This window comes from Toxorhynchites rutilus, chromosome 3 (assembly GCF_029784135.1).
Source record: "Toxorhynchites rutilus septentrionalis strain SRP chromosome 3, ASM2978413v1, whole genome shotgun sequence".
NCBI classification, from domain to species: domain Eukaryota; kingdom Metazoa; phylum Arthropoda; class Insecta; order Diptera; family Culicidae; genus Toxorhynchites; species Toxorhynchites rutilus.
In genome coordinates, this window is record NC_073746.1 from 43,297,925 (window position 1) to 43,370,013 (window position 72,089).

Consider the following 72,089-nt stretch of genomic DNA (forward strand, 5'->3'; position numbering starts at 1 on the left):
TAGACTGAAACTAGTTCGAATAATTGAGTTACTCTCCTTCCTCATTTTGTTTACAACTCGTAACATAAATTTGCTCCATGGGAATGAGTATCTCTATGCCGTACGCTTTACGATTCTCGCTCTCTCGTCCGGGCGTTCAATTTTCCTCTCCGAGCGCGTTTACGTTTACGTTACGGAAAAAATGCGCTACAGCAGATAGGACGACATTAATGTTTAATGTTCCACAGAGGATTTCTCAGATGGTGTTTAAATTCATCTACAAGAGACTACAAACAATCCCCCTCAAATCACTAATTTTATGAGCTATTGTAAATGCGTTATTGGCCAAGGCTATTACGACATCGAACACGTGGTCTTGCGAGATACAATTTTCCGCCAGCCCAAATACAGAACACTCCTTTCGGGCTCGAGTAAACTGGTGGCTAGAAAAGACCTCAATTACCTTGAATTAATCAAAAACATAAATTAGCGCAAATATGTCAACATGTGTTTTTTGTGTAAGCACGTACATATTTACTCATAAAATTTTTGAATTGTGGAACTCTACATAATTTGTATGCAGATTGACTATCTACAGTTTGTGGGGGAACAATCATACAACTCAAATGGGTAATGATTATCTGCTATCACAAAGCTGAGAAATTTTTTGACGTTTTGTTTTACTACTGATTCATGATTCTGATTCATTCAAATTTATTTTAAAATGTTTTCTTATCCTGAGACTGGCTCACCATATTGCACTGCTACTAAAACCGAAGGCTAACTTCAAGGATATTTTTTATTCATTTTCGGCGAATAATCAATAGAGTGCCGTATTATGAAACATCAGAACAATAGCAAAAACAACATTAACATCAAATACACTCAAGAGATGCAACAAGTTTGAAGGGATATGAAAAAAAAACATTGGTCGTTCAATAAATCTACTGCCACATATGTCGGAAGTCTACGATATATGAATAACATACGTCCATACTAATTCATTACATTTATTTGCAACGGAAAAACGTAACCACACAGAATTGAATTAATCAAATATGTGATCCGTTTTATCTACAAAATAAAAAAGGGTCTTAAATTCCACTGAATTCGAAAAGTGTTTCGTGAAATCACTAATTGAATTATTATTAGAAAAACTATTTGGAGAGAAATGTGAATGTTCAGAATTATTGGAATCTAAAAAACGATTTTGGGCCGGATGAGATTCGCCCAAATCTGCTGATAATAGAATTAAACAATTGCATCGATTACCCGTTTGCTGGAAAACAACAGCAAAATAAAATCGACACGAGACTGAGTCAGCCACTTACTGCGGTCAGTGTAAAGGCTGATTTAGACGATGCCAGTCAGCGCTCTAGTTGAAGTATCCAGTGAACAGAGAACAGACAATCTGTTCAAGTTACTTGTACCAGTATCGAACAAGTAATTGGCCTCTAACCTGAACAGAGTGTCTGTTCTCTATTCACTGGATACTTCAACTAGAGCGCTGACTGGCATCGTCTAAATCAGCCTTAATAGAGAATTAAAAACCCCTCGACGAGTGTCGTAAGATTTCAGTTGATCGTCTCTTGTACACTTTCCGATCAAGAACTCATCATCCGCTCTATGGAATGGGATTAATCGTCTGTGGCTTGCACTCAGGATAAACTTTGAGTAGTAGAAGTAATGCCTCGAGAGCAAGGATGCAAAATTTCGAAAGAACATGTTGAAATCGAAAAGCAATTTTTATCTGTGCAAAATATCTCCACCGACATTCTTCCCTTCTTTCTATCGCGGTGCCGCTGTGCCTATGACCGCTGGCTCACCATCTCGTTTGTTTTGATATAGTTTTCGTTCCATCAACAGAAATATCAGTTCATTCTCGATGTCAGTGAATGCTCAAGTCGAAAATATCACCTTTCATTGCGTCCTGGTGAAATTTTCGTTCGTCATACACCCATAAACTTAGCACTCAAATGTGCCGTTGCCCATCGATGTGTGTGCAATAAGCGGCACAAAAATGGGACCGGGGCTAGAAACATACTAGGAAAACCAGCCGGGTGCTATGATTGATGCTAGGATCGTTAGCAAAATCTCAAGCAGAACTGTCAGTGGGATACCCAATTCATATGAAAACAAAGGGAAAATGTCAGTGGGATACCCGATATTTTGGCTCCTGTCAGTTCAATGGGGGTTCTCTAAAGAAGTCACCCGGCTGAGGAAAACACACACGAACACGCGTTTAAACGTCTCACTGACACCGCGAGATGATATTTCCCAGGGGTACGACTAAAACGTCAAATCCCTCATATTGCCAGTGTACCCAATATTGCTGCGGTTTACTGACATTTCGGTTCAATCAATTACTGTTGTGTACAACTCGGTGCGGTTATATAGTCGAATAGTGGCTAACTTTTAACTCCATGTTAAATGTGAACACCTCCATGTGAAACCGAAATATGAATATCGCTCATGCAGTTAGAATAAAGCAGCGCATTTTTCGATTTCAATCCTCGTAAATGATATGTTGATAAACAAATGACGCCATATTGATTTTGATTTCGGGTAGACTATATTCAATTGATGTCTAACCCCTGATATTTCCTTGTATGGAATTTTGTTCCCTTCCACTGTCAGCTGATCGAAGATGCGTATGAAAATTTCGGGCGTAAATTCTCAGTGAGACAGTGGAACGAATGAGTGTGGGGAATAATGCAAAAACCAAATGTTCCACGTGACGGAGTGTCGGTTGCATGGAATTAAGTTTGGTTCATTTGTCATGAACTGCAGGGGAATTGATGGTTGATTTTGATGTTGTCTCAATATCTTGCGCTGTCAGTAAAGTGAGTGTGAGATTTTGCAACTCTGCTCGAGAGTGCATGCAGTGGGAATTCCTCTTTCATATTGCTTTTTTGAGATCTTGTTAGCTCACCGCTCACTATTCTCTCTGTGTACATATGAAGAATGAAATAGCATCGCCTGCTGGGGGTGATTAAAAAACCTCCGACTAGAGGGATATGCTTATTCATTGATGGTTGAATGCGATTTTTTACCATCACTGGTCCTGAGCCATCAGAAAAACTGTGGATTTTAGACTCGGGAGCTACGTGCCACATAGTGAATCCTCGTTACTTCTTTGATACCCTTGACGTAACTGTTCGAGAAGTAGTGTACGTAGCTAACGGTGCTAGGGTTGTGGCAAAAGGTCGTGGACGCGGTATGATGAAAGTGTTGAATGCTAAGAGAAGACCACAGAAAAGGGGGGCGATTTCGGACCAGGTGCTGATTGGTCAATTTTAAAGGGTTACCAATAATATTTGAAAATACACATCGACGAAATGTACTTATGGTATGTACTCTCACTCTAGTTTTCATGATAAAGCATAACAGAAAAATACAAGTTGTTGTGAAGAACGCAACAATTTTGCTTTACATCATCCAAATGTATCCAATTCATAGAATATATGATACGAAAACATATGTCAGGGACGTGAATAAATAGTCTTCAGAAACTTTATCTCATTTGGAAACTTGACTTCTCGAGTGGTTCGGCATCCCTGTTGCTCGCACTGGGTCGAAGACAGCCCCGTCCTAGACGAGAACTCGAGAACAAAACAGCTGAGATGTATGCGGTTTTGAACCCGTTTTGTATCCTACTGACAGCTCTGTCAGCTCAAGTGCAGGCATTTTGAAAGTTTTGAACCCTGAGATGTTGGCACCATCTGAATACATAGGTAGAGATAGGCGGTAGCAGAGAGCTGGTCGAAGAGCAAGAGTAAGAAGTCAGTTGTCACGTCTTGTCTTATAGCGTGTCTTCGTTTTTTGTTCAGTTTCAACCCCAGCGTCACCCTAACTGCTGTCAAAACGTTTTTTTATTCACTCAATTTCAACCTAGTATCGCACTAGGTTCGCCCCGAAAGCTGTTAGTTTCGCACTGAGATGTTTCACGAGTTGGTACTCGGTTTCACCAATAGAACTATACTGGAATGTCAAGTTCCGAGTATTGTTTTGGAAAATCTAAAAATAAAGATTATGAAAATGGAAAACCAACATTCAACTGCGTCTCAATCTTAATAGAACAAATATTAGAATTATACTTGGAACAGAATCAATATAAGGTACCGTTCTGAATCATATTTCGGACGCTTATGGTATATGATGCAGAAAACAGATCTAAACTTTATGCACAGGTATTATTTGGTTGATATTTTTTATACATTAGTTCAATATGCTTTTAAGCTTTCTACTTTGGTACCTATTTGATTGAAAATATAATATAAAATAAATATATTTTTTGAAAGCGTACCTGCAAATAAGTTTTTTAACATGAGTTCTACCTAAATTGCATTATATCAACTCAATATGTTCCACAATGTTTTAGGTTACATTAAAATACATAACTTTGCTGAAAATACTAATAGTTTTAAATGACAACATTTCGATGTACGGTGATTACAAAGAAAAAACTTGTCACTCTTACAAAATTATTAAAAAATGTGCACGTCTGTGCATATTCAACGTAGCACAGACGTGCAATATTCAACGTCATTTTTTTCGTCAGAGTCTGGAGTATACGCACACTACTTTTGAACGGGAACATTACTTTTTATGCCGATTTAAATGATTTTTAATGATACATCTGGCCCTCCACACTGAGAGAAATAATTAGTAAATATAACGAATTTTTTGGTAAATACTACCAATCTATAGTCATTTTCGACCGTACTAATAAACACATATGTCAAGCAGAACCATGATTCGGAAGCCCAATATCGGCTACATTTTCTCGCCGAAAATGCACGTATCAGAATTATATCCTTATTATACCTCCGTATTGCCTTATGGGAACAATGAAAATGGTTAATACGCGCTTTTCTCACCAATTTTCAGATATGACAATATCCAAGCTTACTAATGTAATCGAGTAAAATATACTAATCTCTGGTAGGGATGCGGTTTTGTTGACAATATGTACAAAAAATTTGTACATTCTACTAATTTTGCATTACCAAATGTATTTAGTAGTTTTCGACCGAGGATTTTTCTAAGGGCAGAGAAGAGTTTTTTGTTCCTTCGGCAAACGCTGAATTGGGCATACATGAGCCCATGTTGCAAAGTCTCATCTTGCACAGTCTCAGCTATCTGATGAAAATTTGACTAACGATACGATAGAAAATAATCATAGTACTTACCATGAAAAGTAAGGAAATTTGTAGTGAATCTAAACGATTTAAATTAATTCAAAATATAAGTTTATCAATCTATTATTGATGATAGCTGTAACCCGAAGAAAATGAAAAAAAGAAAAAAGAAAAACACAGTAGCCTAGCAAAAACAAATCCATCACCCGGCTCAGATCGTACCGTTTTTCTAGAAGTTCTACTCGATCATCTTCTGAAAAAATCAATCAGTCGTAATGAATTTGGACCACCTCCGCGATCATCTCCCTTACACAACGTACGCCTTCCGGACGTTCTCCGCCGAGGAGAAGATGAAACTAGAGATCACCCTCCGAGTACTGCAGCACGACCAGCAGCTTGTCATCGTGTACTTCTTGGGCAAGCTAGAAGGTGCGGATGCGGATTACTATCTGGCGTTTGGTTGTTCTAGCCGGGACGTTTTTAGATGTAGGAAACTTTTCTACAGTCAAGATTTGAGCGACTGGTTCCTGCTGCAGGAACCGAAAGAGTGGCATACGGATTGGGACAAAATACAGACTCCCTTCCGCGGTGATCCAGCTTTCCGCGAAGTGGTGGATTTGGGACCGGAGTTCACATTGGATGAGGATCTTGTTCCGGTAGAGGGCGAAAGAAAGCGATTCGCTGTGAATGAGCAGGATCGTTTGTGGTTCGTTGTTACGAAAGTATTGGAGGAAGCCGCCATTGTTCCGCGAGGAGTGCTGTACCATAATACCGAGGGGGAATCTGTCATAAATCCGTTCTTCGGCGGCCTGAGCGTAAAAGATAGCGTTAAATTGCAAAATTATCATCATTTCAGAAAACCGTTTTATGGGGTTCAAGAGAATCTCTTGAAAAGAGATGATTGTAGTTATTTTCTAGATGTATTCGATACTATTGATGATCTAATTCCGAAGGAGGCTAGTTTCGCGATAACCCAGAACATAGACAGAGATGTATTGGTATTGAAGCCTCTTCATTGGCCGGGAATGATCAACTTTCATAGAGCGAAAACGGCGATTTACGGATTTCTATACTTCGGCGATGGCAGAAAGAACTGGGACCTATTGTTTATGATTTGAAATTTCTATAATAACCATAAATAAAATTACACATTCAATATTGAACATCGTTTGCTATACATATAATCCATAGTTTATTGCTTTTATTTCATTATTTTCCGAGAGAAAATTCCTAATTTTCCGTCGGCCATCGGTTTTTGAGAGCAATAACACATGGTCTTTTCCAATAAATTTAAGCTAAACATCTCTGCTACTGTTTGGATTTAATACAAACTTTCAGTTGGCGTGACTGTACGTGGATGAGCTCGTGGAGAAATAGGCCGAGCTGCGCTCGGTTTCTTCTCCGTTTTCACCCAGCCCGCCCGGTGGTCCGAGACAGTTTGGCGAGGAGGAATTTCCCTGTTGCTGTTGATGTGAATGGTGATGGGAGTGATGTGTTCCATCCAAGGTGGAACCACAGCTGGATCCACTCGCTGTAGGCGTTCCGTATGCCATGTTGAACAGTGCTTCCGGATCACAAACAAACTTGTACACGTACCGTTCGCCGGCAACCTTCTGCATTATGCCTTTCTCGTAGTAGTAGCGTAAACTTCGTGACAATTTGTCGTAGTTCATTGCGGGACGATTCTTTTGGATGCCCCAGCGGCGAGCGACTTCTTCAGGTTCCACAAGCTTGAACTCCATTCCCCGGCCGGTCCAAGCGATGCAGCCTGCACTTGATGCCGGTTCGTCCAGCAGGGCCACAAGAAATTGCCACAGCTGGAGAGAGCCCCTTCGCTGATGCAGTGGACCATTTGGGCCCGGTAGGGAATTCAACGGGGAAGAATTTGTAGTTGTAATGCTTGTTAACGCGGCGGATCCACCTGCCGTGCTGCAATAGTCAGGTTCTGACGAAGTGACAATATCCGACGGTTGTCGGTATGCGTAGCCCTGGTGAAGGAACGTCTCGGCAGCGTCCGACTGATGGGCGGTGACGCTGTGAGTATGCTCCAGCGCGGAAGCGAGATGCGAGGTGGAGTCCGGGAAGATCGAATGCTGTGCTAGCTGGGGAGAGGACGATTGTTGACTTTGGAGCTTCAGCGAGGTGTACAGCGGATCGGTGAACATTCGTTCCGAGTAGGTGTGCCATGCCGCTACTGAAAGATACAGATAATAAAACATGTATGAATTACAAACATCCCAAGGTATGCTCGTATTATTGAATAATTAATATCGCTAATTTCGAGGCGTGTGCCGTAACGGGCAAAAAGTTACCACCACACTCCGAAAACAATAACAAGTACGCAGAAAATCACAGTCTAATGGTTTCGACGACCCTATAATCGGATTTTGCGTCCCTAAAGCAAAACATGAGAGCGTTAAACATTTAGCACATCGTCATCAGTAGCATCATCATTTAGGGTGCGGGGGTGGCAAACAGCCAAAAGTCTCATATCGGAGCTTGTTGAATTAGTGTAGCGGTACGGTGTGTACGGTGTGTATGGAGGGTTGGGATTCGAAAAGAGCACCAAATCCCGATGGGAATCTCGGAAAGGTAAAAGCAGCGAAACAATGCCAATGAAAAATTAATCATCCATTTTTACGAACAGCCTCGTAACTAATCTCGGGCCAAAAGGTGAACATTCCGAGGAAAAGGATTTCAGCTGAATTTATATGATTATTTGCTTGGAGAGTAGAGGGTTATTTGTAACAATTCGTACTGTTTTTTTTAATATCGTTGATACAATTGCTAGATATTGTGAATGGTACACAATCATAAATCCGAGATGTGTCTAAAAATAAAATATAACGTTCTTTCGTTTAGAAGCATTCTGAACCTAAATGAAAATGATAATAGGATTGGAAGTCTTCTTCTTCTTCTTGGATGGCACTAACGTTCCCACTGGAACTTTGGCCTTCTCAACGTAGGTATTACTTGCGTCAGTTTTATTAGTAGTAATTAGGTGAGATTTCTATGCCGGATGAAACGCCTTGAATATGTTCTGAATTGGCAAGTTCTAGAATACGGGTGACCACAGTGCAAGCCGTTATTTTGTTATTTTGCTTGAAAAAAATCGAGGGGTTGTATCCGAGACACGACCGCTTAGGACGCAGGACTACGCAATCTTTTTTTTTTTTTAATTTTTTGGTTTATCATTTCGGATATTGTTTGCGAATACGTCGAATTTTAATTAATAACTCTTTAGTAGAAAGTTCCGGGGACCCTGAAAAGGTTTAATGGTTTGCGTGGTTTTGCAGAATCATTTCAAGAAGCAACGATTCTTTCTGTCCTTTGCACAATGCACTAATGCACTAATTGGTCATTTGTAGAAATTTGTTTCTTCATGCAAAAAAATAATTTTTTCATTTTTTGTTTCTTCAATGCACGCATTGCACTGAGTATTTAACGAGAGGCATCTTGTTGCATCGCCATACAACAAGCATCAAACACGCGTCTAACAGATGCACACAGTTGCAGGGATAAAAATGAAACATCGCGAGAATGAGCATTTATGAAAAATTGTTTCTCGACTCTCGGTCAAAACCGTCAACAAAGCTAGGAGCTTGTTGCATCAGAACAGAGCCGATGCGCACGAGAGCAAATACGAATGGCAACTAAAAGTATCAAAGGTGTGCTATTCACATGTACAGGAAATGAACATGTTTTAAGTTTCGCGCAACGAAAACAAGCAACACACACAAAGCAAAGCACTGATGGCTAGAAACGACCTATAATCATTTGCACTCTTCTCTTTTTTCGTCTGCTTTGCCATGGTTCGGATGGTTGTGTTAATTACAATGCGAGATGCACTTCAAGTGAAATATTCGCTAGTGTTCACAGCTCGAGGAGAAACATAAAACACAAAACGTGCAGAATAAGCGACTTTCGTTGTTTCGGGCACAGAAAGGTTCTGAGAATTTTCCTCAGAGGATATGCAATACTTATACGATAGCGACGTTTACTTACTATGCAAGGGTGGAGTTTAATTCGCAAATATTCTCTTTTCGCTATCCCCTTCGTTGTTTCTATTCTTGCGGCTGCACAAGTTGTCCGTTATTGACAGCTCTGTTCGGGAAAGCACACAAATGGACAGAACAAATGTATGGGGTAATGGGAATGCTTCTAATTTTCATCAATTTAAACCATAAACAGCCTATGGGATTGTAATGTATAGCATATCAAACAAATCTTAGAAAATTTCCGATTCGATTGGTATGCAAATCGTTAAAATCCGTTCGCAGCAAAAAAAATTATTAACGTAAACTTTATTTCATAAAAACGTGACCTGTTTTCTGATTTGACCCCCTAAATGTAAGACGTAGTCCTACGTCTAAAATGCAATCTTCCACTATATGTAAATTACTTCCGAGTTTTGTTTAATAATGTTTGTGCCCAAACCAGAGAAAGGCAGTACGACTAAGAACGCGTTGCTTTTCACTGCTTATAGGCGGATTTAGAATGTGCCCCTGACGTTCCAGCTCAAAATTCCGAAGATAATCCTTAAGAATTCGCTTCAATCGACCCAGTTACTTAAAATAAAAAAATAACGGATTAACTGCGGAAAAGGTCTGGAAAATAAGAAAAACAAATTACGACAGACGAAGTATGTTCATTTAAATGTTATGTATTTATCTTGATTTTTTTTTGTTTTCTGAACGAACTCGGATGAAATAAATATTGCATAATAGTTTGTGTAATTCGTATTTTAAGTTGTGTTAATGAAAAAAAAGTCCAAATAATACAATTCTGACAGTCAGAATCATACAAGCTCGACTTTTGGGAGGAAGTAAAATTGAATTGAAATTAAGATTCGAACATCTCAATAATACTGAAAGTTCAGTTCCTGACAACATGTCTGTTAGGCCTCCAGCAAACATTAAATCGTATAATTAGCATATATACAGTTTCATATTCCTCATATCTTGAGTGGTCTATCATGCGCCTAACTAGTATATACATGCAAAAGTCGAGGCGATATACATACATAACACTACTATTGTTATGACATAGGGGAGAGGGGGGTAGCCGTGATCGTTACGTAACAAAATTCCATTTTTATTCTTAAATTAATTCACGGCCCCCTATCTGCTTGAGCAGGTTTAATTGGTTTAACAGCAGCCAGTAAGCAAGCACCGATAGATGCATCACGAACAGGGTTACTATATCTATATAATAATCTGTATTTCTACAGATTTTCAAAATTTTTTTAAACCAACAATCTATAGATACAGATTACATTTTTTTTGTGTTTCATACAGAATTTACAGATTTTTTAAAATAATGGTGCAATGATGGCTTGAGTTTAACTTTTTTTTCTCATCTCACGTATTTTATTGGTATAGCATTATAATAAATAAACATCGTTTATCTCTTTCTTACTAAAGCACACAGAATGTAAATTCCGAAAGTTCACTCATACTGTCGTGAAAATTCATTTCTTCGTAAGTTTATTTTTCAAATGAATTGAAAATACACAGCTCAAAGCGAAAAGAAGGTATTCAATCAGTTCAGGAAATATTGAAACTCGAACCATTGAAAATGCTGAATTCACCTGCTCTCACTGGAATCCGTCGTTAAACATTACCTAGAGAGATTCAACTACGACCGAAATCCCATTTTACTGTTACGAAATACGAAAGAGATGCAAATCCTGGTTGCCGATTGTGTTTAGTGGAAATATCATGAAATTTATATAACAATTGTTAAGTAAGGTTCAATACTGCGTGTTCTAAGTAATTAAATAACATGAAATAAAAATTTTCATTCAAATTTCAGCAATTTAAAGTTGCCTTCGGGCCTGCTGATATGGTAGAGATTAACTTGCCTCCCTGAGACCCCCCAGCAAACATTAATTCGTATGAATATCCATAATTAGAGGCGATATATTAGGCTGTCAAAAAAGTCCTGCGGTATTTTTTTTGAATTTTCATTTGTTCATAAAATTAGTTACAATCATCTGTTTTAAGTCAAATATGCGCCGTTTTGTTCGATGACTTGTTCCCAACGAGATGCCAACTTCATAATACCCCTGTTATAGAAGCTCGCTTCCTTATTGGCAAAAAACTCGGATAGCCAATTTTCACAGGCCTCTTTTGTGGCTAACTTCTGACTACCTAGCTCGTTCACCATGGACAAAAACAGGTGGTAGTCACTTGGTGCAAGGTCCGGACTATACGGCGGATGCAAAAGAACCTCCCATCCGAGCTCCCGGAGCTTCTGGCGCGTCACCAAAGAAGTGTGTGGCCTGGCGTTGTCCTGATGGAAGACAATGCGGCCTCTGTTTATCAAAGATGGCCTCTTCTTTATGAGTGCTACCTTCAAGCGGTCCAGTTGTTGGCAGTACAGGTCCGAATTGAGCGTTTGGCCATAGGGAAGCAGCTCATAATAGATTATTCCTTTACAATCCCACCAAACACACAGCAGAACCTTCCTGGCCGTTAATGAGGGCTTGGCCACCGTCTGAGCCGCTTCAGCGGACTTCGACCACGACCGTTTGCGCTTCACGTTGTCGTAAGTGACCCACTTTTCATCGCCAATCACCATCCGCTTCAGAAACGGGTCGATTTTGTTGCGATTCACATGCGTCGATACGGTCAACGATGTTTTTTTTTGCGTCAACGTGTTTGGCACCCATACATCGAGCTTCTTTGTGAATCCAAGCTTCTTCAAATGGTTAATAACGGTTTGATGACTTATCCCCAGCTCTTGGCCGATGCTACGGCTGCTATTATGCCGGTCTTTCTCGGCTAATTCAGCGATTTTGTCGCAATTTTCGACGACAGGCCTTCCGGAGCGTGGCGCATCTTCGACGACCTCTACACCAGAACGAATACGTTGAAACCATCGTTGTGCGATGGAAATGGAAACTGTATCGGGTCCATGAACTGTACAAATTTTATTGGCAGCTTGAGATGTATTTTTGCCTTTGTCATAGTAGTACTGTAAAATATGTCGGATTTTCTTTTATTTTCCTCCATATTTGCGACACTATAACTCACGAACGACTTAACCAAACAAAACACTGTCAAGGACTATATTATAGCGCGCAAAAATACCTTTCCAACAAGCTATAGTATGACTCGATACAATGAATACAACTAGAACTACGCGCTTACAACGACACCTCGCGGAAATGCCGCAGGACTTTTTTGACAGCCTAATATTTTCACTGTGAACGAATTCTCATGATTTGCATACCAATCGAATCGGAAAGATTTCCAAGATTTGTTTGATATGCTATATATTACAATTCGCGGTTTAAATTCATGAAAACTGGTAAAATCTCCTTTTTTCCCATATTCTGCAGATTTGTGTGCTAACCCTACTAGTAATTCGAATGCTTATAACTCGAATATTTCTTAACAGATGATGAGATGAAGATGTTTGCATCAATTGATAGGAAATATTTCTAGGCGTCTATCACAATTAATAAAATGTTATTTTTCATGAGATGAACAATTGAATAACTGTAAAATGTCAAACGTGATATAAACGTCCTAACTGCCAAGTTTTGATTGACCCGATTTACGGTTTCCTCAACACAGACTTCAAAATCGATCTACCTGTGATTTGCACAATATACATCCAAATATACATCCAAGTCGGGGGTATTTTTGTTCCCACTGAGCTGTGTTTCCTTAACACGGACTTCAAAATTAATTTGCCTGGGGGAATCCGCTCTGCAAATACATGCAAGTCGGGTGTATTTTTTCCCACTTTTTCACATCAAACGTAAAAGGACGTTCATTAAATGTATTTGTAACGAAGAACATAATATATTACAAAAATTTCGATGCATTCCAAAATAATATTTGAAGTGGTAAACAAGTGGATTGCATAATATATTTGCATAATATAATTGTGTAGTTCTACGTTATGCGGTCGTGTCCTAGATACAGCCCCTTACAAATTTTTTTCAACAATGAGTTTCAAATAAATCAGGTGAAGGTAACTATGTATTTATAAATATGATTTGTTAATAAAAAGAATTCTGATGGACATTTTCAGATATTTTTTAGGCGCCAAGAATTAATCAACACATAACAAAATCATGTTCGACCATAACACCCACCCATATTTACCCATAAACCATCATACAACACCCCTCTCCTCCCCACTGGATGGTACCTACAAACTCTTGATAATGATAAATCATTTATTTTTGTTACATGTTATCTCAGAAGTTCGCATTTGTCATTTTGTATTAAAATAGGTATTTGCCCAACTACACAGAAATTTTTGTACTACGTTTCGAAAGTAATATATATAGTTTAAATTTGGTATGCAAACTGGATTTTATTTGCTTTTATTTCAAGAGTTATTGGACGACAACTGTTAGGTGCGCACTTTTGCTTCGCATTACTCTATCCCCAAAATTTCTGGAAACGTTTCATATTGATACGTTTCGTGGAGAAATTCATGAAAAAAACATAATTCGGCAGATCTGTTCCTGTGACAAGAAAAGTTTTTTGACGTAGAACTACGTCTTTCATTGAGGGTGCCAAATCAGAAAACAGGTCACGTTTATATGAAATAAAGTTAACGTTAATAACTATTTTTGCCACGAACGGATTTTGGCGATTTATATACCAAACGAATCGGAAATTCCCTAAGATTTGTTTGATATGTTATACATTAAAATCCCATAGTCTGTATATGGTTTAAATTGATGAAAAATGGGAGGCATTCCCATTTGTTCTGTCCATTTGTGTACTTTCCCGGAAAGAGCTGTCAATAACGAGCAACTTATCGACGAGCAACGAAGGAAATCGACTGAACAACATCGTTGCTGGGCGAGCTGGACGGCGAGGGATCGAATGCCTTTCTCAAGGCAATGGGGATGAAGGAGTAATATGACGGATAAAGTAAAGTTTTCCAATGGCCTTTTTGAAGGTTAGAGACGAATGAACTGAAGAAGTTTAAAGTCTCAAGCATGAAAGGAAGGCGATCCTTCAGTATCGTTCTGTATTCAAAGCAATGACAATCGCTTGTTCTATCTTGTTTTGCGTCATCACATGTCTTCGTTTCGGATTGAGCTGTGGACGCGACCAAATTACTCACTCGCTGATGTCTATAGCATTGCATCATTGCATCAAACTGACGCCATTGCATTAAGGTTCTGAGCTACACAATTGTGTGGGGAATCATCATGCTAGGCTATCGTCAGCTCACCAAGAAAATAAATGTTCTGGAATTTTGTCAGTGATTTGGTTTCGCATGACGGTAGGAAAACTCTCTCCACAAAGGATGATAGCTAAGCTAATGTAGACTGGCAATATTAACAGAAAGGGCTTCTGTTGAGTAGAGCGCAGAACGGAGATAAGTATGTGTATATTTAGTTGCTTCAATCCATCGATGTATGCATATTTGTGTGCGTACGTGCGTGCTTCATAACCCGTACGTAAAAATAGTGCATCTTCGCTACGCTGAAACCCCGTTTGTATCTGCTCCCGTGTGCATTGGCTCTGTAACGATGCAACAATCGCCTATTTTTTTATGCTACGATTGCCGATTGTTTTGTGTTGCAAATTATGCAGTCGTAATGATAAATATGAACAAATAGAGGAGATAGCGGGAGGGAAATATTTACGCTAGGGTATTAGTAATGAATCTCCGCTGAGGCAAATATTCAGCCTTTTTCTAAGCAGTTAACATTGTTTGTTTTCTGTCATCAATGCATTGAACTGACGCTATGGTGAAGCAGGTGTTAAGGTTGTGCACCAAAAAAGTTATTCAATAAGTTATATTAAGTTATTAATTTATTTGGGCTCGTGTGACAGTCGAAAAACTGCTTTCAACTAGGATTGTATTTGCGCTAATCTTGATCATAATGAAGCAGTGCTACTCAAGGTTGTTGAGATTAACAGATAGAGTTTATTTCGTTTATTTAGTCACCAAGAAAGTAAATGTCTTTCTGGAATTTTGTATGTGATTTGGATTCGCTTGCCAGTAGCAAAACTTTCTCCACTAAGGATGACAGCTGCGCTTATCTCGAGCAAAGTATTGTTCTGCGAGCACAAGAATGAATCATCAAACAATTATCATCAAATGATTCTACAATAAAAAAAAACATTTCAGAGCGACCAAACTGGTAGAATGATTATTTCAAAATTTTCGTTGCTTTATAAAATAATATCCGCAGATATGAACAAGCGACTTGAATTAAAACACAGCGTAGTTCAACGTCAACAAAGCGGTAGTGTCTTGAACACAACCTCCTATAATTTTTTGTGATGATAAAACTATGAATTATACAAAGGAGAGTGTTATGTTTTGGTCAGATCTAGTCAAAGGCGAGCCTAAGGTATAACGACAATGAAGTTCAGTTCATAGCTGAATTCACCAAATTATCCCCTGTCATTGATCAGATGAAGAATTGGTGAAACCAGCTGTGCGCTGGCTGATGCGCGTTATCAACAGTAAAGTGAGAAAGTTTCTTCGAAATAATGATTAATGATTTGATTTAGTTTTTTCATGAAATATAATGTTATTATCTTTGTTTCATCCTTAGAATGTGTTTCGCACATATACACACATTCGTACGTACCACATTTATGAATGATGTAGACTTTACATCTTCATTTTTCATCTTCAATCTCGAGTTTTACGCATTTCCATCAGGTTCTCGATGGAAAATTTTTGCTCTGTATAAACTCACCGCTATCTGACGAACATCGATTAGCGGCATCATTTCATTAATATCAATTATTTAACCCGTGCAATTAGTTTCCCATTTCACGGTCGATTCATCGGTTCTTCCCCTCCGATGGAATTAGACTATTGTTTCGCTATTCCCCGCTCGTCATAATCTGGGTAGGCGCTGAATCCTAATCCATCGTATCATTGCCCTTCTGCATTCTTTCCAAGTGAAGAACGGACAACGGTACCGTCAGTGGGGGAGCAACTTAACCCCTTTCGGTCGACCTGTTAATGTTTTAATATTTTCGGTTGTTTAACATCTAATGATGATAAGTATTAGGCTAAATATGTTTGCGCTCCGTCAACATCGCTTCCAGCCTTAAAACACTAATGCCCGCAAGGGTTGTGCGTAAGTGCTAATGAAAATCACACCGATCTCTTTTTCCAGCGGGATGGTTCTGGGATAGTAGAACTTGCCGTAAATTGAGAGGGGTGACCGATAGATACTGTTGATAGCTTCTTTTGGCGTGGCTTGGTTCAGGGTGGTTTTATGAAGCGATATCAATAATGAAGTGGTAGATAAATGGGGTGTAAATTTGAACATGAATTCAGTGAATATGTTCTACACGAAAAACATGATACGCGAACAATTCAGCATTCAGCGGTAGGAAATTTTCCTCATTGAGTGGTCGATTGTTATTTTTCAATACCCGCTAATCCGCTTCCAATCAGATTAGTCAATGCCAGGCAGTATCGGTAATATTAACCGCGAATTTCGTCGCTAAAAGTAAATCTACGTAAGACTCATCGCGCTATGAATTTTAATTCCGTTTCTCCCCGCAGGAAGTGTGTTGTTCGACAATTTGGTATTTGCATTCCCTTTCCCAGTGGGGACAGGAATGAAAAAAGATTTGCTCATACAAGTACTTATGAAAAGATCACCACAACAACGGTGGCAATTTTATTTCCATTAATCGAAATTGAATTTGTCACTTTCGTGATCTCCTGCGAGGGGTCGATGCGTACTAAACAGAGGGGGATTGTATATGGATAATATTTCACCACAAAGGCATGGGAATGTTCGAATGCGACTAGTGACAAGTGGAGAAGCAAACAAGTGGCAAGAGGTTATGCTTTGGGAGTTCTTTTCCTCGTCGAGGGAGGTGAAAAAATCAGAAAAGAAACATATTTTTCGCATAAGAAAGCGTCAACGGAAACCGTTCGATTTGGACCGCCACCCTCCAAGTTGGCACAGGATGCTCTTCGCGGGTTTATTTTTTTTTGTATTCCCAGAGGGTGTAAAATTAAATTATGCGGCAATTTTGATTTGAGATTATTCATCTGTTTGACTGTTCCCTTCCACATGGATGAATGAGTGAGTGTGAGAATATTTCGTTCTTCCAATTTGGAAGTCAATTTTTCTGCTGGTTCCGGAGTAAGATTTCTTTTTTCGTCTGCACTTACCGTCGCTTGGCTCGCGTTTCACCAGTTGCGGTGGGGTCGATAGACGGTAGCAGTAGGCGGCGGCCGCCGCGGGATGCGTTGAAGGGTTTGTCGCGAAATCGAAGAATGCTGAGCGTTCGTTTCGGAGGGTTTTACCTGGAAATGAGAATATGGAGAAGGTAAGTAATTATAAAGAAACAATTTTACTCTGCGGAAAAGATTGAACTTCCTCTCCTATTTTTAGTTGCCAGTGTTATCCCTATAAGGGTTATACAGATGATGGAGTGTATGAGTTCGATTGCTGTGATTTTTGACGTAGGATTACGTCTTTCGGGAACATATTGGGGTACAAATCGAAAATCGAGCACATCGTGAAAATTGTCCAATTTCAAACGCTTATTGCTCAGTCATTTCATGATGGATGGATGAAATTGTTGCGTCAATCGATTTCGGCACTCTATAACAATTTTTTATGTTGAATAAAATAATATATATCATAAAACTAACTATCGAACAATTGAAAAATCTCAACCCCTATCTTAACGGAAATACTCACTTCTGATTAGTCAAAATTGACGACACATGCAGCGGTTCCCTAACAGGGACATCGAAACCAAGCTGACTGGGGGAAATCGGCATTGCAAGTACAGGAATGTAAGGGGAGTTTTTGTTACCACCGAAATATGTTCCCTAACAGAGACATCAAAACCAAGCTGCCTGGGGGGAATCGGCATTGCAAATACATGAGAGTAGGGGGAGCTTTTGTTCCCATCGAAATATGTTCCCTAACAGAGACATAAAAATCAAGCTGACTGGGGGAAATCGACATTGCAAGCGGAGACGAATGAATCGTAAGCAATGACGAAGCAAATACATGAAAGTAGGGGCAGCTTTTGTTCCCACTGAGATATGTTCCCTAACAGAGACATCAAAACCAAGGTGCCCTGGGGAAATCGGAATTACAAGTATATGCAAGTCGGGGGCATTTTTAAAGTGTAAGTAAGGTGAGTGCTACGATTAATTCTAGCAAATAAAATTTCAATTTAGAACTTTAATGTTGATTGCTTCGTGAAATTTCATATCAATGACCGATCGTGTATTGTGAAAAATTTAGCAAAAGTGTAAGTGTGAAATTGTAAATGGTAGTAGTTGTGTTAAAAATGACTTGATATATGAAACAATTTATTTCAATTTTATAAATAAAAACCAAGGTGTGTTCCCGCTCGAGAACGGGTCGTTCGGTTTAAGCTGTCTGTTTTGTTGTATTCATTTTCAACCAAAAAAATTTAATACGAGAGAGAAAAATTGAAAAAGTGCAAAAATATTCGAAAAAGTGATTTCTTATATGCTCCACATATAGTATTAGGTGTCGTTAGTCCAATTAAAATTTCGCATTGGGGTGAATAAAAGGTTGAATAAACACTTAGAAAATAAAAATTATAAAAGAAAATTACCTTTTCCATTTCAAATATGCTTTCTCTATAATAAAGTAACGTGTTTTTACTGATGAGAAAAATTGATAATTGTGTTCGGTATTGAAAATTATCTTATATTGCACTTATGAGTTTTTTTTTCTATATTTCATCCATACATAACACAGGAGGCATCTCGTCTGGGGTCACAGAGGACGGTTTTAATCATATCTCATTCCACTCCGGCATCTTCTATCAGATACGCACTATTTAACGAATGTTTACCACCCTTCTGTCATCATCACTCGGTAAACACCGGTGGAATGAAGAAACAATACTCAACAACCAAACAAAACGGCCCTTTTCAGGGCCACGAAATCATTTTCAAAGAGTTTAACAATGTAATTCTTCGAACATATCCAAAATCAACAGATAGCCTAACGGAATCCTACGTCAACTATGCGGTCGTGTCTCGGACACAACCCTCCTATGACTTTTTTTTACCATCTTCACTGCTATCTTTTTCGCACTCACGAAGAATATGAAATAAAAACAAAACTCCGCCGGCGAATGACGGATTCCTATAGAAGCATATCCGAAAAAACTTGAAACTATTGAGAACCAGAGTAGAGGATCCAAGCCCCTAAGGAGAACGATTGTAAGTTGTTATCTATGACATTTACCGGAAGAAAGATAACTCTCCGCCGTCGCGAATGGAGTTCTATAAAGTGTTTACGCTATGAAAAACAGAAGATATAGCCGAGACGACTGATTTTAGAGGAGTTCTCTGGGTTACCTTCTCAGGTTTCCCACAGTTAACTTTCCATCGTTGCCATCGTATTTCGATTCAAAAATATGCGATAAATAATATAATATATAGCCGGTCCAATTAATTGTACAGGTTTTCCTATTCAGTTTACTTTCCCCGCATGTTAGTATTTAATAATCTTTCCCGCATGTTGTTCGAAGATTGTCGGATTTTCATTTCGTCGAATGGTACCTTTGTAAACGGATGTAAATGGAAGGATGATTACTCGGTTTTCATATTCATATCAATTAAAGTAAATGGAACACAAACACAAATGGAACACCCTGATTGATTTTCTGAACATTGGAATGATTTCGAGGACCTATAACAGCTGTAAACTGTAAACTGAAAGCCAGCATATCACGTGGGCTCTATGAACTATTTTGGGTAAGTTATGAACATTGCACCAGTCGTGGTTGAAATAGTCGGTCAATTGGTCTGAACTTATGAATGTTTTGGAGGACCTAGAACATATAATATTTATATAAACTCAAAGACATTGTAGCACGTAAACTGTAAACTGAAAGCCAGCATATCACGTGGGCTCTATGAACTACTTTGGGTAAGTTATGAACATTGCACCAGTCGTGGTTGAAATAGTCGGTCAATTGGTCTGAACTTATGAATGTTTTGGAGGACCTAGAACATATAATATTTATATAAACTCAAAGACATTGTAGCACGTTGTTGCTTGGGTAGACACCACACGCACTGCGCGCTAACCGTAGTATAAGCAGGAGAAAAATAACACTGAGAGTGTGTAAGACATGAAAGATCGATCCAAGGTAAATACATATTGGATTGATCGAACTAAAAATATCAAAAAACAGAATCGGTTAAGAAATAGAAAAGGGTGAGGGAGGGATAATTTTTATGCATCGTGAATTTATTTTACAAAAACTTGGTAAAATGAAGCAACCATAAAAAAACTGGATAAAACTGGACAATATTTGAAAAAAACTGGAAGATTTCAGGATTTAACTGTTTGACTGGATCGAGGAAAAAAAACTGGAAGAATCCAGTTTAAACTGGAACATTGGCAACGCTGGTTGTGACGAGGAGAAAATCAATACTGGTCTCTCGAAATTTAGACGCGCGCGCACAGGAAGTCTGAACACATCTCAATATTTTACGAAAGAAAAGAGAAAGAACCAATCCCAGGCCCGTGTGCTAAAGCTCGATCTCATTGCTTGCACATGGAAGGGTTGTGAGGAAGATTGATACTCGTCCCTCGAAAATAAATCGCGCGCACAAAAAGTCTGCTCATACCATCGTGCACATTCGAAAGAAGAAAACGACGAAATTTGTAAGGAAATGTCTGATCTGGAAGTTAGAGTTCCCTACATCTCTTCCGGAAAGACGATAAGATACACAAGGAAGAGTGTATTCTGAAGCGCCTCTTACCATTACTTAAAAAACACGACAATATAAGATTTGTGCGAAAAGGAATGAAAACACCAAATTCGTCAGAGCCTGGCCCTTTTGAAAAAAAGGGCTCTAATGAAAACAACACTTCGTAAGCATTTGAAAATTAAAAAAAGACGAATTGGAGATGGAGAAAGTTTGGATGGCTACTACATATTTGAAAAATGGAAATATTAGGTTGGGGAAAAAATAGTCCATTATTTTCTCGTTAGCTGGCTTCAGTGATTAATATCTCGCGTAATATCGATTCTACAATTTCAAGTTTAGGCTTGTTGTAATCGTGACATTTCGCACTAAAAAAATTCTTTTGCTGTTTTTTATTTGTTTCATTCAGTTGTAAGTTACTGTAAATACGCGCAATTTATTTATTTTTTATTTTATTTTATTTTTCATTTTGTTTTTCTTTATTTTTTAATGCAATACACTGAATACTGTCAACAAATGAACCGTTTGAAGCTAACAATTAACTAGAAATGTCCAGCATTCACCAACAGACGAGGTGTTGTGTTCCATCGAAACAACGCAAGGCTCACATTGCAAAACTTCCACAGTGATAAGAGATCAAGAGGAGATTTTGAAAATAAGAACCAAGACCTCTATGAGAGAGGCATTATACATCTACCTTTAGAATGGCAACGAATTTTACAACAGAACGGTGCATATTTGACCCAAATCGGACAATCCGAAGCATATTAAAAAAAGTTTTGAATTTCGTGCAAAAATAATGGATTACTTTTTCCCCAACTTAATATTTGCTGTACAAAATTCGATGGGGGAACTGAAGAGAAAAATCGAGCACCCGGAATAAGAGAGAAATGAGAATAACATAAATAAAACAAATTATCATTTAATCATAGTCCTTTATTTTCGGTGAGTTTCAATTGAATCCGATGATAGTCGTGTTTTTGGTGTGTAATTTTAACGAAACACATCCTGAAGAATCTGATATGTGGGGAAAAAACACAATGTGTTGGCAATTTGCTATCTCATAATGTGTTGCTCATTCGTGGGTTGCATGCAAAAAAGACTCGAATCGAAAATTAACTTTGGATACCCACTTTGAAAATCCGGTTAGGTTGAAAAATCGCGAAGCCGTTAAACGCCGTCAGAGGAATTCGTCTGCGAGTAGGATTTCGATCTTTCCGGGTTCGTAAGTAACTGAGCAGGATACTGAAACAGAATTAAGTGGCCAAAAGACGTGTTCGGAAGTTGTACAACGAATAGACTGACCAAACGTACCGTTTTTCGACCATTTTTCATCGTCCCGTCTTTTTAGGAATTTGTACCGTATTTTGAGTACAAAGAAAAAATAATATACAGTAAAACCTGTTTTTGTGCGGTTTTTTTGTGCGAATTTTTTTGTGCGGGTTTTTTTGTGCAATTTTTTGTGCGGTATACGAAAAGAAGCATATTTGACGAAGTATATGTGCTTCGTACCTTTAGTTTTTTTCGATGGTTTATATGCAGTGCGAAAAAAGCATATTTGCGTCTCAATTATTTACTTATGAAATCATTCCGCTCCTCCCATCAAATGCTCTAATTTTTTTTTACATGACTTTTACATGACATGATATCTAACAGCATCACGTTTCGGCATGCAACTAAAAGCATAAAACAGCTACGCGTAACCGAAGAGGCAAACTGTCCCATCGCAAAGCAGGGAAACAAAAGGGAATTGAACGATGAACGGCGTGGATTTGAGTTATTTTTTTGGGGGAAACTTTTTTATGCGGTCCCTATCTAGCGCACAATTTTTTTTCAAAATGTGTACCGAACACGGTTTTTTAAAGCTACTGGTGAAGTTTTGCACGATTTTTTTGTATGCGGTTTTTTTATGCGGTCCCTATCCCCCGCACAAAAAAAAATGTTTGCCTGTAGTCCATTCGTATCACGATTTATTTGAAAGACATGCCTCAAACTATGGTTGCTTCCATCAGAGATTAATTAGTGACCTTTCAAAAATGTTTGGCCTTCTTGCGAGAGATGACACTAAAGCTGTTTTTTGTTTTTTTTATCCCATCTGTTTATTTTTATTATTAGGCTCATCTAGCAATTCAGCTGTAACAGAGCTGTAACCGAATTTATCGTGTACATTTTTTCATATTGTATATTACATAGTAGCCATTTAGGCGTTAGAGTATTCCTATTCTATCGATACATAACACTTGTCGTCTTTTTGGGCGTAAGAATATTCCTATTGTTCGAATGTTCACAGCTGGAAACAGACTGTTGATATGAAGCTTCCATTGTATAATAATTTCGTCAGGAGAACATCTGGGCTTCGTCATCCGCGCCTTCAATGAAAACAATCGATCAGTGATCGTCCTATGTTTAAAGCAATTTTAAAGTGGTTGATTTGTGAGATCGCCGCAGGAAGCTCAAATGGACGGCATAGGAATTGAAGAACAACTGAAAATGTGGAACGAGTGAGAGTTTTATCTGAGCAGTCACCGAGACCTTCTGTAGGTGAATATATTGTTGCTTCGCTTTGGTTTAAAATTCTCTCTTTACAAAATCTTCTTCAATGGCACTGACGTTCCAGTGGAACATTTTGCCGTCTCAACGTAGGTATTAACTAGCATCATTTTTATTAAAACTCTGTTAAGATTTCGTATGCCAAATAACACGCCTTTAATGTATTGAGAGTGGCAAGCTCTAGAACACGTGTGACCACAGTGTCAGGTCGGAAGAAATTTCCTTGACGAAAAATTCCTCGACCCAAATCGTAGTCGAACCCGATCCGCGGTATGATAATGTGTAGCGCTAACTACTCAGTCACGGGAGCCTGAATCTTTACAAAAACATATTAACTCAATAATTAAATGGACGTGATCATGCCAATCGCATAAGGTATCAGGATTATGAGAGATTGATGTTTTAATAAGTTATAAACGGGCGGGGTTAGTTTGCAATATCTCCTCTCTCCACAGTGGCTGTACGAACGAACGCTGCATTTACATGTCGAGCGGGCGATTTGTTTCACACTTGTTTCTCGGTATAGGAAGCACGGGTAGGTAGGCACAGAAATGCACAGAATAAATGTATGGGAATGCTTCCAATTTCTGTTAAAGGGGTTTCGAACAGTGTTCCGCGGAGTACTTTGTACCCCGCGAAGCTATCGCAAGTGAAGCCCTACTTTGGAATAATTTTGTTTACTGAATTTCACTAGGCAAGTAAAGATAGCAAATGTACCTTGTTGACTCTGGGTCGTGTAACTGTGATGTGCAACCGAAATAGATTTGTTTTCTATATTATATCGACTTTCAACACTTTTGACTGGTTCGTCGCTCTTACTTCCATTTTAGGAAGAATGTCGGGAGTGAGATGTTACCACTACGCCAGATCGCCTCCCATAATCGAAATAGAGCTGTTCCCAGCTGTTAACGCGAACAGTGTTTTCGTCAATAACTTTAAACATGTGATTTGCAGGATTTGCTGGATAGTTTTGAATAATATTATAAAACAATGGCTTGGGTGGAATAGCCTTTTTCGACACAGAAATGTAAAGTTTTCGAAAAATAAAAAAGCGAGTATTTGGCTATAAAAAGTGCCCCGTCAAAATAAAGATCTGAAAACCGCTGATTCAAACCATTTAGGCAATCGTCATGTATAACACATCAATTCTTAGAAATTTTCCAATCAGATTGGTATGCAAATCATCAACTTCCGATTGAAACAAAAATAATTATTGACATTAAAACTATTTCATAAAAAAACATGACATGATTTCTGATTTGGCACTCGTGAAACTAGTTGATTCAAGTGAAAAACAGGACGCAATACTTCTATAAAGCGTTGGAGTATATTGAATAATGGAAGGCTAGTCTAGGAGAAACATAACAGTATTACATTAAAGTACATTTCTGAATGGCCAGATATAACAAAGTAGCATTACTCAATATTACTCAATAAAATACTTTAAAAAATATTATGCCTTTTTTGCCTTATGTGTTTTCACTCCTGAACTATTTGGTCAGTCTAACAACGAGGTTCTTACGATTTAAGAAGAATTCATCCTCATGGACGACGAAACGTACGTGAAGATATGTTATGGGCACCATCCCGGACAAAAGTTATATAGAACCAATGATCAAGGTGATGTATCAACAAGTACAAATTCGTTTTTGCCGATAAATTTGCGAAAATGTTTATGATCTGGCAAGGTATTTGCAGGCCATGAAGCAACGTTTCTTGCTTCAAATGACCGATTTTCATGTTATATTATAAAACCAACAATACAGATTTGACTTCCTTGAAATTATACGTATGGTGCAAGTCGAATCATTGGCAATGATTTTCCAATCAATTTAAAATCTATAAATTTGGAACAAATGTTAAGAAAATGTTATCGAAATATTTCACCAAAGTTGACTTGTGCAGGTGCTCAAGTCGACATGCCGTCGGCACAAATTGTACCGGATATCTCACCAACTGTTGCATTCCTGATTTTTCGGGAAGTCATACCCCCATTCGAACACCCTACTATTTTTCAATATTACACCCCCGAGCGCATTGTGTTCTATTGAAAACGTTAATGTTTTACATAAATATTGGCGTTATATGTATATCGATCCCTTTTCGTTCTCACAGACAAACACACCCAGAGCTCTCTCAATTCTTGTTGATGAAGAATGATGGAATTATGGATTTGTGCAAATATTGACCCAAGCTACGTTTGCCGTTTTGCTCGTTTTGGAGTAAATATTTTACCTTTGCGCCAGCTTCACTCCACCCCGATGTTTGGATGTGCAATTTTATATTAATTTTTCCTTATCTAAAACATACCGGTGTGTCTTAAGCCATAGCTATCACAGCTCTCGTCCAGCATGCCGTCGTGGGTGGCCACTGCCGCTGCAGCCGTCCAGAGGTCCCGCGGATGATGGGGATGATGGTGGTGATGGTGGGGGTGGGAATTGAGTCGGTATTCGGTGCCGAGACGGTACTCGGAGTAGTAATCTGTGGTGAAGCGAACCAAAATTTGATTAGTCTTAATTAGGTCTCAAGCGAGCGAGATTGCAATAGTACCGTACCGTTATGTAGTGCCGAGGACGAGTTATGGTGAAAAGGATTCACGTGGGGTAAGACGGACACTGTGGATGCCGTTGTGCTTGTTCCGGATGCTGGTGGGGGCGGAGATGTTGTGCTACGCTTGCTACCATTACTGCTACTGCTGCTGCTAGTCGCGCCATTACTGTTGTTCCCATGATGATGGTGATGATGGTGGTGATGGCTATGGCCATTGCTGGGATGACTATGGACATGGTCCTGCTGGAGCTGTTGTTGTTGTTGTTGTTGCTGCTGTTGCTGTTGGTGGTGACTGTGAAGATGTTGTCCGTGGTGTTGATGGTGATGCTGCAGAAGATAGGCTGCCGATGCCGGTGAGGACAGTGAAGTGGAGAGAAAGTCATTTGCTTGTGCCTCGTCGCTACTGTTGTTACCGATGACTACCAAGGAGTCGCCACCGTTTGTTCGATTGTCACCCCCGCTGGTTGAAAGCACTACTGTCGTGGGGGAGGATTTCGTCGAAGTCGGCGAGTCTAGCACCAAGGATGATGCGGTGGTGCCTTCCTGCTGTGAACCGTTTTTTACCCAAGCGCCGACCGAGAACGAGAATAAAGGAATCGCTACTGAGTTCAATCAAATTCATCATTTATCAAAAAACTGGTTTCCTTTCTTCAGCATGGTGCTGTTCGGAAAGGAGACCTTCCTTTGCCAGATTGTCAGCAGCATGGGTTTATGATATCTTTAGATTGGTTTTAATATTCGTAACAGCGACAAGTCTATTAATCACGGTGGGTTGTGGCTGAAAGCCGAATTTGTTCTGCTATTGATCCATTGAGTTTGAGGTTTGTTCGCTAACGCTGCATTCAAATTAACCCAACGGGAGACTAAGTAACCGTTTAATAAACATTTGATAATCGGTTAGGTTTCAAAGAAAAGTTCGCTCGAAGAAGAATTAATTATTTCTGGATCTTTCGTTGCAAATTATATGGTAATAGGCAGCAAATTTGCTCAATTATTGTTCGTTTGTTGAAAGAAAATTGTAAAGTTGTCTTATTGAATATTACGCACTTCACAAGGGGAAATGCATTGATTGTGAATGAAATTCAAATGTTCAGGGAACTAGAACTGTAACGTTTTTTAAGTTATTTTGCGACAAAGTTATATGATGAGCTCAATCATTGACATGTCAACTAATGAATTAAAGGATTTTGGTCAACATAGGATGGTTATCTTAAAAATGAATCGATTGTAATGAATCGGCAATAAAATATCAAATGTTCAGTATGGGTCAGACCGTTAGAACCGCACGATTTTTTTTGAGTTTCCAGAGATATGTATGAGCTCAATTGAAATGATGTATATAGTGTAGTGTTGAATATCTATCTTCGTTTATATAAGATTAACCATTTGAAATTTATTTCTTTTTTGAGCGGCGAAAAAATCAAAAAAGGAAACGCCAGCGTTCCATAACTATGGAACCAGATGAAAACCTATCAGACTTTACAAAATCAACAGCAATTTTCGCATGAATTTATTATTCACTAGCTGACCCGGCAAACTTCGTCCCGCCCAAAATTTTTGTTTAATTATCAATACCCTCAAACATCCATGTTTTCTTACTATGAGCAAGTTCATGAGTCTAATCGCAGAACTGTTCATTGATTGATCTTCTAATCGACCCCGTTGAATTTACCTTTTACTATAAAATTCCTAGTATTTCTAACAAAACTCATCATTATAATATCAGATTATTTTTAGACACAATTCTCGTGCAAGATTTTTCAACCATTTGCAAATAACCTGTTTCTCCGTTACGTGGAAGAAATGTTTTATACAGAAAGTATGATAGAATAAAGACAGCCCTAAATCCGACAATTCCTTCCTCGAGTTCCGCTCTTATCAACACATTTGGCGATACGTTTCATCGTGCGTAGAACATATGAGAATTCAATTATCCGTATTTTTCCTTTTTCTTTCAGAGTTTTCCGACAATTTTCAATTGTCATGGTTGGTTGGAATATTTATGGTTGAAATATGTGTAATATTTCTATGGGACCCCCTCTCCATTCCAGAGGAAGCAGGTGTGCCATACCTCCCTTCCCCCTAAGAGAGGGGTGGAGTGTTCAACCACCATAGATACATTTATTGTACCCTACAACCTCCATATGCCTAATTTGGCTCCATTTGCTTTGCTTTGCTTAGTTATGCAGAATTCTCTAACCACCATAGAAACATTTATTGCACCCTAAAACCTCCATTTGCCTAGTTTGGTTTCATTTGCTTGATTAATTCTCGAGTAATGCAGACATTTGTGTTTCATCACGAAAACCTTCCCCGGCCCCAAAAACCCCTGCATACCAATTCTCATGTTGATCGGTTCAGTAGTTTCCGAGTCAATAAGAATCAGAAAGACAGACGGAAATCCATTTTGATATATATAGATAGCTGACCCGGCAAACTTCGTCCCGCCAAAAAATTGTTTTTTGTTATCAATACCTTCAAACATTCACGTTTTCTTACTATGAGCAAGTTCATGGGTCCAATCGCAGAACTGTTCATTGATTAATCGACCCCGTTGAATTTACCTTTTACTATAATTCCTAGAATTTCTAACAAAACTCATTATAATATTAGATTATTTTCAGACAAAATTCTCGTTCAAGATTTTTCAACCACTTGCAAATAACATGTTTTTCCGTTACAGGGAATAAATGTTTGATACAGAACATATGATAGAATAAAGACAGCCCTAAATCCGACAATTCCTTCCTCGAGTTCTGTTCTTATCAACACATTCGGCGATTCTTTTTTGGTATAGATAGAAGAAGATACAGGAGTGTGTTTCATCACATTAAAATCCATCTCCAGTTTCGAACAAAAATCAATTTCGCTAGCCCAAACATCAAATGGTCTAACAGCACTTGTCACTATGTAATTGTAGAACATATGGGAATTTAATTTTACGAATTTTCCCTTCAAAGTTTTCCGGAAGTTTTTAATTGCACCCTAAAACCTCCATATGCCTAATTTGGTTCCATTTGCTTGATTAGTTCTCGAGTTACGCAGAAATTTGTGTTTCATTTGTATGGCAGCCCTCCCTTAGGGAACGGGATGAAGAGTCCAACCATCATAGAAATATTTATTGCAACCCTAAAATCTCCATATGCCTAATTTGATATAGTTCTCGAGTTATGCAGAAATTTGTGTTTAATTTCTATGACAGATCTTCCTCCCCTCAGAAAGGTGAGAGGAGTGTTGAACGACCATAGAAATGTTTCTTGTCCCCTCAAAACTCCACATGCCAAATTTGGTTCAGTTTGCTTGATTAGTTCTTGAATGATGCAGAAATGTATGTTTCATTTGTATGGTAGTCAACCCCCCCCCCTCCCTCCATCAGAAAGAGAGGGTAGGAGTGTCTATTCACTATGGAAACGTTTCGTGCCCCCTAAAACATTCACATGACAAATTTGGCTCCATTTGCCTGATTAGTTTTCGAATTATGCAGAAATTTGTCTATCATTTGTATGGCTGCTCCCCCTTAGAGAGGGGGGTGGAGTGTCCCCCTAAAACCTCCTAATTTGGTTTCATTTGCTTGAATAATTCTCCAGTAATGCAGAAATTTGTGTTTCATTTGTATGGCAGCTCCCCCTTGGAGAAGGGGGTGGAGAGTCTACTTACCATAGAAACATTTATTGCACCCTAAAACCTCAATATGCCTAATTTGGTTTCATTTGCTTGAATAATTATCGAGTAATGCAGAAATTTATGTTTCATTTGTATGGCAGCCATCTACATGTTGGTTTTGTTGAATCGGGATCAGAATATTCTTCGAACATTCGTTCTGATATATCTTGATCGATAGCCAAACCAAAGGGCTTGAACCATGAATTAGAAATACCTAGCTCGGAAATGACAATATAGAGCATCATTTACTGTTAAAACTTATGTTTAAACTTATATGTATATTAGGGTGCCAATGACCATTTTGGTCATCTCTAATTTCAAAGAGTTACCTCATAAAAAATATTCACCATCTCGAAAAAACACTCATGCCAAACATTAGCTCGATCGGACTTAAGGGAGAGTGGCGCACAGCGGTCAAAGTTTGAGTTTTTTGAAAATCGGGGATCGGGAAATCGGGGGTTTCAAAAAAATTGTTTTATGCCAAATGTCTTAAAATTGCATGAAACGTCGAGATCAAGGGTGACATTGCGCATTTCGAAACGAGTGATTTTTGTTCGTTTCGACCATTTTGACATGCCTTTGACCAGCTTTGTTTACGAACCCAAAAACTTTACATTTCTCTACGAGACAAATTTTGCTCTAATTCTAGTACACTGAAAATATGAACATGAAAAAGATATATGATACTAAAGCCAATTCGATTTGAATTCGAATTTTCTCGAAACGAGTTACTCGTTTCGAAATGCGCAATGCCGCCCCTAGTGTCATCTCAAAAATATTTTTGTCAAATATATGTCAAAAATCGATACTCTGGGACTTTTTTTTTCGGAATACGAAACGAAACGTATAGTTTTGGGTACCAACAAAAATAGTCATCTCGATTTTTCATTCGGAACTTGCTGCGAAATGTTGATTTGCACGATAATATACCTTTTGCAAAATATTAGCTCATTCGAACTTCATCTATTAGTGTCACATACGTAAAAATTAGAGTTTTTTTGAAAAACGAAAGATCACTGAAAATCGGGGTTTTCAAAAAAAAAGTTGGTGCCAAATGTCTTAAAATTGCGTTACTCGTCCGTTACAAGAAAAAATGTTTTTTTGGCACTTTTCGTTTTTCCGTCTGAAAAGTCGATTTTTGACAAATTTTTTTAGATAACCGTAAATTTCGATGTGTCATGCAATTTTAACACTTTGGCGTCCGGCGACACCACAGTGGTTACGTACGAAAACTAGCGTCTGAATGCCGGCGACACCACAGTGGTTACGTCCACTTAAAATGAAAGAAATCCAAATTAATATTCTGTATTCTTCTTTCTCGATAATTATGGCCACAGAGACAAGTTGGGATGATAGTGTTAGAAGCGAGGAAGTATTCGGAAATCGTTTTAATGTCTTTATTAATCTTATCTAATGTCAGAGATGACCGTAATCTTCACAAATCCCATAAAAAATCGGGAGGCGGCGTCCTTATTGCTATTAATTCATTAATAAATTCAGAACATATTCTAACAACAGAATTCGATGAGTTTGAACATGTGTGGGTCAAAGCACGGAGAGCAAAGCGGGAGAGATACATATATTTGCATCTGTTTACTTCCCCCATGATCGTGCTCAAATTAGTTGTTATGAGAAATTCTTAGAAGTTGCTGCAAATATTTTATCTTCTTTGGCACCAGAATCAAAAATCCATATATACGGAGATTTCAATCAACGAAATGCGGACTTGATCTCTGATTTTGACAATGAATTTATCTTGCTTCCAGTTGTTGGTGATAATAAGACTCTGCAATTTATTTTTGATAAAATAGCCGGTCTTGGGTTGAATCAAATAAACAATGTTCATAATCGACAGAAATGCTTCTTGGATTTCTTGTTGACAAATATGACCGAAGATTTTTGTGTGACTGAATCATTAACTCCATCTTGAAAAAATGAAGCCAACCCAAAAACCATTTGAATATGAATTCGAGGAAGTCTCTGATTACACTAAAGCAAATTACCAATAAATTAGGTGTAAGCTTAACTATATCAATTGGCAGGATATATTTAGAAGTGTGGAAAACATTGAAGTAACAGTGACGATTTTTTACTCGATGATTAATGAATTTATAGAGGAGGAGATACCAACTAGACGAAAAAGGGGAAATATAAACACAAAGTATCCGATTTAATTTAATCAAAACATAAAGAATCTAAAAAATAAAAAAAACAGAAGGCACATAAAATTTATATGAAATACAAATCTGACGCTAATCTCGAAAAATATCTGAACATTTGCGAACAGCTCTACTCAACTGTTAAAATCGCTTTTGAAGATTACAACTTAAAAACAGAGTCGGACATAAAGTCTAACCAAAAAAGTTTCTTTAATTACATAAAAACAAAATTAAAAAGCAATGGTTTTCCATCACGCATGCACCTTGACGATACCGTGGGGAATGACCCAGAAAAAATTGCAACCTCTTTGCAACATTTTTTCAAGAAGTTTATATTGAAACAGCTGAGGAGGACCGAGATTGTGACTTCTTTGCATTTCTTCCAGAACTTCCATGTGATGTTGGAGTCAGAAAACTAACTTACATTGAAATTTTTGACACATTAAATAAGCTTGATGCCTCAAAAGGGCCAGGTCCTGACGGAATTCCACCGGTTTTTATAAAAAATTTGGCATCTGAATTAACTCATCCACTTTTATGGCTTTTCAATAAGTCATTGGAATCAGAAATGTTCCCAAAAATATAGAAAAACTCTTTTCTTGTACCTATATTCAAATCCGGTAATAGATCCGATGTAGGAAATTAACGTGGAGTAGCAATTATTTCTTGCATTCCAAAACTTTTTGAAGCCATAATAAACCAAAAACTTTTTCAACAACTAAAGACACGAATAACGAATAAGCAACACGATTTTTTCAAAGGACGATCAACAACAACAAATTTGCTGGAATTTGTCACATTCACTTTCAATGCAATGGATAATGGTAATCAAGATGAAGCTCTATACACTGACTTTAGTAAGGCTTTTGATCGTGTTGATATACCATTACTGCTTCTTAAACTTCATAAAATAGGGATAGAAGTCAAGCTATTGAAATGGCTAGAATCATATTTGACTGACCGCACGCAAATAGTAAGGTTTAATGGGAAAATTTCAAAACCAATATTTGTTACATCCGGAGTTCCTCAAGGCTCTCATTTGGGGCCACTTTTGTTCATTTTATTTGTTAATGACGTTTGCGTTTTTCTTAATAGTGTTAAGCCACTTATCTTGTGGAGGCGATCTGGCGTTGTGGTAACATCCTTACCTCTCACGCAGAGATCACGAGTTCAATTCTCACTCCCGACATTCTTCCAAAAATGGAAGTATAAGTGACGAACCAGCCGAAATGTGTTGAAAGTCACTATAATAGAGAAAAAGGCACATATCTACGCAGATGATATGAAGCTGTACATGGAAATAAAGAATGAAGAAGACTCTCAAACATTCCAAAATGAAGTTAACATAGTTTATAATTGGTGCACTAAGAGTTTATTACAGCTCAATGTTAGGAAATGCACTTTGATGACTTTTATGAGAAGAAGAACACCATTGAACAATGGTGTTAAGCTGGGAAATCAACCCATCAGTAGATGTCAACGAGTAAGAGACTTAGGCGTGGTCTTAGATTAAAACTAACCTTCGTTGACCATTATAATACAATCATCCATAGAGCAAATAATATGTTGAGCTTCATCAAACGCTTTAGTTACCATTTCCACGATCCGTACACAATAAAAACATTGTAAATAACATACGTCAGATCAATTCTCGAATACTGTAGTATTGTATGTACCCCCTACATAACTTCACACGAAGCCAGAATTGAATCTGTACAAAAACAATTTCTATTATTTGTACTTCGTAAACTAGGCTGTTCTCCATACCATCTCCCTCCATATGAGACACGTTGCATGCTAATCAATATGAAAAACTTAAAAGAACGTCGGAACTCTGCCATGATTCTATTTATTATTGACATCATATCACAACGAGTGGACTCAGAAGAAATATTAGGAAACCTAAATTTTTACGCACCGATTAGGCACCTGAGAAACCCTAACATTTTCTACATAGATTACCGAAGAACGAATTATGCCAAATATAGTCCTATTAATCGTATGATGAGCCTCTGTAACGAACACAGTGGAATAATTTATGTAACCATGTCAAGGTCAATACTCAAAGACTATTTGAATTGAATAAGATATAGTTAAATTTCACTCTAATATTTGGGCAGCATATTTAGTCTACGCTGGTTTGACGAAATAAATAAATAAATAAATTAATTAATTAAAAAAATTGTTGTTAAAATCGTCTTTTGAATTAAACGGATAAATAATCCAGCCAGCTCTCTTTAGATTTTTTTTTTAGTTTTAAGTAAGTAGTTTTAAGTAGTATCAAGAATGTATTGGTCTACAATTTTGATTGACGACAATAAAATAATAACATAGTATCTCAGTGGCCGGCGACAGCACTTTAGTATGGTTTGCCTTCTGTAGGGGTTTTGTTTAGGTAATAATAAGTTACACACGCCCAACAAGTTTTATATTTTTATAAATAGGGGAGATGGGGATATATGGAAGTGTTAAGAAGAACTTCAATCATATCCTTCGAAACTCATGTTTCTCCAAACTTAAATGCAGTTTTTTGCCTTTCAATATACTGTTTTTCGAATTAATCGACCGAATGTTTTTCAATGTTTTTACTAAAATAAAAACAGACCTAAAAGTAGAACATTTTTTCGATGATTACCCGCATGGTGGGGGGAATATGGGCAGGTTTGTAATATTTACGTATGTGTATCATCGGAATGTCGTGAAAGTAGGTGAACAGGGTTGAGAACTTGTGAAAACTATCGATGAGATTAGTAAAACTCAACAATTTATAATTTCCCGATAATTTCAAGAACAGGCTGTGACAAGCCAAGTAATCCGAATTAGCGCTGTCGGCGCCAAGCGAATATTTTTTTACGAATCGTGCGGACGTCAAAGTGTTAAGATATTTGTCATTTAGCAAAAAAAATTTGAAAACCTCGATTTCCGGTGATTTTTCGGTTTTCAAAAAACTCAAATTTTAACAACACTAATAAATGAAGTTCGAATGAGCTAATATTTTGTAAAGGGTATATTATCGTGCAAATCAACATTTCGCAACAAGTTCTGAATGAAAAATTGAGATAATTACCATACGTTTCGTCTCCTATTCCAAAAAAACCCAGAGTGTCGATTTTTGACAAAATTTTTTTTTTCTGGATGACACCAGATCTCGACGTTTCATGCAATTTTAAGACATATGGCATCAATTTTTTTTTCGAAAACTCCGATTTCCTTTACTCCCTCCTTGGGTGATTTTTCGATTTTCAAAAAAACACAAACTTTGACCGCTTTGCGCCACTCTCCCTTAAGTCCGATTGAGCTGATATTTGGAATATGGTGTTTTTCGAGGTGGTAAACATTTTGTATAGTGTAACTTTTTGAAATTTTAGGGTCGATTTTTCCCATACATTCATTGGCACCCTAATGTATATATCCATAGAATAGTATCGGTCATTTCCGGGAATGTGCGTCTCCGAAATATAGAAGTATCTTACGTCGTCCTGAACAAAACATTTTTCGGGTATTTTTTTATTGAACAACGGCATTGGGATTTCAGGGTCTAAAGAATCTAAATCTGATTTTCAAGGGCTCTTGTCTTCTTCCGGCACTTAATTCTGACTGTTTCCAATGATTTGCAGATGAACTGGTGAGAACAGTTGAACTTTTTTGCGGCATCCCGTTGGCTCAGCGAACTCATTCAGCCCCCCCCCCCTACCGTAATGCAATTCCTATCTCTAACACGCAATAGGTAAAATAACCACGACCCCTCTCCACCCGCTTCTCACATTACGTCATTTATGCACGACGCCTTTCGATGTCATTTTGAGCTAATCTGAGCAAGCATAAACAAAACGAAAAATACTAGTAGAAAGAAGAGAGAGTGAGCTTACACACATACACACATACACACACACCCACACTGATTTCTCTATGAGCTCGTTTGTTGTCGAGCATAAGGGCCTAGAAAAATTGCCAACATTTTAATTGGTTAGCGACGGAATTTTCGACAGTCTACTAGATTATGTGCGGTTCGAGAAATCCAAAAAGAGAATCATTTTTATAGCATTCCTTAGGATGATTTAAATTTTTAAATCAAATCTTAATACCGAAGCCACAAAAATGGCCTCTTTTTATGTTTGTTTTCATTTTCCATTCTTCCCTTCCACACTGGACCAAACGTCATAGTTATCCACCCTTCAAATATTATAGAATGACATGTAGAAGAGGTTCTAATTAACATAAATATGAAATTCGAAATGTAACTATTGAAATCAATTGGATGTTCATCCTACACCCCTCCCCCTTGTCCGTCTTGTCCGCACTTTCCCTAATGAGTAGCCATGACATGCTAGGTTAGTTTTTATATCTTCAATGCTGTCAAAGCGGGTCCCACAAACAGGTAATTTGAGTCCCGGAAATAGGACAAAGACACACCCGTGTCTAGTCGCCAGTAATTATGCGTTGGTCTCACATTATCATGCCGGGTGTTCGGGTTCGATTCCCGATTCCCAGAATATGACGTTTTCCGAACACCATTCCTTTTATTTCGTCGATGTTTTCATCAGTTGAAGAGGTCGTCTTTAAAGTGGCAAATCGTTTATTTCTTCTCGGTCGTGTTTGAATGCCTTTTACCTTTCATCTACCCGTGTCAGCAACATATTTGAGTCACCAAATTTATTCTGCAACATTTTCAACGTTCCGGCACAAGAAATTTTGTTTGCAACACAAAATTTCACACAATAGATTTATCCATATCATAAATCGTCGAACAAAAAAAAGATAACTTTTTCTTTTAGCCGCTGTTAACAAACCGAATGACAGATCGCGCTCAAAATTGACATTAAGATCACTGACAGTAGTACCAACTTAAAAAAAGAAAAATGATTAAATTTCAAATTCTTGGTATATACTGGACAGAACGTATAGTACAAAATCAGACATTTTCACCCAAACAAAAGTATATGACGCAAGTACGGTATTTTTACTATATGTCTAGCCTTGGTTCAGGATGTTTTGGATCTGTTCGAAATGTTGTGATATACATTACTTTAGTTTTATTAATATTTATTGGTATTAGGTTTGTTACCGTTGAAAAACGGAACATTTAAATATCACCGTTAGAAATGGGCAAAACAGTTCACCTTGATGAACGGTTCAGTCACTAACCGTTCAACATAGAATGTTAGGTGGAACCCAACATCAATAGACCAGCTATTAATTGATATAGTTGGATTGGATAGTGTCTGCTTCTTCTTCAAACTCGCAAACTGTATGTGACAATATGTCACATGCCGACAAAAGTATTTATAATAATTTGATGCGGACAAAATATGTCCAATTTTTCATATTTTCTGTTTGGACAACACACAGGTTCTAGTAAGATCATATTTCATAATGTTCATTCAGAGAAAAAATCAGCAGCGATTGTCACTAACAATCAATAATACAAACAATCACGATAACACGTACAAGCAATAGGCCAAACAATGGATTGAAAGCAACGAAAAAACTTTTTTCTCAACTTACCCTCACTATTAGTTTTTTTGTTTACCTAATTCATGGATCGCCCCGGCTTCCCCCAGATTTTTTTTCTGATAATCAGGTATATGAATGTTACGCGGAATAGAAAGAATACATGAAATTGAAAATATACAGTTTTGCCTTTAAAACTACGAAAATCTTATTTAATTTTTAACCCAAAATTGAGTATACATGATCAAAATAAACCCTGCGTTACATGCATTTTGCTCGTTAAAGGCGATATCGTTTTATTTTTCTTACAAGCGTTCTAGTTATATTTATCCATTCCATCCAGCGTAAATCAGTTCAGCTAAACTCGTTCGTTTGCAAACAGTTCGCCCGCAAACACTTTGTTCTCAAACAGTTCACTCTCAATCTGTTCGCTCTCAAACAGTTCACTCACAACCGTTCTTTCGGAATCAGTTCGTTCACAAACCGTTCACTAGCAATCAGTTCGTGAAAAAAACTCTTTCGGCTACTAACTGAAAAAAACTAGTTCTTTCATACCGTTCGTGAAAGGTTTGCCCATCTCTAATCACCTCAGTAGAGTTTAGTTTGTTTTTTTTTCGTGAAATATTTGTTTTTTTGGTCACTGGTTTGTATATATTAGGCTGTCAAAAAAGTCCTCCGTTTTTTTTTTGAATTTTCATTTGTTCATAAAATTAGTTACAATCATCTGTTTTAAGTCAAATATGCGCCGTTTTGTTCGATGACTTGTTCCCAACGAGATGCCAACTTCATAATACCACTGTTATAGAAGCTCGCTTCCTTATTGGCAAAAAACTCGGATAGCCAATTTTCACAGGCCTCTTTTGTGGCTAACTTCTGACTACCTAGCTCGTTCGCCATGGACCAAAACAGGTTGTAGTCACTTGGTGCAAGGTCCGGACTATACGGCGGATGCAAAAGAACCTCCCATCCGAGCTCCCGGAGCTTCTGGCGCGTCACCAAAGAAGTGTGTGGCCTGGCGTTGTCCTGATGGAAGACAATGCGGCCTCTGTTTATCAAAGATGGCCTCTTCTTCATGAGTGCTACCTTCAAGCGGTCCAGTTGTTGGCAGTACAGGGCCGAATTGAGCGTTTGGCCATAGGGAAGCAGTAAATTTTTGGTAAATTTGGAAAAATGTCGTCGAACGAAAAAGAGCGTTGTGAATTAATCCTGCGCACTCATTTCGAGAATCCGGAGTTGTCACATCGGGACATCGGTAAGATGCTGGGAATTGTCCAATCCACGGTCAGCAGAGTACTAAAACGATACTTCGAGAACCTAACCATCGACCGGAAGGTGAAGAACGGCAAAAATGGATGCTCCGTCAGTGAAAAAGATCACAAGCGCGTAGTTAAGCAGTTTAGACGTGATCCGAGAAGTTCGGTCCGGGATGTCGCCAATAAGCTGAATTTGTCAAGTTCATTCGTCCAGCGGACCAAGCAGCGGGAGGGCCTGCGTACATACAAGGTTCAGAAGGCTCCTAACCGCGACGAAAGGCAAAACATGGTGGGGAAGACGCGAGCCCGGAAGCTGTACACCGAAATGCTGACGAAGCCACATTGCCTGGTAATGGACGACGAAACCTACGTCAAAGCGGACTTTCGTCAGCTGCCGGGCCTGCACAAATTTTTTTGGCAGCTTGAGATGCATTTTTGCCTTTGTCATAGTAGTACTGTAAAATATGTCGGATTTTCTCTTTATTTTGCTCCATATTTGCGACACTATAACTCACGAACGACTTAACCAAACAAAACACTGTCAAGGACAATATTATAGCGCGCAAAAATACCTTTCCAACAAGCTTTAAAGGGTGTGTCACATCAAATTGCATCACGGAAAAAACGCTGTAGAAATTTAATTTTTAGGAATTATATCTTCAGCTTTCGCTTATAACCAGATAAGAGTGTATAGATCACGTTGGCCATGCTTCACTGTCAATTTTTCGTAAATTTGGAAAAATGTCGTCGAACGAAAAAGAGCGTTGTGAATTAATCCTGCGCACTCATTTCGAGAATCCGGAGTTGTCACATCGGGACATCGGTAAGATGCTGGGAATTGTCCAATCCACGGTCAGCAGAGTACTAAAACGATACTTCGAGAACCTAACCATCGACCGGAAGGTGAAGAACGGCAAAAATGGATGCTCCGTCAGTGAAAAAGATCACAAGCGCGTAGTTAAGCAGTTTAGACGTGATCCGAGAAGTTCGGTCCGGGATGTCGCCAATAAGCTGAATTTGTCAAGTTCATTCGTCCAGCGGACCAAGCAGCGGGAGGGCCTGCGTACATACAAGGTTCGGAAGGCTCCTAACCGTGACGAAAGGCAAAACATGGTGGGGAAGACGCGAGCCCGGAAGCTGTACACCGAAATGCTGACGAAGCCACATTGCCTGGTAATGGACGACGAAACCTACGTCAAAGCGGACTTTCGTCAGCTGGCGGGCCTGTTGTTCTTCTCCGCAGAGGATAAATTCAGCGTTCCGAAGGAGATTCGCAAGCAGAAACTATCCAAGTTTGCCAAAAAGTACATGGTGTGGCAAGCGATCTGCTCTTGCGGAAAGCGGAGCGCCCCCTTCGTGATGACCGGCACGGTAAACGGGCAGGTTTACCTTAAGGAGTGCCTACAGAAGCGCTTACTACCACTATTGAAGCAGCACGAGGGCCCGACCATCTTCTGGCCGGATTTCGCTTCGTGCCACTATTCAAAGGACGTGTTGGAGTGGTACGAAGCCAACGGGGTCGCCTTCGTGCCAAAGGAAATGAACCCGCCCAACGCGCCGGAGCTTCGCCCAATAGAGAAATATTGGGCGATTATGAAGCAGGCCCTCCGGAAGAACCCAAAAGTTGTCAAATCGGAGGCGGACTTCAATAGAAAATGGATTTCTGTTCAAAAAAAACTACAACCTGACGTTGTACAGAACCTTATGGACGGGGTAAAGAGAAAGGTGCGAGCATACGGGCTTGGGCTCGAAGTATGAATAAAAAGAAAATGCCAAAAGTTGTTTAATAGTTTTTATTCTACTGTCTAAAATTTTCAAAAGGATCGGTTTACTGGGCGAATTTCTACAGCGTTTTTTCCGTGATGCAATTTGATGTGACACACCCTTTAGTATGACTCGATACAATGAACACAACTAGAACTACGCGCTTACAACGACACCTCGCGGAAATACCGCAGGACTTTTTTGACAGCCTAATATTATTGTAAGTAGTGTAAAATTTGTTCGAATGGAAATAAAATGTAATTACTAACCCTAACCCGTAGTGCTCCCACGACGATGTAACGCTTGAGTATGAAATAAATCCCTCCAAGCTGTCACTGTCATTGATGACAGTGACCGGAAACAGGAAGGATGAAAGGAATGGAAGAGAGTGGTGGATAAAAACGGAAGGGGGAGAGGAAAGAAGTTTAAAAGGAAAAGGGAAAGGATTGGCTCGGCCATTGACGCCAGAAATCGAGACCAAGATAATCAAAAATGATTGAGATAAGAAGTTAAGAGAAGAGTTAATAGTGGTGTGAAAAAATGAATTACGTTTGTGGTGAATCGGAATTGAGAAAGAACCAAGTACTTTCGGAACACTGCGGTGCACACTTCGCTCTCAGGTGTGTCCCTTAAAATAATCTCTAACCACACTAGCTCTGGGCCTAAATTTCATCAAATTTTTCGAATTTCATAAATTTCTATTTTTTCATGAAACCAATTTCGGTGGCGTGGTCGCGTTTAAAAGTTAAGTTAAGTTTTGATTGTTCCATTAGCGTCTTCCTGGAAAATGTGGCTTCTGCAAAATTGTTGCTGAGGGAACGTTTTTCTCCTTATACGTGCGAAAAATTTGCCTCCAATTCCTCTTCATAGGTCCGAAAAATTCTATTCAATGAATATAACAATATCTTAAACCTACAATCCTTATGATAAAACAAAAATAAATAACGCAAACATTGAACTCTTTGGCATGCTTCCGATAAGCGCTGAGTTGCAAATCAATTTCGCGACGGAAATCGCGCGCATTTACCTCCGGCGGAAATTGTGTTGAAGTTTAGTTACACTGTTTTTCCCAAGAGCGACGGCTCTTCCGCAGGCGACAGTCGAGCCATGTGATCGATACCGTCTATCACCTGTTTTTTCACACTGCATATTTTCTGACGCCTGATTAAAGAGGAACAGATATCTTGGCTGATTTGTTTTGTGTATTTTGCCGTGTGAATAGTTCAACCGAAGGGCAATTATCTAATGAGTTTTCCCGTCAGTGGTAAAGAAAAACGAGACAATCCATATTGTTTTACACATTGTCATGTTTGCCACATAGCCCTGTAGGGAAACAGAACAAACATACAAGGACAAAGTCAAGCGAACCGTGGCCAATTATGTTTACCGGAACAATTACTGCATTAGTGGGAGGGAACTACGGGGTGGTGTGGGTGCTCTCTTCCATTGTCGTCTGCCCAGTTCACACTTGGCAGCATGCCTCCCTGCTGGTTCGATGATGTGCTAAATATGTTGTCATTGAATTGACACTATACTCGGGGATAGCCCATAACAACTCGAAGTGTATGTATTCCCCTGGGGGGTTTGGCCAGTGGTTGCTTATCTTGGGGCTCTGGAATAAGATTGTCACTTGCCGCAAATTCCATTAGGTAATATAGTTTTCATCAAGGATAAGAAGTTCCGGTCTTTGTGGATGCATAGAAGTAAGACGCAGTGTCAAGCGGTGGCTTTGTGTTGTGGTTATTCTTTTATATGCATTGTTTGATTTGACTTCAGTTTTTTTCTCGTTTCCTACGGGAGCATCACGGGTGATTTGATGAAAATCGAAATGTAGAGCTGGCATTTTTCAATCGGTTATATTAAACAACTGAATTTTGCAATGAAGGAACGAAGGTCCCCTACCACACAAGAAAAATATACGATTCATCCGGAGTATGGAAACAGGTCGTCTGTGTACATGGATTGGATGTGCAACTTTTTTTCTAATTCATTTATTTGTAAGGCTCAATCGCATAAGCTTTGCGGAGCCGCTAATTCAAGGTTTGTTTATACAAAGTTTCAACTAATTGCTATGTTTAGTAGGATTCGACTAAACGCGGTTTACTCGAGTTTAAAAGGGCAACAATTTTTGTGGGATGGGTCAGGTTAGGGATATGGATATGAGGTAACGTTGCCTCAACCAAGAGTTGCCGCACGCACTGTAGCATTGTGCATAATGACCAGATATAGCATCTGGTGTTCGACTATCTGTCGAGGGTGGGCGACGGTGAGATGAGGGGACAAGACAAACAAACTAATAACGAAAAAGAAAAACACAAAAGCATTAAATACTTATACTAGACCGTTTCACAAACATATAGATCAAGATGTGCAACTTAGTTTGTGCCGATTTTTTGAATGATCCGGACGCTTTTCGTCTTTAAAACTAAAATCGTCACTTTTGAATCGTTCAAACCATTTCCTACAAAATCTATCCAATGGCGCAGAGTCACTATAAACTTCCACAAGCATTCAATGCACTTCTGCTGCAATTTTATTTCAATGGAAACAGAAAATCAAAACTTCCTGTAAATGGAGTTTATTTGCAACGAAACTCGACATTTTCAACGCGATAAAAAATGAACTTGTTGTGCAAAACTGAAAAACTTCAAAACAATATATGGTTAACAGATGTCGACACTTCACAATTCAGCAAAAATCAGCTGTCGTCGTGGACTATTTATAGCACCTTGAGTCGTCTTGTGGAAACGGAACATCTGATTAGGCCTATATATTTCTTTTTTATTATACTTATAAACCACACTAACTGGTAGAAAACATAGTAAAGGCGTCTTACCATACAATTCAATGCTGAAGTCGCAAAAAAACTGATATGTCATATACTTTATGGCTTTTGTAATTTGGGGGTTGGTTCCGGATCGTGCCCCTCTACTCAAGTTTTAGTTTACAGTTTCAATGACAAATGTATTTTTCACCATGTTTCATATTACGGCATTTCATTTGGAAAATTATTTTATCCAATTGTTACAACTTGTAATTAAATTTGTTTTCGTTTATTTTTTAGTAAAACATTGTTAAAAAACAAAAAACATACACTGTTTGACCGAAGCCAAATACTGGACACTATTTGACACATAAGACATGATCAACGTATGACCATGTTTCCATTTGGCATTGCGTTGCCTTATTTGTACCAAATTTTGTATTTGTACCAAATTTCAATCAAAATTTCGTCTGTCAAAAGGTGTCAAGTATTCGAGCTCCAGGTAAACAGTGTACTTTCTTGAAGCTTTGATGAACTCCTCGATTAATATTTGATTTGAAATTTTAGTGGCCAACTTTTATTGTTTACATTGGTTTGGTAAATTCATCGAAGTGCTTAAAATACAAAATCATTCAAACAAGGGATCTAGCATCCTGAACCGGCTGATCTGTTTCTCAGCCAGCCCACGTGAATATGTTGCAAAGATTTATAAAATATGGCGTGATAAACCAGCTCATATCGGACCATCTTGTGACGATATCTGTTGAAATTTTTTCATTTTCGTTATCATATTACAATAAAAGAAAAAGCAGTAACTGTAAAAGGTTCCAAAAAGTTTGAAGGACATATCAACTTAGAATCCAAAGACGTTCTTTGATGAGAATATTGCAACAGTGATAATCAATTTTGGGTGTTTCGTTAAATTTTCATTCATTTTTCTAAAAACATGTTTAAGCCATTGTTTTTGGACTCCCTCTCTTTACCAGATTGTAACAGATTAGTTTTTTTCTTCGTTTATTTATTTTTGAGTTCTTTAAATAATAATAAACAAGTAGAAAATAGTTAATATATAGAAAGTTACAATTTCATGTATCTAATTTTTTGGGAAACGCCCAAAACAAAAATACGAAAATCCTTCCTCAAGGTTCAAAAATAATCCTCATCATCATTGGCTATTGTACGCATGAAGGATTTCGAAATATTCGCTTCTTTGGCCAGCTCTCGGATTGATATTAAAACTTTTCGCTTCATTTTCTTCTTGACCGATTACACCGCTTTTGCTGTGTGTGCGGACCTTGGCCATCCACTACCTGGCTTCCGTGGATTCAGTGATTCAACAAGAAAAAAAATGTTTTACTCGGTAAATGGTAGCCAGATGGTGTTTCCAAAGTCGTAATTTGCTATGGAGATTTTGCTGCGAGAAGTAAACTAGACATTCTCTTTTGCGTACATTTTAACGATATTGCGTATATTGCACCTCTATATTGTTCATATCAATTGACAGATGATCGGTGTTAAGTCAGACCGGACCATGTGACATTTTTATTATTTCGAAAAAAAACATGAAGTTTGGTGCTACATATAAGGGGTTTCCGTTGAGCATTCAAAAATATTCCGGTACGTTATCCTGCTAAGTGTAATTTCCCAAATCTGTTGAATGTGGTACGCTTACGAATGCTCAACCTAATGCAATCAATAACTATTTTTTTTAAATTTTGCTACTTGGTCTTCTCTGACTTAACACCGACCAGATGATGTTCAAAGATTAAACGCGTTTCAAAATATACCTAAAAATGGCACAAAATACCCAGAAATGAGTGAATAAAATTTAGGTATTTTCTATGGGAGTAATCGTGAGCAAGTCGTGGCGTGTGGAGAAGAACGTCGAATTGAAGTATTTCCAGGTAAATGTTTTAAAGATTTGAGCAACATATGATCGAACGTTGTCGTATAGCAAAATCACAGAATCTCATATATTTACTCATATTGCCATCACATTAATTTCAGCGCTGGACTCAAATACGTTCGGTGGTGAGTTCCTGTGACATGGTTTTAGCATTTTATGGTAGAGGCGTTCCGCCAATCAGCACGAAACCGAAATTCATATTTTTGGTTAACACTTTCGTCGCCCAGAGCGGCCTAGTTTCTTGCGGGGCCCAAATTAAACTGTCGGTGCGCTAGAGAAATAAGCGGGCAACTATAATAATGAATTCGGGTTCGATTCAGGACTACTTTTCTGTTGAATCCAAATGAAATCAACTGACTGCGGATTAGTAAACTTATAAAAATAAGTTTTCTGTCAATAATACAGTGTTGCCAATGATAATAAAAAATGAAAATCAACCGAACGTACTTGCTCTATATACTAAAAGGGTGTGTCACATCAAATTGCATCACGGAAAAGACGCTGTAGAAATTCGCCCAGTAGACCGATCCTTTTGAAAATTTTAGACAGTGAAATAAAAACTATTAAACAACTTTCCGCAAGAGCAGATCGCTTGCCACACCATGTACTTTTTGGCAAACTTAGATAGTTTCTGCTTGCGAATCTCCTCCGGAACGCTGAATTTGTCCTCTGCGGAGAAGAACAACAGGCCCGGCAGCTGACGAAAGTCCGCTTTGACGTAGGTTTCGTCGTCCATTACCAGGCAATGCGGCTTCGTCAGCATTTCGGTGTACAGCTTCCGGGCTCGCGTCTTCCCCACCATGTTTTGCCTTTCGTCGCGGTTAGGAGCCTTCTGAACCTTGTATGTAAGCAGGCCCTCCCGCTGCTTGGTCCGCTGGACGAATGAACTTGACAAATTCAGCTTATTGGCGACATCCCGGACCGAACTTCTCGGATCACGTCTAAACTGCTTAACTACGCGCTTGTGATCTTTTTCACTGACGGAGCATCCATTTTTGCCGTTTTTCACCTTCCGGTCGATGGTTAGGTTCTCGAAGTATCGTTTTAGTACTCTGCTGACCGTGGATTGGACGATTCCCAGCATCTTACCGATGTCCCGATGTGACAACTCCGGATTCTCGAAATGAGTGCGCAGGATTAATTCACGACGCTCTTTTTCGTTCGACGACATTTTTCCAAATTTACGAAAAATTGACAGTGAAGCATGGCCAACGTGATCTATACACTCTTATCTGATTATAAGCTAAAGCAGAAGATATAATTCCTAAAAATTAAATTTCTACAGCGTTTTTTCCGTGATGCAATTTGATGTGACATACCTTTTATATTCGATGACGATGAATAACTACAATTTTATTGGAGAATATGGAATTTTTCTAAAATCTAAATTCTAATTTCTAAATTTTGTGAATATATCATGCTGAGAACATATATCACATTTGTGGGAAAATAATCGTCATAAACTATATCACATTTGGCAACTCCGATTTTTCACGTGATTCGTTTCAATTGTTCTTTGCGCTTGGTAGATAAAAAGCTACAAGAGGAAGCAAGCCGCAAGTTTTTTTCTCTGAGAACGAGAATAATAATTGCGCAACTCGGATAGGCCCCTGTTTACTTCAAAAACTTTTTTTCTTAGACGCACGTGTTTTTTTTCATCCTCAAAATGTTCACCGGACGACGCAATAGCAAATCTTAAAGCGACGGAAATAGTGATGACGGAATAGTGGGAAGCGCTAGAAGAAAAGTTTTGAGTATTATCTCATCGAGTTCCGATAAGGATATTGAGGAACTATACGGAAGTGAAGACCTGCACGATATGGTAGAAGAACTTACTATAGACGACATAAAGATATGGATTTTTCAACAGTACATTTAAAATGAGATTTTTCACAAATAAATATGTTCTACTAGTCAAGCCATTTCGTTTGATACCCATATTGATGAATTGAGAAAAAATGTCCGATTTTGTGATGGCGGTCATTTTGGATTTACATTTTTCTTAAATGACTGTGTTCTACTAGTCAAGCCCTTTCATTAGTTACCCATATTGATGGGGTTTTGACAAATATGTAGTCCGCCATTTTGTAGCGGCCGCCATTTTGGATTTTCAAGATCATAGAATACGCAGTTTTATAACGACAGCAGAGATAAAGCCGTGCTTCAAATTTCAGATCAATCGGTCAACAGGAAGGAGGTTAAATTTCTATTGATGTGGGACAACCCTGCAGATAAATATACAAACATATTTACAGTAGGTAATACTAAATAAACCGTTTAAAACTATAGTAAAAAAACTATACTTTTATGTTTTTGATTTTTTGATTATTATACATATTTACATTTAAGTGCCTATTCTATCGAATTCCGTGCAAAAACCCTTTTCAAATTGAGCTAGAAAAGTGTCACCCACATATGGGTGACGGGGCCTCCCAGAAAACACACCCGTCACCCAGATCTGGGTGACGGGGCGATCAAAGTGTTAAGCTGAAACTTTGCCAATTTGTTCGGCACTAGGTACTAGGCCATTCTATGGTATTTGTTTTTTTTATTAAAACGTGAAATGTCAAAAGATGAAATTTAGGAATTTTCATTAAAAAAATGCAATTTTTTTAATTCAACAGAAAAAAAACAAATGTTTTAAATATTGAAATTCATATGTTTTTTTTTCTTAATTCTCAAAAAAATTATAGCAATAGTCTTTACAATTTACAACAAGCATATTCTGCAAACATTTCGACGTAGAACTACGTCTTCCATTAAGGGTGCCAAATCAGAAAACAGGTCACGTTTTTATGAAATAAATTTAACGTTAATAACTATTTTTGCCATGAACGGATTCTGGCGATTTACATACCAAACGAATCGGAAATTCCCTAAGATTGCTATACATTACATTACACTACAATATGGTTTAAATTGATGAAAATTGGAAGCATTCTAATTTCCTCATATATTTGTTCTGTCCATTTGTGAGCTTTCCCGGACAGAGCTGTCAATAACGAGCAACGAAGGGGAAATCGTAAGATGTAAGGTCTGTGTGAACAAAGGAAAAGAAGAAGAACGAAAGGGAATATTTGCCTAGAATATAAACAGTGGATCTTGCTGAGGCAAACTTCATTCTCCGTGAGGACACCGACTGGACAACACCGTTGCTGGGCGAGCTGGACGGCGAGGGATCGAATGGTTTCCTCAAGGCAATGGGATTGGAGGAGTAATATGAGGAAAGAGTAGAGTTTTCTAAGGGCCTTTTTGAAGGCTAGAGACGAATGAACCGAAGAAGTTTCAAGTCTCTTTTATTCAACAAAACAACAATTCAAAAAAACAACTAAATTAATGAATTTTAATAACATTTTGGAAGTGAAACACTTAAAAGTTAATCATTTTTAATGTGTTATTATTAATTTTATCCTTAAAATTTATATTGAACTAGATTGTTTCTATCAATTAAAATGAAGTTCTTTAACCGATCCACAATTTGTTCTTTGACGCATGACTTCTATCTTTCTTATTTGGCTGCAATATCGATATAAACCTGGTGAAAATTCAAGCAAAAACTTCAAAAATTACGATTTTCACCCCACTGTACATGTAATAGCCACTTAAACTTCACCTTAACGGTGAAAGGTAACATTTCTTTATGAAATAAGCCATATTTGAAATATAAAAGAAATATTTTATTCCAAACTGAATATAATAGAGTCCAAAATTGTATATAAGCGAGTCTGTATATAATCGAGTCCGACCTGTACTGTATTCTATTAGTCAAATCATTTCATTTGATACAAATATTGAGGGGATTGTAAAAAATACATAGTCGACCATTTTGTGGCGGCGACCTTTTCGAATTTATGTTGTTCATAGTGTAGTGTATTCTCCAAATCAAGCCATTCAGCCATTTTTTTTGCGGCGGCCAAATTGAATTTTTCAAGATCATGGAATACGCAGTTTTATAATGACAGTAGAATTAAATGTATGTTCCAAATATCAGATCAATCATTCAACAGGAACGGGGTCAATTTTTTTTTTCAAACATACATAGAAACAGGTCAAACTGAATAAAACCATTCAAAAAGTAATAAGTTGTTTGGGGACTGCGGCCATCTTGAAATTGGATTTTTCATTATCTGCTATGTTCTACTTGTCGAGAACTTTCTTTTGATACATTTTTGGGTATTTTTCATAAATAACTTTGTTCTACTAGTTAAGCCCTTTCGTATGATACCCATATTGATGGGGTTCTGAGAAAATATGTAATCCGCCATTTTGTAGTGGCCGCCATCTTGGATTTGCATTTTTCATAAATAACTGCATTCTGCTAAACAAGCCTTTTCTTTTGATACCCATATTAGCTATTCAATATAGAATTATTATGCAAATTATTCAGAATTTCCGAAAATCGAAAATAAAATACTCCGGATAATCGAATCCCGGATAATCGAGTTTCCGGATAATCGAGTCCGACCTGTATTCATATATTTTTTTTAGAAAAAATAGGTTTTTTGAGAAAAAATAATTGAAATAAAAAAAATCTGCGTAATTAAAAAAAATGGGGGTTTTTATAATAAATTTGAGCAATTCCTACATTTTATCCTTTGACGAGAATGTTGTTATAGTTTTTAAGTTAGAATTTTTTGTAAAAAATGTGCAAATTTCAAAATGCCATATAAAAATTCATTTTTTATTTGCCCCGGATCAAATGAAAAAACAGTTATGGGCCTTAATGTGTAAAAAAATTGATTTAAAAAAAGTAGTTTTTGAGATATTCCGTTTAAAAACTTTATTTTCTTCTTTTCGGTAAAAAAAATTTTTTTTCAGGATGTATTTTTTCAGAACACACAAAACTAAAATCTATAATTTTGCCTAAGGCACCATAAAATGGCATCGTACCTAGTGCCGAACAAGTTGCCGAAGTTTCAGCTAAATCAAATATTTCAAATTTGAAAAATCTTCGAAAATTCGTGTTGATTGGTGGAATGCCTCAATATATGCTGAATACATAGCAAGATTTTCGAATAACGGATGGGCAGTTTTCCATATTGGTTGATAATCGCGGTAATCCAGAGTTTTTTTCGATTTGGGTACACTAACCGACCATTGCAAAAACCTTTTTCATTTTTAATATTGGGCTAGTTATATTCGCCTGCAAACAAACGTCGTTCGACGTTTCTCGGCTTCAATTCGTATGGATCCCTGCTCCTTTGCTTTTGGATCATTCCAAAAATGCTTGTAAACGATATGAAATGCTTGTCTAATTTTGCTTATTGATTCTGTTGCTTTTGACCTGAGTCCTCATGAAGGATCGTCTCCAATTCTGAACCGTCAAATGTTGTCACCTCTTAGGTATGCTTCTTATCTGCCATACTCAAATCACCACTTCTGGTGCTACGGTGCGGCTTTCTTCGAATGAAACACAAAAAGCAAAACTTTGCCATCTATTTGGCTAAAATTTAAGGGAACCGCGAGTAAGACAGTAAGTAAGTATGATGGACAGGTGGTTGATTTGCATAGTGGCATTATGAATTTCAAATTTCTGTTGATGGGAACCTCTTTCACATGCTATCCTAGAATATTTAAGCCGTCTTATGACAATGAATACTGATCAGAAGTGAAATAGGGAAACAAAAATCGAAAATCAAACATGATTCTGTGTGTGGATGTAATTTTTGCGGCTTCGATATTAAGCATTTTGAGTGGTTTAATTTCAAAATTGAATTCGCTGATGGTTATATTTCGGTTTGTGAGTTAACAGAGAAGCGATATTAGGTATGTACGGAAAAGTAAATTCATTCGCAAGTGATAAATTTCAATTTTTGAAATAATTGCACTAGTGGGGTTGAAATGGACAGTCGTATCCATAATCACATCCAATGCATGATGGAAAGTGGAGGGAAGAATATTGAACTTTTTTTATATTGCTTTCTCTTTTTGTTCTATTTCAGTTACTGGACGCACAAACACTGAGAGAGAGTGAAATTATTCCTCTCGCGAGCGATAAACTTCTACGCTTAGTATATTATGAACCTGTCCATATCCCCCCACTACATGTCCATTATACCCGCACCGCTAAAAATGTTGTAATTTTCGGCTTGTTTTAATTTCAGCAATTTCAGCTTGTTTTAATTTCAGTGTACATAGTCGAAATGACCAAAAAAGGGAAATTGCAACCGAATCATCTCCCACTTCAATCTTCTTTAAAAAAACGTCAATTAGAACTAATGTTGCTTAACACTTCTCCAAAGGACCCACATATGTCTTTTCCAAAATATGTTTGTTCGCTTTGAAACGCTTAATACTCCACATATTAGCTCGTTTATGTAGGGTATTACCACATACCAACAAATGAGTAACAGCATTTTTAAATAGCTGAAAACCAGTTCACATAACATTCTTAACATTATTTTATTCAATGTATTGTCCAACGTTAGCTGCAAATTTTTGAAGCAATAAACTATGTGGGATTCTTCGAAAAAAGTGAAGTGCTGCTCGGCTTGATTATTGGTTATGAACCGTAACAAACTGCAGTTGGGAGAGGTAATGTTTGATGACAACTGTTGCTGAGGTAGGTTATCCAAATGAGGTGCATCCAAAGTTTCCTGGGCGATATGTGCCAGATGTGGCCACGCGTTCACAAAGATCACATTGTCCTGGCTTCACTGCACAGTTCAAATGCATTGCTTGTAGTTAGTAACCTTTCGCGATGATGTTTCCATTAGGCTAGAGTGGCTTATAATAGATCATACCGATCACCAGATGCGCAGAATTTGCATATTACAATGGATACTCGATTGCATTAACCTGGGCCTACGTCACAATTCAATGCAAAAACCCAAAAACGAACGTTGAAAACGATATCCGACGTCTCTTGGCTTGCGTTTATGCGGAATCCAGCTGACGTGATGTTCAAACATACTAATGCTCTTGAAACGATTCGTCGTTTGAGTCACCCAAAAGGATTCTGTGAGCTACTCTTGCGTTTGGCATGATCCAATAACTCAGTATCCTCAAACTTTACTAACATCCATTCGTGATCTTCATCAATGGTCACAGAGGGTTAACATGGTTTAAGCACATTAGAGGTATGTTGTTCATAAAGCAGAGAAATGATAAAAACATATTTTTGGAAATGAAAGAACATGCCAATATCAACACAACAATGGGTATCTACTATCTATTATCCATGAATTATCAATTTTATGAATGCGTTTTTGTTTTCTCTTTTACATTTTCTCATATTAAATTAAAGGAAGGAAACAAAAATGCAACCACGAAATTGGGAATTGGCAGTTCGGTTATTTGAAAAAAATAATATTATGATAATTTTTTAACAATTGAATAAAAAACATGATTCGCGATGAACATACTCATAATACCATAACTTATAATCACTCACTACCATAATAACTCATAACGGAAAGCTGAAAAAATAAGGGAACGAATGAAATGAAAGGAAGAAAAGAATGTTATTCATGGTTCATGTTTTATTCATGTATTATTCAAGAAAAGTAGTTCAGTTTCTTGAACATTTCATCATATAAATAGCTAATTAAGATTAAGGATTTTTTCAACCTGTTTATACTGTTGGAGTATATCTAAATGAAGTTTAATTCAAATCAGAACACTTCTCTAGTACTTTACACGATCTTGGAGGCCTTAAATACGAAGTTGCTTAAGTTGGTTTGTATAACAGAATTACGTAATTATCACTTGTTTTTCAAGTACACGCACATCCTTTTTGTCCCAGTTCCACTCAAAAGCACAACTTCCTGTGATCTGAATCCTTAAAATTAAATCATCACACTTAACTATCACGCCTTCTGAAGCAAGCCACAATTCCAATTCATCAAGGTATTCAACCGTGGCAAAATTGAAAATCGATACGCCTGCAACAATTTGCCCATTTCCGCCATTCGACGTACGGTCTCGGGTCCGGTGCAGTCAATGGCCAATCTGCTGCGGAGTCCGCATACACATGCATATGAAAAAAAGGGTCACATCCGTAGAAATGCACACCACTTCACTTATTTTCCGGCCATCCCGTTTGTAAAATATTGTTCGCCTCGTTTCGTTACCCACATTTTCCATCGATTGCCGAATATCAGCCATTTCAAATGAACCAATTCGAGGTCGACTCGAGTGATACCAATAATAAGAACCGCTGTTCGATGAATATTTCAAAATTGAAATTGATCGATTTCAGTGACCGATTCCAGACACTTACTAGCCGTGATAAATTGGACTGGATTGGACTTATGTTCTGCGCCAAGGTGTTCATCCTTTCCTGTTTTACTGCAATCCGCTTAATCCAAAATTATACCGATTTCGGTAGTTCCGGTTCGAAAAGAGTCCTGTTTTTGTTTCACACATTCAGCCAAACTGCTTTCAGTATACAAATAACACACATATAATAGCAGCCAATTATTCCAATTAATCTTCTAGTTCACCGGTTGTTCGCCCGTTCCGTCCGGATCGTTCAAATTCCCGCAATCAACTGAGATTGTCCGTCCATTTCTAGGGAAGCCAATGTAAAAGCATGCAAATTTTCCCGACCACGCCGATGCCCGACAACGAAAGCGAGAAAACGTTTTCCATTCGAAGCAGGGCATTCTGCTTGCTACACTGAAATGTGTGCAACATAAAACGAGCGTGGAACGCAGTAGGCGGAGCCAGCGCGTTGTCATTTTGCGCAACTGTGCAAATCACAGACGACTGCCAGCCTGAGAGTTTGCTTTTGTTCGCTGGTTACCACCCACTGTGCGGTGATGAGTGATGCTGTGAGCTTTTATGTTTGTTGTTTCCGAAAACTGAAAGTTTACTGTCGGGGAGTGATTTTTCTGACGAGAGCAAGGAGTGAGGAAATGTTCCAGTTTTCGGCAAGTGCTGTGGGGATTGGCTTTTCCAGAACGCGGAATAGAACATGTATGTGTTACTTTAGCAGCCAGAGATCATAATTGATGAGCCAAACCATCGTTTTGTGTACAGTGGATGATCAATCCATCTAGTGATTTTGTTAGCGTCTAAGTGGCTCACAAATAAATTTAAATGATTGATGATTTCTTATGTAATTTAGTTTGTAATTTAATCTGAAACAATTTGTGCCAATATTGGTTCATCCAAATAATCGAATACTGCTCCGCTAATTAAAAATGAAACTTCCTTTGTAGAATAATACGAGACAGGTATTGTTATTACATGTAACAAAATTGCAATAATGCAATAATGCAATTGCAATAATGAGGGAAAAAAAGCAATTCTTTATCTTCATTTTCTCGCTATTACCACTGTGTACATATACACTATGTTTCATAGCTATAGAGACACTCTATTTTCTAGAACTTCCAGAGATATACAAGAGTTCGATTGAAATGATGCACATAGGATAATTTGTAACAATTGAACAAAACACATAAATTATAATGAATATAAGAAAAAAGATGAATATCACTCGAAACCAAGCACTGAACCCCAATACAGCGCGGACTCGATTAAATACGGTAAAACCTGTTTTTGTGCGATTTTTTTGAGCGGTGTATGAAAAAAAGCACATTTGACGAAGTTATCGTTCATTTAGCTTTTTTCGATGGTTTATATGCATTTCATTGCGAAAAAGCATATTTGCGTCTCAATTATCCACATCTGAAATCGTTCCCCTCCTCTCATCAAATGCTCTAAGTTTTTCGAAGTTTTTTCATGACATCATTTCTAACAGCAACACGTTTCGACATGCAACTAAAAGTTCAAAACAGCCACGCGCAACCGAAAAGGCAAAGTGTCCCATCGCAAAGCAGGGAAACAAAAGGAAATTGAACGGTGAATGGCGTGGATTTGAGTTATTTTCTTGGGAGAAACTTTTTTTATGCGGTCACTATCTACCGCACAAAAAAAGTTTTTTTCAAAATGTGTACCAAACACAATTTTTTTAAAGCTGCTGGTGAAGTTTTGCACAATTTTTTTATGCGACTTTTACATTTCTTCTTGAAATAATTTATATTTGAAAAATGAAGAAAAAATATTTTTTTCCAAACTATATATAATCGAGTTCAAAATTGTATATAATCGAATCACATATAATCGAGTCTGTATATAATCGAGTCCGACCTGTATATGGAGCGGAGAAAGCCAAGTTATTGAGGATTCATGATTATCCATGTTTCAAAATTCATCAACGAAAAATTATTAAATAAAAAGATTCGATTTTATGTTCATCGCAAATTACGGATTGCTGTAATTGCTGTAATATATTGCTACATTCACAAAAACATTCGTTTTATAATATAAAACATTAGTCTTATCGCCTTTTTCAATAAAAACAAATGGTAGTTTGCCGCGTTTCAAATACCCCCCCCCCTCCAAACCTACACGGCCGCATCTGTGGAACCGTTTGGAACCGTGGAATTTTTCTGTTACTATCTGGAATATTTCTCGAACTGTTTCTTCTTTGAAGCTTCCGAAACGAAGTTCCCTGACGATCTTAATCCTTTTCAACATTTTCATGCCGCATGTGATCTGCATATAATTCGTTATAATCGTTAGGTTTAGTGTTAAATAAAAAAAATGAATGAGATTTTATTTTAGTCTCATCAATGCCCTAGATTAATGAAGGAACGGGTGTGATAACTTTGTTAACTACGGCTTTAGTTGTGCCGCAGTAGGTTTAGCTCACCTCGTGGTTATTCGCTCAGGGTCGGCTTTGGACCTCGGGAAGAACGTTTCGACCTGGTTTTTTTTACCGATAAACGGACTACGGAAAGCGGGCACGAGAAGCTGTCTGTGAAAATGGACTGGCTTTGTTGATAGGATTGGAAGAAGCGTTAGATTTTTCTTAAAAAAAATATTTTTTTCGTTTTATAAGGTTAGTTTGGTATTGTAACGTTGGGGCCCTTCGCTGCTCTCCGAGGTCGTCGTCTGCGTCGCCGTCGCGCTGCGATGTACTGATGATGTCGGGAGGTGGGAGGGGAACTGTCCTGATTAGTGATACTCTGGAACCTCGATTATACACAATAGCGTCGCCTTGGAACGTGGTCGGAGTCTCTATGTCGGGCACCCGAGGATGCTGTAGCGTGACTCAGGGTCCAGGGATGTCTTCCTCTGCTTCTCTCACTTCACTCTACCACTCACTGGCTTTCACGAATCTTTACTTTTAATCCTCTTTGTAATTTCCAATAACTTATCGTTCAATCTCGTTTCAATCTTTCTTCCAACGTCTAACTTCTCAACTTGTTTGTCGGTTTGTCGCTCCGGAATAAGTGACCGAGTCAATACAACATCTCTTTCCAAGTCACCTCCTTTCCTATCATTCAGCTCCTTTCCTCCTCCTTCTCCCTCCCATTTCCACTGGAATCCAGACAGATGTCTTTTTCGCCTGACACGCAACCTCGTCGGAGCAATGTTGGGTTAGTATTAGGCTGGCAAAAAAGTCCTGCGGTATTTTTTTTGAATTTTTATTTGTTCATAAAATTAGTTACAATCATCTGTTTTAAGTCAAATATGCGCCGTTTTGTTCGATGACTTGTTCCCAACGAGATGCCAACTTCATAATACCCCTGTTATAGAAGCTCGCTTCCTTATTGGCAAAAAACTCGGATAGCCAATTTTCACAGGCCTCTTTTGTGGCAAACTTCTGACTACCTAGCTCGTTCGCCATGGACAAAAACAGGTGGTAGTCACTTATTGCAAGGTCCGGACTATACGGCGGATGCAAAAGAACCTCCCATCCGAGCTCCCGGAGCTTCTGGCGCGTCACCAAAGAAGTGTGTGGCCTGGCGTTGTCCTGATGGAAGACAATGCGGCCTCTGTTTATCAAAGATGGCCTCTTTTTCCTGAGTGCTACCTTCAAGCGGTCCAGTTGTTGGCAGTACAGGTCCGAATTGAGCGTTTGGCCATAGGGAAGCAGCTCATAATAGATTATTCCTTGACAATCCCACCAAACTCACAGCAGAACCTTCCTGGCCGTTAATGAGGGCTTGGCCACCGTCTGAGCCGCTTCAGCGGACTTCGACCACGACCGTTTGCGCTTCACGTTGTCGTAAGTGACCCACTTTTCATCGCCAGTCACCATCCGCTTCAGAAACGGGTCGATTTTGTTGCGATTCACATGCGTCGATACGGTCAAAGATGTTTTTTTTTGCGTCAACGTGTGTGGTACCCATACATCGACCTTCTTTGTGAATCCAAGCTTCTTCAAATGGTTAATAACGGTTTGATGACTTATCCCCAGCTCTTGGCCGATGCTACGGCTGCTACTATGCCGGTCTTTCTCGGCTAATTCAGCGATTTTGTCGCAATTTTCGACGACAGGCCTTCCGGAGCGTGGCGCATCTTCGACGACTTTTACACCAGAACGAAAACGTTGAAACTATCGTTGTGCGGTGGAAATGGAAACTTTATCGGGTCCATAAACTGCACAAATTTTATTGGCAGCTTGAGATGCATTTTTGCCTTTGTCATAGTAGTACTGTAAAATATGTCGGATTTTCTCTTTATTTTGCTCCATATTTGCGACAAACAAAATGCTGTCAAGGACTATATTATAGCGCGCAAAAATGCCTTTCCAACAAGCTATAGTATGACTCGATACAATGAATACAACTAGAACTACGCGCTTACAACGACAGCCTAATATATATATATATATATATATATATATATATATATATATATATATATATATATATATATATATATATATATATATATATATATATATATATATATATATATATATATATATATATATATATATAAATGGATTTCTGTCTGTCTGTCTGATTCTTATGGACTCGGAAACTACTGTACCGATCGACATGAAAATTGGTATATATTGGTTACTCGAGAATTAATCAAGCAAACGAAATCAAATTAGGTATATGGAGGTTTTGGGGTGCAATAAATGATTCTATGGCGGTTAGATACTCCTTCCCCCTTCTCTTAGGGGGGCTGCCATACAAATAAAACACAAATTTCCGCATAACTCGAAAATTAATCAAGAAAATGCCAAATTTGGCATGCGAAGGTTTTAAGGGACACAACACGTTTCTATGGTGAATAGACACTCCTTCCGTCTCTCTAAGGGTGAGCTGCCATACAAATGAAGCATTTATTTCCGCATAATTCAAGAACTAATCAAGCAAACGGAACTAAATTTGGCATGTGGATGTGGAGGCGGAAGAAACATTTCTAAGGTGGTTCGACACTCCTGCCCCTCTCTGAAAAATGAAAAATGAAAAACAAATTTCTGTATAACTCGAAAACTAATCAAGCAAATGGAGCCAAATTTGACATGTGAAGATTTTAGGGGGCACGAAACGTTTCTATGGTGAATAGACACTCCTCCCCTTTCTCTATGGGGTGAAGAGAGGAGGGGTCTGTCTTTATTCTATCATGTTTTCTTTATCAAACATTTATTCCATGTAACGGAGAAACATGTTACTTGCAAGTGGTTGAAAAATCTTGAACGAGAATTGTATCTGAAAATAATCTGATATTATAATGATGAGTTTTGGTAGAAGTACTAGGAATTTTATAATAAAAAGTAATTTCAACGGGGTCGATTAGAAGATCAATCAATGAACAGTTCTGCGATTAGACTCATGAACTTGCGCTTAGTAAGAAAACGTGAATGTTTGAAGGTATTGATAACTAAAAACAAATTTTGGGCGCGACGAAGTTTGCCGGGTCAGCTAGTTTACATATATTTAATCAAGATATGTACATTTGACGACAATTATACCAGTAGTAGCAAAAAAAAAATGACTTACACATACTTATAGACTGGAAATATTTACACAAACAATCTTTTGTTACTGATGAATTTTGAAATGATCGGTAACAACTTCTAACTGCTACTTGCCTACGTTTAATCACAATGAAACCGTTTAACTTCACAAGTACTTTTTCTTAATTTTCTAGTTTTTAGTTCATTAATTGTATCATTAGTATACATTAGTATACAGTGACGAATTTCCGCAGTAAACTTCAAATATCAATTTCTCATGCTTACGGAACAAGAATCAGATATATTTGGCAGCACTGGATAGCTTATACTGTTAAATGTCAGATGTAAACAAACAGTGTTGAGTAAATGTAAAGATGTCGAAATAAGAGAGTAATCGGTCAGTCGTCGTCGTTTTATTGCGCTCCGGGGCAATCGTTAAGGTGTCGTAAAGTGTCGAAAAAAAAAGTTTATTATATAAAGAAGACTTGGGAAGACGCGCCGGAAGAAATGCAAGTGCCGTTTCAATACCGCTGAACGAAGCAGGGTAAAAAAAGTAGAAAAAATGATTAATAAGAATCCAGCGAGATCAATGAGGTCCATGGCTCAGGAAATCGGGTGTTCGGATTTCTCAATCCGGCGAGTAATAGCCAAAAATTCTGGCTATAAGTTGTATACGCTCCGCAAAGTTCGATTCATGAACGCTGCAACCAAATCACGACGATTGGAGGAAGCTAAAAAAATCGGTTGAAGCATCATCATCATACTAAACCTGTAATCTTTTCCTCTGATGAGAAAAACTTCAATCAGGATGAAAATGTGAATCGACAGGTGTCTTGCACCAGATCGTAGTCAGTTTCCTATCGTCATGTCAACGAAGTTTCCGACCCGTGTGATGGTTCTAGGCATAGTCTCTAGCGAGGGGGATGTAATACCTCCGTGTTTCATTGATCAAGGACTAAAGGTAACAGCCGATGTATACTTGAAGGTTCTGCAGGAGTTTGTTGTCCAGTGGGCGAAGAAGGTTACTGCCGGCCGTCATTTCATTTTTCAACAAGACGTAACACCTGCTCATAATGCCAAGAAAACCCAGAAATGGCTTGCTGAAAATGATCCGGAGTTTTAGGAGAAGGAAATTTGGCCCTCCAACAGTCCCGATATCAATACTTTGGTTTATTTTGTGTGGGGCGTCCTCGAGTGGGATACCAATAGAACGCCTCACACCACACTTAGATCGCTGAAAGCTAAGATCATGGAGGTAATGACATCTATGGATCGAGACATGGTAAAACGTGCATGCAACAGTTTCCGGAAGCGTCTATCAACAGCCATCGAAATGGGAGGGGATTTTTCGAATGAAATAATTCACAATTTACATAAAAACCACAAAACATCCATCGCATATATCATTAACTGGTGGGTTTTGAAAAAATATATATCGCCATTACATTTGATATCTATATTGATGGGGTTTTGAAAAAAAACCCATATTGATGAGGTTTTGAGAAAGTATGTAATCCATCATTTTGTGAAGGTCGCCATCTTGGATTTTCAAGATCATGAAATACGCAGTTTTTTAATGACTGCAGAGATAAAGGTGTGTTCTAGTTTTCAGTTGAATCGGTCAATAGGAAGGGGGTCAAATTTCTAAAGGGTGTGTCACATCAAATTGCATCACGGAAAAAACGCTGTAGAAATTCGCCCAGTAGACCGATCCTTTTGAAAATTTTAGACAGTGAAATAAAAACTATTAAACAACTTTTGGCATTTTCTTTTTATTCATACTTCGAGCCCAAGCCCGTATGCTCGCACCTTCCTCTTTACCCCGTCCATAAGGTTCTGTACAACGTCAGGTTGTAGTTTTTTTTGAACAGAAATTCATTTTCTCTTGAAGTCCGGCTCCGATTTAACAACTTTTGGGTTCTTCCGGAGGGCCTGCTTCATAATCGCCTAATATTTCTCTATTGGGCGTTGCTCCGGCGCGTTGGGCGGGTTTATTTCCTTTGGCACGAAGGTGACCCCGTTGGCTTCGTACCACTCCAACACGTCCTTTGAATAGTGGCACGAAGCGAGATCCGGCCAGAAGATGGTCGGGCCCTCGTGCTGCTTCAATAGTGGTAGTAAGCGCTTCTGTAGGCACTCCTTAAGGTAAACCTGCCCGTTTACCGTGCCGGTCATCACGAAGGGGGCGCTCCGCTTTCCGCAAGAGCAGATTGCTTGCCACACCATGTACTTTTTGGCAAACTTGGATAGTTTCTGCTTGCGAATCTCCTCCGGAACGCTGAATTTGTCCTCTGCGGAGAAGAACAACAGGCCAGGCAACAGCCAGGCTGACGAAAGTCCGCTTTGACGTAGGTTTCATCGTCCATTACCAGGCAATGCGGCTTCGTCAGCATTTCGGTGTACAGCTTCCGGGCTCGCGTCTTCCCCACCATGTTTTGCCTTTCATCGCGGTTAGGAGCCTTCTGAACCTTGTATGTACGCAGGCCCTCCCGCTGCTTGGTCCGCTGGACGAATGAACTTGACAAATTCAGCTTATTGGCGACATCCCGGACCGAACTTCTCGGATCACGTCTAAACTGCTTAACTACGCGCTTGTGATCTTTTTCACTGACGGAGCATCCATTTTTGCCGTTCTTCACCTTCCGGTCGATGGTTAGGTTCTCGAAGTATCGTTTTAGTACTCTGCTGACCGTGGATTGGACGATTCCCAGCATCTTACCGATGTCCCGATGTGACAACTCCGGATTCTCGAAATGAGTGCACAGGATTAATTCACGACGCTCTTTTTCATTCGACGACATTTTTCCAAATTTACGAAAAATTGACAGTGAAGCATGGCCAACGTGATCTATACACTCTTATCTGATTATAAGCGAAAGCTGAAGATATAATTCCTAAAAATTAAATTTCTACAGCGTTTTTTCCGTGATGCAATTTGATGTGACACACCCTTTATTAATGTGGGACAGCGCTACAGACAAACATGTTACAAACATATAACCATACAAACATGTTACATGCCTACTTTCTTGTAAGAAACCACTTTCGCGGAACATTTCGTCAACCACTGCATTGATTGTTCAGGATTTTTTTCCTATCAAAAAAAATGTTTGATCAAAAAGCGATACTCCTCTTTTTCCATTTTCTATACGACTGCTCAGGTAGTGACACTCAAACAACTGTAGTACAACAAATAAACGAAATGTCATGAAACTTCACTCATAAGCTAGTGACAGATGAACCACTCAAAATGAATCATGTTCATTTTTAGTGGCGCCATCTGTTGGAAAATCCCGGGACTTTTCAGCCCATGTAGTACATATTCAAAAAACCTGTCTGCAAAAGGGTTATCGTTCTCTTCGTGCTAACGATCAACAAAATGAGACATTGAAGAAAATCTGGTGGCTCAAACAAGGGCTTGGAAGTCGTAAATCATGGTTTTAACGTAGTATAAAGGATGCTTACCCATGGACGTCCAACGAATGGAAAGTAGATGACCGCTCTAGCAGATGTTGCGGGCGAGTTTAAGTAGGGAAGGTGAGGGTAAAACGGACATATTAAGAAGAACTTCAATTATATCCTCGAAAACTCATGTTTCCCAAAACTTTGATGCAGTTTCTTGCCATTCAATATACTGTTTTTCTACCTAATTGGCCAAATATTTTATAAGAAAGTGTTTTTCAATGTTTTTTACTGAAATTAAAACAGACCGAAAAGTACAACTTTTTTTTAGATGCGGGTAATATGGACATATAATGGGGAGAATATGGACAGGTTTGTAATATCTGAAGCGTAGAGGTTTATCGATCGCGAGAGGAATAACTTTATTCAACCAAGGTCTGAGCTCATCACGAATGTCTGTTAAATGATGAAAAAATCGAATTAATCCACCTAGAAGTGATATCGTGCATTTCCGCAGTATAAACGTACAGACCCTCAACTATTTTGCTTCTGATTCCAGTCAGCTTCTTAACAGTCCACATTTGGCGATTTGATTTCCATTTATAGACGCAGGGCATTCCTTAGGAATAGATTAAACAGACTGTTCACGGTCCATCTCACTTCCACTGGCTACTGTCCGTTTTACCCCACCACTACAATTATTTCAATAATTTAAATTTTCCACTCAAAAATGAATTTACTTTCCCGTACATACCTTTTATCACCTCTCTGTTAACTCACAAACTGAAATATAACCATCCACCACTCAAAATGCTTAATATTGAAGCAGCTAAAATTACATCCACACGCGGAATCATGTATGATTTTCGGTTTTTGTTTCCCTTTTCCACTTTTGATCAGTATTCATTGCCATAGGGTGGCTTAAATATTATAGAATAACATGTAGAAGGTGTTCTCATTAACAGAAATCTGAAATTCAAAATGTAACTATACAAATCTACCACCTGTCCAAATTAACCCAACTGTCCGTATTACCCGCGGTTCTCCTACCTGTTCGCTGACAAATTTGATAGGGAATTTTCGAAAGAATTTTGTCGCTGCGAAGGAAACTCCAAGGTATTTGTTCCAAACGACCATCGGCGCGAAAATGTACGAGGAAGAGTGCCTAAAATCGTTTTTTTTGCTCATTAAAACGGTAGTAACCCTATTACCTTCCTCTCAAAAAACACTTTTTTCCGGATGCCAAAAATGTCGAATTAATGTTACTTTCGGGTGAATGTGTTTCGAATAAATGTCTTTCGGGTGAATGGAGCTCTGGTAATTGTTGTAGAATCCATTAGAGCACATGAAGTACCTGAGAAGATTTATCCAGATTTGGCAAACGGTCATTATAGCCGAGAACTACATCAATGGTATTGTAAAAACTAAATTAATTGTAGTTAGTACGAGACAGGTCAAAAAAAAATTCCAAGAGATGGCACCAAAAGGTATGGGCAATGTTTCATTTTTTTCTTTGTTCACCTTATGCACCTTATATTCTAATGAAAAAAATTAGATGTATGAAAAAATGGAGTATACTTGACAATACAAGTTATTTTCTGAGTTTAATCTGAGATCCGAGATTTGTATTCCATAAAAATAACGCGTTTATAATAAAACTAAAACGACATTTTTTTATTGAAATCTTTTTGGCAAGGCTCATACTGTCTAGGGACGTATTTTTCCGAACACGAAAATAACAAATCTCCTTATCAAAAGGCTCGAACTTTGTAGTAATGTTCACCACCCAAAACATTACATCGAGAAAGTCACGCTTCGGCACGCTTCCAGCAGTGACACTGTATTGGTGACGACGTTGACTAGCAGTGAAAGGGCTCCACTTCTCGTGGCTTACTACACTGCTGGACTGGAGTCTGAGGAGTGGGCGGTACACTGAGCATCGTCTGTCGGTTGGTTAATTATTTAATGAAAGCAGCAAAAATCATTTCAATTTCATGTTTTAATTATTCATTGATAATTCCGTAAATTATTATTTTATTTACCTGTACAGCAGTCAGTGGCAGCAGGATGATGCTGGCAAGGATGCTGCTACTCAATGGTGTGGGATTCTGTACCAGAGCAGAGAGAGAGAGAGTGCCATCATTGTTGTGTGTTTAGAGCTTATGTTTAGTTTGACTGGAGCGAAGGGCGGAAGGGAGCTGGAGTATGTACTGAAAATCTGGTGGCTTCATGGTGTAGCAAATTTCTGTGATGATGAAAACTTTATGACGAACATTATGATGGTGTATTTATTCATTCCGCTGTTGTGGGGACAAAGCACTGACTTAGAATAATGGGTTTCCGGATGATTTGAATAATGTGATATTTTTGTAATGTTTTCAAATTGTCATTCTATGAAATTAAGTGCATCTATTATTGATGATCTAATTTGATATCTCACATCCGATTGTGCTGACTAGATGAAAGATTAATTGTGTTGTTTTTAATATCCTGCCGTTAATAGGAAAATTTTGTTTCTGTAGGTTTAAATTAATACTGTTGATAACGTCGTGGTTAACCGCTGGGAAATTGGGGTGTTTACAAATTAATTAAAATTCCGATTGATTAAATTGGTTAAACATTAACAAATCAAACGATCAATCTTGGTCATACAGACTTTCAATTAAAACAAACCAAATGAATTGATTTTATTAAAAGGAAATGAAAATGAGTGCAAACAGTATAATGGCTTTCGTACATACGGTTCAATAAAATATTTGCAGATTGCACAACTATGTTCCTTGTTTTGATTTTTAAATCCGGGTCTGTGAATTCGATTTTCTTGTCCTGGATTCCGTTGTAAATTTCCTTGTGTTCCTTGTTTTAATGGATGGTTTGAAAGCCTTCACCGAACCCTAAGTCTCGTCGGAGGTTTATTGTGCTTGGTCTGTTTAGAGTCCTTGCTTACAAAAAAGACAGAACCAACCGATTTTTACTCAAAGAACAGACGCTGACTGGACGCTAATTCTTACTCAGTCTCATCCGAACACCTTTCTGCGGGATAGATCGGATGTGTTCTCAGTTCACGCTTAATCATAGGATTTGTCATCGTATTATTTACGTGGAGGCTCTTCCAAGGATCCTTTGAGAAAAAGACTGTATATCTGAATGTTCATATGGCACAGGAATTGAAAATGAGCCAAATATAAACATATAAATATAGGGTAGGTCTGCAAGGTTTGTTATTACAGTCATAGAATGTGTATAAATAATGTATCATAATGTACTAGTGCAGGTGCAATGCAATCGATTAATGAACAGAGGTTAAGACGAGCATGTACAATAAAACTTAAAATTTAATTGAGAAACGAGAAAATCGTATCACATGAAGAATAAAATGTTAATCGTAGAATATTCTACTTAAATATACTACGAATTGTTCACAAGTTATTTCTTCTTGAGATAGAAATTAGATTTTAAAATTCTGGATCAGTATTGTGAGCCTGAAACACCCGAAGCATTAACCCATTACTCTGCTCTTTAAAAACAACTACTTCAATATAATTTAAACCAGTAGTTACTCAAATCATGATTTCTACGTATCTGAAATGATTAGAACTTTTCACTTTAGATGAACAAAGATTTTGTCGCTTGAGACACTTTTGCGATTATACAAATAACATGAGACATTTAGGCAAACAGTAGTTCTGATACTTATGAACAATCTTTTCCATTACATCAATGGTTATCATACAGATTTACAGATTTTTCAAAATAACGATCCAATATTAGTTATGATTTGTTCTCAATAATACTTCTTCCCAACTCACCAATTTCAATCATATAGCATTGGAATCAGTCTGAATGAGAGTCATTTTGGCATTCATATGTAGCATGTAGTACTGCTTTCTCATGTTCAATCTAAGGCGAAAAGATACAAAAGTCTGGGTCATCGGCTAGCTTTACAATGAATAAATAATACTGTTTATGTTTTTCCTACTAAAGCACCGTGAATACGAATTTTTACGTGGATACCATCAACATTGTCAAATTCATACTAACTCTGCTAATCAATGCTATTAAACCTTATATTATGCTTCAAGATTTAATTTATAAATTTAACCCTTTGCGGCCGTACTAAATTTCGACATGTGTGTCGTACTGGCTGCATTTTTTTACATGGTAAAGCAGTGTTTTTACATGATAGATTTTTCATCTTTCCAACGGAATCGACGGAATCGTCTTCTGTACTGTACTTTTTAATGTAGAGCCAGAGTTCCGTCCCCGAAACGAACGGAAAATCATTAGCACCGCCCCTTTTTATGTTGTTCGCAATGTGAACAGGCAAGAACAGCATAAAAAGAGCCTCCCGACCGCACGGAGCGAACAGTCTCCATCCAACCACCCAGCTAGCAATAAGTGCAAGAGTGAAAAAAGTCTACTATCAACCGTAGTGCAAACAACAGCAAAGAAGCAACAATCAAATCAACGAGAGCAGCGGCAAAAGTAGCTAAAACAGAATCGCAAGAGTTGCGACGACTTTACAAGAACAGCAAATGCATTTCCACACCAATAGCAGCAGTATCGCAAGACAGTAGCAGCAATAACAACAAGAATAACCGCATCAACATAGCCACATCAGCGTTGGCACCAATACAACGGCTGGAGAAATTCAACAGAGACGCAATCAGAGCATTCAAGTGAAAATAATTTGCATATGCATACATTCAGTTTATTCAATGTGAAGAGAATAAAGTGTATATAGCCTAGATACCACAAGCATTCATGTTTCCATTCTGTGCAACTCTGCCCCAAGTCCAAAGCATTTTCGGAAGAGTAAACATGGTCTTTTCAGAGCATGGAGCGTAGCCACAAGGGGCTCCCACCCAGAAAAGTAAGGCGTGAGGAACACGAGGGTTCCTTCCACGCATCCCGTTGTCTTCAAGCCAGTTTTAGGCAACAAACAAAAAAAGTTCTATAACTCTGTCAATTTTGAAATTCGAACATATGCGTAGAAGGATTTTTTTCATCAAATATGATCGTATATCACCTCCTGAGAGATTCTATATAAATTTATTTTTTCCATGTGAGAAAGATGTTTCCTGGCTTTAAGGGGATGGATTAAAATTAAATTCTTGTTTATATTAAAAAAAAACCAAAAATATACGCATCAAAAATGAATCAAAAAACAAGATTCGAATATATACAGTGAAAAGAAATCCGAGACTGTATATAATGTAGTCTGCCCTGTATTAGTGTACTTCTTTGCTGTGGTGGCTGATAGCAGACAAAAGACCGCAAAGTGTTAATACTGATATCGATCTAGATTTTCTGAGAAAAAACACAGATAAAAAGATTTTTTGAAACCAAAAACACAGATTTTATTATGGCAACCGTGCCAGTCACCCAAAATCACAATTTACATTATCATATGACCAATGTTAATTACGACTGATTTTCCATAACGGCGTATGAAAAAAATTTGAACTTTTTTCAAAAAAAGGCACTCGAAATCATGATGTTCGATTAAAATATGCCGTTCGGCAAAGCTGTTGGAAAATCATTGAACTATCTATGAAACATAATATATTAATTAAACTGTTACACTCAAAAATTTGATTTAAGGGAAAAAATCGATTTTTTTATTTATGCATTTTTGGGAAGCTTATGCCCTCAGAAATGGTGTCCTAGAAGGATTTTTTGATATTTGATTTCGTTGGAAAGTTACAGCCAAATATATGAGGTCACCTCAAGGGATATTATATTGCTGTACGAAATTTTAAACGCGTTTTCTCGGAACCATGCTTTTCACTTTATTCCTATCAAGCAGTATCCTCTGCGTAGAACGAGATATCCACTACAACATGGCGCAGCTTGGTGGTAACCACCCCTAATGGGTTATTTGAACTGATTGAGAACTAAAGATGACCTACGAATTAGAAACTTATCGTAATTCATGTTAAATTGGCGTTAATTTTGTAAAGAAGTGAGAGTTTTCCCATCTGGTTCTATAGTTATGAAACACTGGAATTATAGTTTTTTGAATGTTTCGCGCCTGAACACAACAATAAAGTCGAAATGGTCAGTCTTATAAATGAAGATAGTTATTGTATTCTACACTATATACTTCGATTCAACCGACTTCTTACATATCTTTGGAAACTCAGAAAAAATAAGTGGTTCTATAGTTGTGAAACGCAGTGTAGTAGCGGATAGTGCACGGTGATCTGGCCGATCACCTACGTGCCAATCACCGATAGTGGGACTGTTACTTTCTATTGCTCAGCCACACCATCGTCGGCGATTGTCTTCAAAAACACCGCTTCGGCGACGGGAAAGTGGCAGATGTTTCCTGTGGGGCTCATTAAAAAAACAATGTTTGCGTTACTTTTAATTTTGATAAAACAAAAACATTGGTGTCAACGGCGACCAATTGATACTTGCTCTATAGTGTTGAGGGAAAGGTTCTCTCAGTGTTTACGACCGCACCGTTCTCGTGCACATTTTGTCATCGCAGCAATCACTGCTCACTGCATTCTCTCTGTTTATTTACACCGCGCTATTGGACACGAATGTTTTTAGCGCCTTTATTTATAGTGAGATCACTGCTCACTGCATTCTCTCTGTTTATTTACACCGCGTTTCGGACACGATTTTTTTAGCGCCTTCATTTATAGTGAGATTCGAGAAAAATTCACGAAAATTACTTATTTTTCACCCTTCCACACAGGGGTCCCCTTAAGGGGAAGGTGGAACGAAGCCATTGTAGTAGTATATGTAAAACCACGTGGGGTAATGGGTTTTATAGTGTTTGTAAGAGAAGGGCAAATCACACGGTTTGTTTTGGACTTGGAACGTAAATAGATCAGTTCACTTATCAGCAGTGTGGCGCTTACCTGTCATGAGCAGGGTTGGCAACTATAATTTTAAAAAATCAGGAAGAATGAAAATAAAAATCAGGATAAATCATGATAGCTCATATTGGGTTGTCCGAAAAGTTAATGTTGATTTTTGGGAAAACAAAAACAACATTTTCAATCAAAGCATTATAATTTATATTTATATCCATAGTTCTGTTTCACAATCTTTCGCCATCTTTCACACAGCTGCTGCGAGCCATACATGTGAGAAACAGATTGCTTGGTAGTAGCTCATAATACAAAATTCATTCCAAACCCACCAGAAACAGGGTATATCTTGCTTCGGGCGAAGACCGGATATGTAAAAGAATTGATAAGCATGGTATGAATCCTCGCATAAACGGAAATGCTAGTGTTTCGCCTGACTTTTTGATCGTTTATATTTTTTCCGAAAAACCTACAGCATCATTACAGTCAATTGCAGAGAAATCAATATTAAAATTTTCACTGAATTCATCATCCATGCTTTGGAATAAATCTTTACTCAACAAATGAGGAAGACATATCAGCAGTGCAAGACTTGTCGAATTTTTCTTAGTTTTTTCGATATTTAGTACGGTTATAGATCTATTCACCATAATCCCATCATTAAAGTTTATTCTACTTTGAATCAGACGAACAAATTACATATAAAATCTTTTTTATACTGACTGTGGATTCAAAAACTTTCTCTTCAGTAATTTTACACTCTGAAAAATATTCCTACACCATAACTCTGGGAATACATCTACATCCTCAATAAAGCAATGTTGTTTCTCAGACCTAATCTCGATGTAATTTTATAAATTTGTCAGACAATCTGGTTTCATGAAATTTTCTAGCACTGCTTTGGGAAGCCACGAAACAATTGAGGATAGAGATAAAAAAAGTTAAGTACGCAGTATAACTTAATGTAAGATATATACAAGTGCGAACCGAAGAACTATCATGACAGAAAACTTTGGCATGGAAACCAGTATATTTATTACGAATAATGGATAAATCAGGATCATTTCAGAAAAAAACAGGATAAATTGAGTGTTCGTCAGGATATCAGGGAGCGTGCTGAAAAGTCTGGGAAATCCTGAAAAATCAGGAAGGTTGGCATCTCTGGTCATGAATCTTAGAAAACATTTGAGAAAAAGAAACAATTCAATACTGAAGAAAAATGTATGAACGATGTGTTCCGATGAACAATTGCAAAAAAAAATATATATATATATATATATATACATGTATATATATATATATATATATATATATATATATATATATATATATATATATATATATATATATATATATATATATATATATATATATATCGACAAATTTTGAGAAACGTAGAACACTTAAATCATTCAGTGCAATTATTTTGATACGTTCCTGTCGATGGCAAATATTCGGTATTAACAAGTTCTTCCGCACAGTAACTTGATGTTGATTATTTTATATATCAATATTTTTCTCCGTTGATCGTAATTTTTTCACATATTCACGTTGGAGAGCTTTAACCCTTCTCTTCGTTGGCCGAGGCATTTTGATTGAATGTAACACTTTTCCATTTACTATTTTTGACAGCAGAGGCAGCCATAGTGTTCCGAGCTCTGCAATACAATTTTCTTAACCAATGTTAAAGTTGCTAAAACTTGCATTATAAACCCATTAAACGTAAAAATAATAATTGTATTGATATCAACACAATTTTATTTTATTGATTTTCATAATATGAAATGCTGTGACTCAGGAATAACATTTTATTGAGAGGTTTTTATAGCTGTTTCGATGATGTTGTCAGGCATCAGTGTCGAATAAATAACAATGCTTTCACCAATACATACAAAATCATTGCGGAAAATCGGAAAAATGAAAATTTAACTTTCACAGCACTAGCTCGAGTTTTCCGATGTTTTTTCATTATAAATTGCGACGGCGGATGAAAATATAATATCTTGTGAGTAATCGATTAGAGTTTGGTTGATATTACTTGAAGGGAAGAATTTTTTACACACTGTCACAAAATTATTGAATTCCGGCGAGGGGTAAGAGAGAGATGAAATAAATGAACGCCATTGTGGCAGCCATTTGTGGCTTCCTCCCACCTTCACCTTAATGTATTTAATGTTTGTGTCTCCCTTCCTTCGATATTTTTAAATATATATTTTTATTAGGAAACTCTTTCAATTCAACAAATTTTCACATTTAGTGATATGGTGTCAGACTTTCTAAAACAGAGATATGAATATTTAAAAATCTATGAAATTTCAATACTTTGAACAAACGTAACAATTTAAGAAAAGTAATATACAAATGGAATCTACATGTGATTCTACGTGAAAAGCTATATATAACGTTTTGTCCTAACCGTTCTCGAGATATGGCCAATTTCATATAATACAAATAATGTTTGTAAGATTTCTTCACATTGTCGGTACCTCAGTCGTAATGTACAACGGCAGATTGCATTTTCTATTATTTCATGAACATGATTTTCATTATATAAAATTTCTCGAGAACGTTAGTCCTAGGATAAAACGTTATATATAATTTTTCATGTAGAATCACGTGTAGATTCCATATTATATTTCATTAATAATTGAAAATTTATATCACCTTTCTAGAGAGTCCGACACCGCACCACTATTCGTCAAAAATTTTAAATTGAATGAGTTTTTCATAAAAAATATATTTAAAAATATCGAAGATACAAAAGTTTTTAACATTAAATTCAATTTTTGAGTAATATTTTTTAAAAGTGTATTTAAAATATTATTTTTTCTAAAAATTCCAATAATTTTCCAATAACTTTGCCTTGCTCCAAATTTAATCAGACAACTTGATTTCAAGTTACGATTTTTTGAAGAATACATTTTTTACATACGTCCTTATGAAAAATCAGTTTCAGTTGAAATTGGTCATATGATAATGAAAATTGTGATTTTGGATAGCTGACACCATATGTACAAGGTTTGAAAGAAATCGGAGAAGGTCGCGTCAAAATCAGCCGTTTTTCGGGTGTTTTGGCGTGGAATTGCTCTATACACAGTTTGATTTTTTATATTTCAAAAATGGCATATTTCAAGTAAAAATATAATATTTCAAAGTTGAGGTGAACATCAATTGGCTGCAATAAGCACAGTGGAGTAAAAATCGTGATTTGTTTTAAGATTTTGATTCAAGGCTCGCCAGGAATGGTTGAAAATGATATTGCAGCAAAAATTAAGA

The 72,089-nt window shown here is 37.8% G+C and overlaps 2 protein-coding genes across 3 annotated transcripts; one reads left to right on the top strand and one right to left on the bottom strand.

Moving 5' to 3' along the window:
* Positions 1-4,400: 4,400 nt before the first annotated feature.
* Positions 4,401-6,430, top strand: LOC129775612 (radial spoke head protein 9 homolog). The gene has a single exon (XM_055780568.1). It carries the CDS (start codon positions 5,396-5,398, stop codon positions 6,236-6,238), a length of 843 nt encoding a protein of 280 aa, XP_055636543.1. The 5' UTR covers positions 4,401-5,395; the 3' UTR covers positions 6,239-6,430.
* On the bottom strand, positions 6,304-53,332 carry LOC129775609 (ETV5-related protein Ets96B-like). 2 transcript variants are annotated; one of them, XM_055780564.1, is made up of 6 exons: positions 53,315-53,332; positions 53,092-53,246; positions 25,916-26,456; positions 25,671-25,841; positions 17,262-17,396; positions 6,304-7,314 (listed from the first exon to the last, which is right to left on the bottom strand). In XM_055780564.1, the coding sequence occupies exons 2-6, from the start codon at positions 53,143-53,145 to the stop codon at positions 6,455-6,457; spliced, it is 1,761 nt and encodes a 586-aa protein (XP_055636539.1). In that variant the 5' UTR covers positions 53,146-53,246; positions 53,315-53,332; the 3' UTR covers positions 6,304-6,454. The 2 variants fall into 2 exon arrangements, with proteins under 2 accessions (XP_055636539.1, XP_055636538.1); XM_055780563.1 differs by having other exon boundaries at positions 53,092-53,325.
* Between the last annotated feature and the right edge of the window lie 18,757 nt (positions 53,333-72,089).

Excerpts from the sequence above, each read along its gene's own strand:
- LOC129775612 (XM_055780568.1), top strand. The coding sequence starts at position 5,396 with ATGAATTTGGACCACCTCCGCGATCATCTCCCTTACACAACGTACGCC.
- LOC129775609 (XM_055780564.1), bottom strand. The coding sequence starts at position 53,145 with ATGAACACCTTGGCGCAGAACATAAGTCCAATCCAGTCCAATTTATCA. Across the intron at positions 25,842-25,915 it reads GTCCTCGGCACTACATAACG|ATTACTACTCCGAGTACCGT; the intron begins GTACGGTACTAT and ends GCTTCACCACAG. Across the intron at positions 17,397-25,670 it reads CTATGGCTTAAGACACACCG|GTAAAACCCTCCGAAACGAA; the intron begins GTATGTTTTAGA and ends TCTCATTTCCAG.